The sequence below is a fragment of the Lathyrus oleraceus genome, chromosome 6, assembly GCF_024323335.1.
Source record: "Lathyrus oleraceus cultivar Zhongwan6 chromosome 6, CAAS_Psat_ZW6_1.0, whole genome shotgun sequence".
Classification (NCBI taxonomy): Eukaryota; Viridiplantae; Streptophyta; class Magnoliopsida; order Fabales; family Fabaceae; genus Lathyrus; species Lathyrus oleraceus.
Window position 1 is genome coordinate 430,388,901 of NC_066584.1, and position 72,089 is coordinate 430,460,989.

A 72,089-nucleotide genomic window follows, 5' to 3' on the forward strand; every position below is an offset into this window, starting at 1 on the left:
GAAATGAAAAAAAAATAATAACCTTTTTCATCGGCAGAAGTAGTTCTGTCATCATCAACCACATTCCAATTACTTATTCTTCGGGGGGCTGGGCTGCAATTTGTGATGCTTCTGTTTCCATAAGCACGCGTTCTTATTCTTCTGAGTTCAGACGGAAAGCAATTTGTGATGCTTCTGTTTCTATAAGAACGAGTCCTTATTCTTCTGAGTTCATACTGAAATCTACCATATACAGTAAAATCTCGAGCCTCTTAAGCATGTGTTGGTGAAGAAGAAGAGGAGCTGACATTGTCGTCTTCGAGGAAGTTCGTCATTGTCACTCACCAATAGTATTTTTTGTTTGATGGGCTGAGAAATGTAGGTTCTTCTTATATAGAAAAAAACCTCAGCGTGTGTATATAATGTGATAAGCACAAATGGAAAATAATATTTAAACATGTTTGTAATTCTATTAAAGTCAACTTTTTCAATAAGTTAAAGATTGTGATTAAAAAAAGTCAATAAATTATAAGCACCCTTGATTTTTTGACTTTTTTTAATCATAATATTTAATTTTTTGAAAAATTTAACTTTAATAGAACAACAACCAAGTTTAAATATTATTTTCCATTTTCAATTTGTGCTTATCACATTATAAAAGAACGTTGAAGTTTTTTTCTATATAAGAAGAACCTACATCTCTCAACCCATCAAACAAAAAATACTATTGGTGAGTGACAATGACGAACTTCCTCGAAGATGACAATGCCAACTCCTCTTCTTCTTCACCAACACATGCTCAAGAGCCTCGAGATTTTACTGTATATGGTAGATTTCCGTCTAAACACAGAAGAATAAAGACTTGTGCTTGTGGATATAGAAGCATCACCAATTGCATCCCCCATGAACTTAAAAGAATAAGGACTCGTGCTTATGGAAACAAAAGCATCACAAACTACAGCCCAACCCCCAGAAGAATAAGTAATTGGAATGTGGTTGATGATGACAGAATTACTTCTGCCAATGAAAAGGTCTTTTTTTAATTTCATTTTAATAATGTTTATCTGTTTTTTAAAGATATTATTTTGATTAACAGTGTGGCGTAACTAATTGATATAACTAATTGATATGAATGTTGATACCTTAGAAATGCGTAACTATTTGATATGAATGTTGATACCTTAGAAATGCGTAACTATTTGATATGAATGTTGATACCTTAGAAATGAAGTATGAATGTTGATACCTTAGAAATGAAGCCAGTTTAACAAGTATCAAGATCAATCAGTTTTATTGTGCTTTTTTGTAGTTTTGTCAAAGTGGCTTCATTTCTAAGGTATCAACAGTCATATCAATAAGTTACGCGACACTGTTAATCAAAAGAATAGCTTTCAGAAACAGATAAACATTATTGAAATGAAGTAAAAAAACATAACCTTTTTCATCGGCAGAAGTAGTTCTGTCATCATCAACCACATTCCAATTACTTATTCTTCGGGGGGCTGGGCTGCAATTTGTGATGCTTCTGTTTCCATAAGCAAGCGTTCTTATTCTTCTAAGTTCAGACGGAAAGCAATTTGTGATGCTTCTGTTTCTATAAGAACGAGTCCTTATTCTTCTGAGTTCGTACTGAAATCTACCATATACAGTAAAATCTCGAGGCTCTTGAGCATGTGTTGGTGAAGAAGAAGAGGAGTTGACATTGTCGTCTTCGACGAAGTTCGTCATTGTCACTCACCAATAGTATTTTTTGTTTGATGGGCTGATTGATGTAGGTTCTTCTTATATAGAAAAAAACCTGAGCGTGTGTATATAATGTGATAAGCACAAATGGAAAATAATATTTAAACATGTTTGTAATTCTATTAAAGTCAAATTTTTGTATAAGTTAAAGATTGTGATTAAAAAAAGTCAATAAATTATAATCACCCATGATTTTTTGACTTTTTTTAATCATAATATTTAATTTATTGAATAATTTAACTTTAATAGAACCTCAAACATGTTTAAATATTATTTTCCGTTTTCCATTTGTGCTTATCACATTATATAAGAATGTTGAAGTTTTTTTTTCTATATAAGAAGAACCAACATCTCTCAACCCATCAAACAAAAAATACTATTGGTGAGTGACAATGACGAACTTCCTCGAAGATGACATTGTCAGCTCCTCTTCTTCTTCACCAACACATGCTCAAGAGCCTCGAGATTTTACTGTATATGGTAGATTTCCGTCTAAACACAGAAGAATAAAGGCTTGTGCTTGTGGATATAGAAGCATCACAAATTGCATTCCCCCTGAACTTAGAAGAATAAGGACTCGTGCTTATGGAAACAAAAGCATCACAAATTGCAGCCCAACCCCCAGAAGAATAAGTAATTGGAATGTGGTTGATGATGACAGAATTACTTCTACCAATGAAAAGGGTTTTTTTTACTTCATTTTAATAATGTTTATCTGTTTTTTAAAGATATTATTTTGATTAATAGTGTGGCGTAACTAATTGATATAACTAATTGATATGAATGTTGATACCTTAGAAACACGTGACCAATTGATATGAATGTTGATACCTTATAAATGAAGTATGAATGTTGATACCTTAGAAATGAAGCCAGTTTAACAAGTATCAAGATAAATCAGTTTTATTGTGCTTTTTTTATAGTTTTGTTAAAGTGGCTTCATTTCTAAGGTATCAACATTCATATCAATTAGTTACACGACACTGTTAATCAAAAGAATAGCTTTCAGAAACAGATAAACATTATTGAAATGAACTAAAAAAAATAACCTTTTTCATCGGCAGAAGTAGTTCTGTCATCATCAACCACATTCCAATTACTTATTCTTCGGGGGGCTGGGCTGCAATTTGTGATGCTTCTGTTTCCATAAGCACGCGTTCTTATTCTTCTGAGTTCAGACGGAAAGCAATTTGTGATGCTTCTGTTTCTATAAGAACGAGTCCTTATTCTTCTGAGTTCATACTGAAATCTACCATATACAGTAAAATCTCGAGGCTCTTGAGCATGTGTTGGTGAAGAAGAAGAGGAGCTGACATTGTCGTCTTCAAGGAAGTTCATCATTGTCACTCACCAATAGTATTTTTTGTTTGATGGGCTGAGAAATGTAGGTTCTTCTTATATAGAAAAAAACCTCAGCGTGTGTATATAATGTGATAAGCACAAATGGAAAATAATATTTAAACATGTTTGTAATTCTATTAAAGTCAACTTTTTCAATAAGTTAAAGATTGTGATTAAAAAAAGTCAATAAATTATAATCACCCTTGATTTTTTGACTTTTTTTAATCACAATATTTAATTTATTGAAAAATTTAACTTTAATAAAACAACAAACATGTTTAAATATTATTTTCCATTTTCCATTTGTGCTTATCACATTATATAAGAACGTTGAAGTTTTTTTCTATATAAGAAGAACCTACATCTCTCAACCCATCAAACAAAAATACTATTGGTGAGTGACAATGACGAACTTCCTCGAAGATGACAATGTCAGCTCCTCTTCTTCTTCACCAACACATGCTCAAGAGCCTCGAGATTTTACTGTATATGGTAGATTTCCGTCTAAACACAGAAGAATAAAGGCTTGTGCTTGTGGATATAGAAGCATCACAAATTGCATTCCCCCTGAACTTAGAAGAATAAGGACTCGTGCTTATGGAAACAAAAGCATCACAAATTGCAGCCCAACCCCCAGAAGAATAAGTAATTGGATGTGGTTGATGATGACAGAATTACTTCTGCCAATGAAAAGGGTTTTTTTACTTCATTTTAATAATGTTTATCTGTTTTTTAAAGATATTATTTTGATTAATAGTGTGGCGTAACTAATTGATATAACTAATTGATATGAATGTTGATACCTTAGAAACACGTGACCAATTGATATGAATGTTGATACCTTATAAATGAAGTATGAATGTTGATACCTTAGAAATGAAGCCAGTTTAACAAGTATCAAGATAAATCAGTTTTATTGTGCTTTTTTTATAGTTTTGTTAAAGTGGCTTCATTTCTAAGGTATCAACATTCATATCAATTAGTTACACGACACTGTTAATCAAAAGAATAGCTTTCAGAAACAGATAAACATTATTGAAATGAACTAAAAAAAATAACCTTTTTCATCGGCAGAAGTAGTTCTGTCATCATCAACCACATTCCAATTACTTATTCTTCGGGGGGCTGGGCTGCAATTTGTGATGCTTCTGTTTCCATAAGCACGCGTTCTTATTCTTCTGAGTTCAGACGGAAAGCAATTTGTGATGCTTTTGTTTCTATAAGAACGAGTCCTTATTCTTCTGAGTTCATACTGAAATCTACCATATACAGTAAAATCTCGAGCCTCTTGAGCATGTGTTGGTGAAGAAGAAGAGGAGCTGACATTGTCGTCTTCAAGGAAGTTCATCATTGTCACTCACCAATAGTATTTTTTGTTTGATGGGCTGAGAAATGTAGGTTCTTCTTATATAGAAAAAAACCTCAGCGTGTGTATATAATGTGATAAGCACAAATGGAAAATAATATTTAAACATGTTTGTAATTCTATTAAAGTCAATTTTTTCAATAAGTTAAAGATTGTGATTAAAAAAAGTCAATAAATTATAATCACCCTTGATTTTTTGACTTTTTTTAATCACAATATTTAATTTATTGAAAAATTTAACTTTAATAGAACAACAAACATGTTTAAATATTATTTTCCATTTTCCATTTGTGCTTATCACATTATATAAGAACGTTGAAGTTTTTTTCTATATAAGAAGAACCTACATCTCTCAACCCATCAAACAAAATATACTATTGGTGAGTGACAATGACGAACTTCCTCGAAGATGACAATGTCAGCTCCTCTTCTTCTTCACCAACACATGCTCAAGAGCCTCGAGTTTTACTGTATATGGTAGATTTCCGTCTAAACACAGAAGAATAAAGACTTGTGCTTGTGGATATAGAAGCATCACAAATTGCATTCCCCCTGAACTTAGAAGAATAAGGACCCGTGCTTATGGAAACAAAAGCATCACAAATTGCAGCCCAACCCCCAGAAGAATAAGTAATTGGAATGTGGTTGATGATGACAGAATTACTTTTGCCAATGAAAAGGGTTTTTTTTACTTCATTTTAATAATGTTTATCTGTTTTTTAAAGATATTATTTTGATTAACAGTGTGGCATAACTAATTGATATAACTAATTGATATGAATGTTGATACCTTAGAAACGCGTAACTAATTGATATGAATGTTGATACCTTACAAATGAAGTATGAATGTTGATACCTTAGAAATGAAGCCAGTTTAACAAGTATCAAGATAAATCAGTTTTATTGTGCTTTTTTTATAGTTTTGTTAAAGTGGCTTCATTTCTAAGGTATCAACATTCATATCAATTAGTTACGCGACATTGTTAATAAAAAGAATAGCTTTCAGAAACAGATAAACATTATTGAAATGAACTAAAAAAAATAACCTTTTTCATTGGCAGAAGTAGTTCTGTCATCATCAACCACATTCCAATTACTTATTCTTCGGGGGGCTGGGTTGCAATTTGTGATGCTTCTGTTTCCATAAGCACGCGTTCTTATTCTTCTGAGTTCAGACGGAAAGCAATTTGTGATGCTTCTGTTTCTATAAGAACGAGTCCTTATTCTTCTCAGTTCATACTAAAATCTACCATATACAGTAAAATCTCGAGCCTCTTGAGCATCTGTTGGTGAAGAAGAAAAGGAGCTGACATTGTCGTCTTCAAGGAAGTTCATCATTGTCACTCACTAATAGTATTTTTTGTTTGATGGGCTGAGAAATGTAGGTTCTTCTTATATAGAAAAAAACCTTAGCGTGTGTATATAATGTGATAAGCACAAATGGAAAATAATATTTAAACATGTTTGTAATTCTATTAAAGTCAAATTTTTGAATAAGTTAAAGATTGTGATTAAAAAAGTCAATAAATTATAATCACCCTTGATTTTTTGACTTTTTTTAATCATAATATTTAATTTATTGAAAAATTTAACTTTAATAGAACAACAAACATGTTTAAATATTATTTTCCATTTTCCATTTGTGCTTATCACATTACATAAGAACGTTGAAGATTTTTTCTATATAAGAAAAACCTACATCTCTCAACCCATCAAACAAAAAATACTATTGGTGAGTGACAATGACGAACTTCCTCGAAGATGACAATGTCAGCTCCTCTACTTCTTCACCAACACATGCTCAAGAGCCTCGAGATTTTACTGTATATGGTAGATTTCCGTCTAAACACAGAAGAATAAAGACTTGTGCTTGTGGATATAGAAGCATCACAAATTGCATTCCCCCTGAACTTAGAAGAATAAGGACTCGTGCTTATGGAAACAAAAGCATCACAAATTGCAGCCCAACCCCCAGAAGAATAAGTAATTGGGATATGGTTGATGATGACAGAATTACTTCTGCCAATGAAAAGGGCTTTTTTTACAACATTTTAATAATGTTTATCTGTTTTTTAAAGATATTATTTTGATTAACAGTGTGGCGTAACTAATTGATATAACTAATTGATATGAATGTTGATACCTTAGAAATGAAGCCAGTTTAACAAGTATCAAGATCAATCAGTTTTATTGTGCTTTTCTTATAGTTAAGTTAAAGTGGCTTCATTTCTAAGGTATCAACATTCATATCAATTAGTTACGTGACACTGTTAATCAAAAGAATAGCTTTCAGAAACAGATAAAAATTATTGAAATGAAGTAAAAATAATAACCTTTTTCAGCGGCAGAAGTAGTTCTGTCATCATCAACCACATTCCAATTACTTATTCTTCGGGGGGCTGGGCTGCAAATTGTGATGCTTCTTTTCCATAAGCACGCGTTCTTATTCTTTTGAGTTCAGACGGAAAGCAATTTCTGATGCTTCTGTTTCTATAAGAACGAGTCCTTATTCTTCTGAGTTCATACTGAAATCTACCATATACAGTAAAATCTCGAGCCTCTTAAGCATGTGTTGGTGAAGAAGAAGAGGAGCTGACATTGTCGTCTTCGAGGAAGTTCGTCATTGTCACTCACCAATAGTATTTTTTGTTTGATGGGCTGAGAAATGTAGGTTCTTCTTATATAGAAAAAAACCTCAGCGTGTGTATATAATGTGATAAGCACAAATGGAAAATAATATTTAAACATGTTTGTAATTCTATTAAAGTCAACTTTTTCAATAAGTTAAAGATTGTGATTAAAAAAAGTCAATAAATTATAGGCACCCTTGATTTTTTGACTTTTTTTAATCATAATATTTAATTTTTTGAAAAATTTAACTTTAATAGAACAACAAACATGTTTAAATATTATTTTCCATTTTCAATTTTGCTTATCACATTATAAAAGAACGTTGAATTTTTTTCTATATAAGAAGAACCTACATCTCTCAACCCATCAAACAAAAAATACTATTGGTGAGTGACAATGACGAACTTCCTCGAAGATGACAATGCCAACTCCTCTTCTTCTTCACCAACACATGCTCAAGAGCCTCGAGATTTTACTGTATATGGTAGATTTCCGTCTAAACATAGAAGAATAAAGACTTGTGCTTATGGAAACAAAAGCATCACAAATTACAGCCCAACCCCCAGAAAAATAAGTAATTGGAATGTGGTTGATGATGACAGAATTACTTCTGCCAATGAAAAGGGATTTTTTTTATTTCATTTTAATAATGTTTATTTGTTTTTTAAAGATATTATTTTGATTAACAGTGTGGCGTAACTAATTGATATGAATGTTGATACCTTAGAAATGGGTAACTATTAGATATGAATGTTGATACCTTAGAAATGAAGTATGAAGGTTGATACCTTAGAAATGAAGCCAGTTTAACAAGTATCAAGATCAATCAGTTTTATTGTGCTTTTTTTGTAGTTTTGTTAAAGTGGCTTCATTTCTAAGGTATCAACAGTCATATCAATAAGTTACGCGACACTGTTAAGCAAAAGAATAGCTTTCGGAAACAGATAAACATTATTGAAATGAAGTAAAAAAAATAACCTTTTTAATCGGCAGAAGTAGTTTTGACATCATCGACCACATTCCAATTACTTATTCTTCGGGGGGATGGGCTGCAATTTGTGATGCTTCTGTTTCCATAAGCAAGCGTTCTTATTCTTCTGAGTTCAGACGGAAAGCAATTTGTGATGCTTCTGTTTCTATAAGAACGAGTCCTTATTCTTCTGAGTTCATACTGAAATCTACCATATACAGTAAAATCTCGAGGCTCTTGAGCATGTGTTGGTGAAGAAGAAGAGGAGTTGACATTGTCGTCTTCGACGAAGTTCGTCATTGTCACTCACCAATAGTATTTTTTGTTTGATGGGCTGAGTGATGTAGGTTCTTCTTATATAGAAAAAAACCTCAGCGTGTGTATATAATGTGATAAGCACAAATGGAAAATAATATTTAAACATGTTTGTAATTCTATTAAAGTCAAATTTTTGAATAAGTTAAAGATTGTGATTAAAAAAAGTCAATAAATTATAATCACCCTTGATTTTTTGACTTTTTTTAATCATATATTTAATTTATTGAAAATTTAACTTTAATAGAACAACAAACATGTTTAAATATTATTTTCCATTTTCTATTTGTGCTTATCACATTATATCAGAACGTTGAAGTTTTTTTCTATATAAGAAAAACCTACATCTCTCAACCCATCAAACAAAAAATACTATTGGTGAGTGACAATGACGAACTTCCTCGAAGATGACAATGTCAGCTCCTCTTCTTCTTCACCAACACATGCTCAAGAGCCTCGAGATTTTACTGTATATGGTAGATTTCTGTCTAAACACAGAAGAATAAAGACTTGTGCTTGTGGATATAGAGGCATCACAAATTGCATTCCCCCTGAACTTAGAAGAATAAGGACTCGTGCTTATGGAAACAAAAGCATCACAAATTGCAGCCCAACCCCCAGAAGAATAAGTAATTGGAATGTGGTTGATGATGACAGAATTACTTCTGCCAATGAAAAGGGTTTTTTTACTTCATTTTAATAATGTTTATCTGTTTTTTAAAGATATTATTTTGATTAATAGTGTGGCGTAACTAATTGATATAACTAATTGATATGAATGTTGATACCTTAGAAACACGTGACCAATTGATATGAATGTTGATACCTTATAAATGAAGTATGAATGTTGATACCTTAGAAATGAAGCCAGTTTAACAAGTATCAAGATAAATCAGTTTTATTTTGCTTTTTTTATAGTTTTGTTAAAGTGGCTTCATTTCTAAGGTATCAACATTCATATCAATTAGTTACACAACACTGTTAATCAAAAGAATAGCTCTCAGAAACAGATAAACATTATTGAAATGAACTAAAAAAAATAACGTTTTTCATCGGCAGAAGTAGTTTTGTCATCATCAACCACATTCCAATTACTTATTCTTCGGGGGGCTGGGCTGCAATTTGTGATGCTTCTGTTTCCATAAGCACGCGTTCTTATTCTTCTGAGTTCAGACGGAAAGCAATTTGTGATGCTTATGTTTCTATAAGAACGAGTCCTTATTCTTCTGAGTTCATACTGAAATCTACGATATACAGTAAAATCTCGAGCCTCTTGAGCATGTGTTGGTGAAGAAGAAGAGGAGCTGACATTGTCGTCTTCAAGGAAGTTCATCATTGTCACTCACCAATAGTATTTTTTGTTTGATGGGCTGAGAAATGTAGGTTCTTCTTAAATAGAAAAAAACCTCAGCGTGTGTATATAATGTGATAAGCACAAATGGAAAATAATATTTAAACATGTTTGTAATTCTATTAAAGTCAACTTTTTCAATAAGTCAAAGATTGTGATTAAAAAAGGTCAATAAATTATAAGCACACTTGATTTTTTGACTTTTTTTAATCATAATATTTAATTTTTTGAAAAATTTAACTTTAATAGAACAACAAACATGTTTAAATATTATTTTCCATTTTCAATTTGTGCTTATCACATTATAAAAGAACGTTGAAGTTTTTTTCTATATAAGAAGAACCTACATCTCTCAACCCATCAAACAAAAAATACTATTGGTGAGTGACAATGACGAACTTCCTCGAAGATGACAATGCCAACTCCTCTTCTTCTTCACCAACACATGCTCAAGAGCCTCGAGATTTTACTGTATATGGTAGATTTCCGTCTAAACACAGAAGAATAAAGACTTGTGCTTGTGGATATAGAAGCATCACAAATTGCATTCCCCCTGAACTTAGAAGAATAAGGACCCGTGCTTATGGAAACAAAAGCATCACAAATTGCAGCCCAAACCCCAGAAGAATAAGTAATTGGAATGTGGTTGATGATGACATAATTACTTTTGCCAATGAAAAGGGTTTTTTTTACTTCATTTTAATAATGTTTATCTGTTTTTTAAAGATATTATTTTGATTAACAGTGTGGCGTAACTAATTGATATGAATGTTGATACCTTAGAAACGCGTAACTAATTGATATGAATGTTGATACCTTACAAATGAAGTATGAATGTTGATACCTTAGAAATGAAGCCAGTTTAACAAGTATCAAGATAAATCAGTTTTATTGTGCTTTTTTTATAGTTTTGTTAAAGTGGCTTCATTTCTAAGGTATCAACATTCATATCAATTAGTTACGCGACACTGTTAATAAAAAGAATAGCTTTCAGAAACAGATAAACATTATTGAAATGAACTTAAAAAAATAATCTTTTTCATTGGCAGAAGTAGTTCTGTCATCGTCAACCACATTCCAATTACTTATTCTTCGGGGGGCTGGGTTGCAATTTGTGATGCTTCTGTTTCCATAAGCACGCATTCTTATTCTTCTGAGTTCAGACGGAAAGCAATTTGTGATGCTTCTGTTTCTATAAGAACGAGTCCTTATTCTTCTCAGTTCATACTGAAATCTACCATATACAGTAAAATCTCGAGCCTCTTGAGCATCTGTTGGTGAAGAAGAAAAGGAGCTGACATTGTCGTCTTCAAGGAAGTTCATCATTGTCACTCACTAATAGTATTTTTTGTTTGATGGGCTGAGAAATGTAGGTTCTTCTTATATAGAAAAAAACCTTAGCGTGTGTATATAATGTGATAAGCACAAATGGAAAATAATATTTAAACATGTTTGTAATTCTATTAAAGTCAAATTTTAAAATAAGTTAAAGATTGTGATTAAAAAAAGTCAATAAATTATAATCACCCTTTATTTTTTGACTTTTTTTAATCATAATATTTAATTTATTGAAAAATTTAACTTTAATAGAACAACAAACATGTTTAAATATTATTTTCCATTTTCCATTTGTGCTTATCACATTACATAAGAACGTTGAAGATTTTTTCTATATAAGAAAAACCTACATCTCTCAACCCATCAAACAAAAAATACTATTGGTGAGTGACAATGACGAACTTCCTCGAAGATGACAATGTCAGCTCCTCTTCTTCTTCACCAACACATGCTCAAGAGCCTCGAGATTTTACTGTATATGGTAGATTTCCGTCTAAACACAGAAGAATAAAGACTTGTGCTTGTGGATATAGAAGCATCACAAATTGCATTCCCCCTGAACTTAGAAGAATAAGGACTCGTGCTTATGGAAACAAAAGCATCACAAATTGCAGCCCAACCTCCAGAAGAATAAGTAATTGGAATATGGTTGATGATGACAGAATTACTTCTGCCAACGAAAAGGGCTTTTTTTACAACATTTTAATAATGTTTATCTGTTTTTTAAAGATATTATTTTGATTAACAGTGTGGCGTAACTAATTGATATAACTAATTGATATGAATGTTGATACCTTAGAAATGAAGCCAGTTTAACAAGTATCAAGATCAATCAGTTTTATTGTGCTTTTCTTATAGTTATGTTAAAGTGGCTTCATTTCTAAGGTATCAACATTCATATCAATTAGTTACGCGACACTGTTAATCAAAAAAATAGCTTTCAGAAACAGATAAAAATTATTGAAATGAAAAAAAAATAATAACCTTTTTCATCGGCAGAAGTAGTTCTGTCATCATCAACCACATTCCTATTACTTATTCTTCGGGGGGCTGGGCTGCAATTTGTGATGCTTCTGTTTCCATAAGCACGCGTTCTTATTCTTCTGAGTTCAGACGGAAAGCAATTTGTGATGCTTCTGTTTCTATAAGAACGAGTCCTTATTCTTCTGAGTTCATACTGAAATCTACCATATACAGTAAAATCTCGAGCCTCTTAAGCATGTGTTGGTGAAGAAGAAGAAGAGCTGACATTGTCGTCTTCGAGGAAGTTCGTCATTGTCACTCACCAATAGTATTTTTTGTTTGATGGGCTGAGAAATGTAGGTTCTTCTTATATAGAAAAAAACCTCAGCGTGTGTATATAATGTGATAAGCACAAATGGAAAATAATATTTAAACATGTTTGTAATTCTATTAAAGTCAACTTTTTCAATAAGTTAAAGATTGTGATTAAAAAAAGTCAATAAATTATAAGCACCCTTGATTTTTTGACTTTTTTTAATCATAATATTTAATTTTTTGAAAAATTTAACTTTAATAGAACAACAAACAAGTTTAAATATTATTTTCCATTTTCTATTTGTGCTTATCACATTATAAAAGAACGTTGATGTTTTTTTCTATATAAGAAGAACCTACATCTCTCAACCCATCAAACAAAAAATACTATTGGTGAGTGACAATGACGAACTTCCTCGAAGATGACAATGCCAACTCCTCTTCTTCTTCACCAACACATGCTCAAGAGCCTCGAGATTTTACTGTATATGGTAGATTTCCGTCTAAACACAGAAGAATAAAGACTTGTGCTTGTGGATATAGAAGCATCACAAATTGCATTCCCCCTGAACTTAGAAGAATAAGGACCCGTGCTTATGGAAACAAAAGCATCACAAATTGCAGCCCAACCCCCAGAAGAATAAGTAATTGGAATGTGGTTGATGATGACATAATTACTTTTGCCAATGAAAAGGGTTTTTTTTTACTTCATTTTAATAATGTTTATCTGTTTTTTAAAGATATTATTTTGATTAACAGTGTGGCGTAACTAATTGATATAACTAATTGATATGAATGTTGATACCTTAGAAACGCGTAACTAATTGATATGAATGTTGATACCTTACAAATGAAGTATGAATGTTGATACCTTAGAAATGAAGCCAGTTTAACAAGTATCAAGATCAATCAGTTTTATTGTGCTTTTCTTATAGTTATGTTAAAGTGGCTTCATTTCTAAGGTATCAACATTCATATAAATTAGTTACACGACACTGTTAATCAAAAAAATAGCTTTCAGAAACAGATAAAAATTATTGAAATGAAAAAAAAATAATAACCTTTTTCATCGGCAGAAGTAGTTCTGTCATCATCAACCACATTCCAATTACTTATTCTTCGGGGGGCTGGGCTGCAATTTGTGATGCTTCTGTTTCCATAAGCACGCGTTCTTATTCTTCTGAGTTCAGACGGAAAGCAATTTGTGATGCTTCTGTTTCTATAAGAACGAGTCCTTATTCTTCTGAGTTCATACTGAAATCTACCATATACAGTAAAATCTCGAGCCTCTTAAGCATGTGTTGGTGAAGAAGAAGAGGAGCTGACATTGTCGTCTTCGAGGAAGTTCGTCATTGTCACTCACCAATAGTATTTTTTGTTTGATGGGCTGAGAAATGTAGGTTCTTCTTATATAGAAAAAAACCTCAGCGTGTGTATATAATGTGATAAGCACAAATGGAAAATAATATTTAAACATGTTTGTAATTCTATTAAAGTCAACTTTTTCAATAAGTTAAAGATTGTGATTAAAAAAAGTCAATAAATTATAAGCACCCTTGATTTTTTGACTTTTTTTAATCATAATATTTAATTTTTGAAAAATTTAACTTTAATAGAACAACAACCAAGTTTAAATATTATTTTCCATTTTCAATTTGTGCTTATCACATTATAAAAGAACGTTGAAGTTTTTTTCTATATAAGAATAACCTACATCTCTCAACCCATCAAACAAAAAATACTATTGGTGAGTGACAATGACGAACTTCCTCGAAGATGACAATGCCAACTCCTCTTCTTCTTCACCAACACATGCTCAAGAGCCTCGAGATTTTACTGTATATGGTAGATTTCCGTCTAAACACAGAAGAATAAAGACTTGTGCTTGTGGATATAGAAGCATCACCAATTGCATCCCCCTGAACTTAAAGAATAAGGACTCGTGCTTATGGAAACAAAAGCATCACAAATTACAGCCCAACCCCCAGAAGAATAAGTAATTGGAATGTGGTTGATGATGACAGAATTACTTCTGCCAATGAAAAGGTCTTTTTTAATTCATTTTAATAATGTTTATCTGTTTTTTAAAGATATTATTTTGATTAACAGTGTGGCGTAACTAATTGATATAACTAATTGATATGAATGTTGATACCTTAGAAATGCGTAACTATTTGATATGAATGTTGATACCTTAGAAATGAAGTATGAATGTTGATACCTTAGAAATGAAGCCAGTTTAACAAGTATCAAGATCAATCAGTTTTATTGTGCTTTTTTGTAGTTTTGTCAAAGTGGCTTCATTTCTAAGGTATCAACAGTCATATCAATAAGTTACGCGACACTGTTAATCAAAAGAATAGCTTTCAGAAACAGATAAACATTATTGAAATGAAGTAAAAAAACATAACCTTTTTCATCGGCAGAAGTAGTTCTGTCATCATCAACCACATTCCAATTACTTATTCTTCGGGGGGCTGGGCTGCAATTTGTGATGCTTCTGTTTCCATAAGCACGCGTTCTTATTCTTCTGAGTTCAGACGGAAAGCAATTTGTGATGCTTCTGTTTCTATAAGAACGAGTCCTTATTCTTCTGAGTTCGTACTGAAATCTACCATATACAGTAAAATCTCGAGGCTCTTGAGCATGTGTTGGTGAAGAAGAAGAGGAGTTGACATTGTCGTCTTCGACGAAGTTCGTCATTGTCACTCACCAATAGTATTTTTTGTTTGATGGGCTGATTGATGTAGGTTCTTCTTATATAGAAAAAAACCTGAGCGTGTGTATATAATGTGATAAGCACAAATGGAAAATAATATTTAAACATGTTTGTAATTCTATTAAAGTCAAATTTTTCAATAAGTTAAAGATTGTGATTAAAAAAAGTCAATAAATGATAATCACCCTTGATTTTTTGACTTTTTTTAATCATAATATTTAATTTATTGAAAAACTTAACTTTAATAGAACAACAAACATGTTTAAATATTATTTTCCATTTTCCATTTGTGCTTATCACATTATATAAGAACGTTGAAGTTTTTTTCTATATAAGAAGAACCTACATCTCTCAACCCATCAAACAAAAAATACTATTGGTGAGTGAAAATGACGAACTTCCTCGAAGATGACAATGTCAGCTCCTCTTCTTCTTCACCAACACATGCTCAAAAGCCTCGAGATTTTTTTGTATATGGTAGATTTCCGTCTAAACACAGAAGAATAAAGACTTGTGCTTGTGGATATAGAAGCATCACAAATTGCATTCCCCCTGAACTTAGAAGAATAACGACTCGTGCTTTTGGAAACAAAAGCATCACAAATTGCAGCCTAACCCCCAGAAGAATAAGTAATTGGAATGTGGTTGATGATGACAGAATTACTTCTGCCAATGAAAAGGGTTTTTTGACTTCATTTTAATAATGTTTATCTGTTTTTTAAAGATATTATTTTGATTAACAGTGTGGCGTAACTAATTGATATAACTAATTGATATGGATGTTGATACCTTAGAAATGAGTAACTAATTGATAAGAATGTTGATACCTTAGAAATAAGTAACTAATTGATATGAATGTTGATACCTCGGAAATGAAGTATGAATGTTGATACCTTAGAAATGAAGCCACTTTAACAAGTATCGAGATCAATCAGTTTTAATGTGCTCTTTTTATAGATATAATAAAGTGGCTTCATTTCTAAGGTATCAACATTCATATCAATTAGTTACGCGACATTGTTAATCAAAAGAATATCTTTCAGAAACAGATAAACATGATTGGAATGAAGTAAAAAAATCCTTTTTTATCGGCAGAAGTAGTTCTGTCATCATCAACCACATTCCAATTACTTATTCTTCGGGGGGCTGGGCTGCAATTTGTGATGCTTATGTTTCCATAAGCACGCGTTCTTATTTTTCTGAGTTCAGACGGAAAGCAATTTGTGATGTTTCTGTTTCTATAAGAACGAGTCCTTATTCTTCTGAGTTCATACTTAATCTACCATATACAGTAAAATCTTGAGGCTCTAAAGCATGTGTTGGTGAAGAAGAAGAGGAGCTGACATTGTCGTCTTCGAGGAAGTTCATCATTGTCACTCACCAATAGTATTCTTTGTTTGATGGGCTGAGAGATGTAAGTTCTTCTTATATAGAAAAAAACCTCAGCGTGTGTATATAATTTGATAAGCACAAATGGAAAATAATATTTAAACATGTTTTTAATTATATTAAAGTCAAGAGTTTCAATAAGTTAAAGATTGTGATTAAAAAAAGTCAATAAATTATAATCACCCTTGATTTTTTGACTTTTTTTAATCACAATATTTAATTTATAGAAAAATTTAACTTTAATAGAACAACAAACATGTTTAAATATTATTTTCCATTTTCGATTTGTGCTTATCACATTATATAAGAACGTTGAAGTTTTTTTCTATATAAGAAGAACCTACATCTCTCAAGCCATCAAACAAAAAATACTATTGGTGAGTGACAATGACGAACTTCCTCAAAGATGACAATGTCAGCTCCTCTTCTTCTTCACCAACACATGCTCAAGAGCCTCGAGATTTTACTGTATATGGTAGATTTCCGTCTAAACACAGAAGAATAAAGACTTGTGCTTGTGGATATAGAAGCATCACAAATTGCATTCCCCCTGAACTTAGAAGAATAAGGACTCGTGCTTTTTGAAACAAAAGCATCACAAATTGCAGCCTAACCCCCAGAAGAATAAGTAATTGGAATGTGGTTGATGATGACAGAATTACTTCTACCAATGAAAAGGGTTTTTTGACTTCATTTTAATAATGTTTATCTGTTTTTTAAAGATATTATTTTGATTAACAGTGTGGCGTAACTAATTGATATAACTAATTGATATGGATGTTGATACCTTAGAAATGAGTAACTAATTGATAAGAATGTTGATACCTTAGAAATGAGTAACTAATTGTATGAATGTTGATACCTCGGAAATGAAGTATGAATGTTGATACCTTAGAAATGAAGCCACTTTAACAAGTATCGAGATCAATCAGTTTTAATGTGCTCTTTTTATAGATATGTTAAAGTGGCTTCATTTCTAAGGTATCAACATTCATATCAATTAGTTACGCGACATTGTTAATCAAAAGAATATCTTTCAGAAACAGATAAACATGATTGGAATGAAGTAAAAAAATCCTTTTTTATCTGCAGAAGTAGTTCTGTCATCATCAACCACATTCCAATTACTTATTCTTCGGGGGGCTGGGCTGCAATTTGTGATGCTTCTGTTTCCATAAGCACGCGTTCTTATTCTTTTGAGTTCAGACGGAAAGCAATTTGTGATGTTTCTGTTTCTATAAGAACGAGTCCTTATTCTTCTGAGTTCATACTTAAATCTACCATATACAGTAAAATCTTGAGGCTCTTAAGCATGTTGTTGTGAAGAAGAAGTGGAGCTGACATTGTCGTCTTCGAGGAAGTTCATCATTGTCACTCACCAATAGTATTCTTTGTTTTATGGGCTGAGAGATGTAGGTTCTTCTTATATAGAAAAAAACCTCAGCGTGTGTATATAATGTGATAAGCACAAATGGAAAATAATATTTAAACATGTTTGTAATTCTATTAAAGTCAAATTTTTCAATAAGTTAAAGATTGTGATTAAAAAAAGTCAATAAATGATAATCACCCTTGATTTTTTGACTTTTTTTAATCATAATATTTAATTTATTGAAAAACTTAACTTTAATAGAACAACAAACATGTTTAAATATTATTTTCCATTTTCCATTTGTGCTTATCACATTATATAAGAACGTTGAAGTTTTTTTCTATATAAGAAGAACCTACATCTCTCAACCCATCAAACAAAAAATACTATTGGTGAGTGAAAATAACGAACTTCCTCGAAGATGACAATGTCAGCTCCTCTTCTTCTTCACCAACACATGCTCAAAAGCCTCGAGATTTTTTTGTATATGGTAGATTTCCGTCTAAACACAGAAGAATAAAGACTTGTGCTTGTGGATATAGAAGCATCACAAATTGCATTCCCCCTGAACTTAGAAGAATAACGACTCGTGCTTTTGGAAACAAAAGCATCACAAATTGCAGCCTAACCCCCAGAAGAATAAGTAATTGGAATGTGGTTGATGATGACAGAATTACTTCTGCCAATGAAAAGGGTTTTTTGACTTCATTTTAATAATGTTTATCTGTTTTTTAAAGATATTATTTTGATTAACAGTGTGGCGTAACTAATTGATATAACTAATTGATATGGATGTTGATACCTTAGAAATGAGTAACTAATTGATAAGAATGTTGATACCTTAGAAATAAGTAACTAATTGATATGAATGTTGATACCTCGGAAATGAAGTATGAATGTTGATACCTTAGAAATGAAGCCACTTTAACAAGTATCGAGATCAATCAGTTTTAATGTGCTCTTTTTATAGATATAATAAAGTGGCTTCATTTCTAAGGTATCAACATTCATATCAATTAGTTACGCGACATTGTTAATCAAAAGAATATCTTTCAGAAACAGATAAACATGATTGGAATGAAGTAAAAAAATCCTTTTTTATCGGCAGAAGTAGTTCTGTCATCATCAACCACATTCCAATTACTTATTCTTCGCGGGGCTGGGCTGCAATTTGTGATGCTTATGTTTCCATAAGCACGCGTTCTTATTTTTCTGAGTTCAGACGGAAAGCAATTTGTGATGTTTCTGTTTCTATAAGAACGAGTCCTTATTCTTCTGAGTTCATACTTAATCTACCATATACAGTAAAATCTTGAGGCTCTAAAGCATGTGTTGGTGAAGAAGAAGAGGAGCTGACATTGTCGTCTTCGAGGAAGTTCATCATTGTCACTCACCAATAGTATTCTTTGTTTGATGGGCTGAGAGATGTAGGTTCTTCTTATATAGAAAAAAACTTCAGCGTGTGTATATAATGTGATAAGCACAAATGGAAAATAATATTTAAACATGTTTTTAATTATATTAAAGTCAAGAGTTTCAATAAGTTAAAGATTGTGATTAAAAAAAGTCAATAAATTATAATCACCCTTGATTTTTTGACTTTTTTTAATCACAATATTTAATTTATAGAAAAATTTAACTTTAATAGAACAACAAACATGTTTAAATATTATTTTCCATTTTCGATTTGTGCTTATCACATTATATAAGAACGTTGAAGTTTTTTTCTATATAAGAAGAACCTACATCTCTCAAGCCATCAAACAAAAAATACTATTGGTGAGTGACAATGACGAACTTCCTCAAAGATGACAATGTCAGCTCCTCTTCTTCTTCACCAACACATGCTCAAGAGCCTCGAGATTTTACTGTATATGGTAGATTTCCGTCTAAACACAGAAGAATAAAGACTTGTGCTTGTGGATATAGAAGCATCACAAATTGCATTCCCCCTGAACTTAGAAGAATAAGGACTCGTGCTTTTGGAAACAAAAGCATCACAAATTGCAGCCTAACCCCTAGAAGAATAAGTAATTGGAATGTGGTTGATGATGACAGAATTACTTCTACCAATGAAAAGGGTTTTTTGACTTCATTTTAATAATGTTTATCTGTTTTTTAAAGATATTATTTTGATTAACAGTGTGGCGTAACTAATTGATATAACTAATTGATATGGATGTTGATACCTTAGAAATGAGTAACTAATTGATAAGAATGTTGATACCTTAGAAATGAGTAACTAATTGATATGAATGTTGATACCTCGGAAATGAAGTATGAATGTTGATACCTTAGAAATGAAGCCACTTTAACAAGTATCGAGATCAATCAGTTTTAATGTGCTCTTTTTATAGATATGTTAAAGTGGCTTCATTTCTAAGGTATCAACATTCATATCAATTAGTTACGCGACATTGTTAATCAAAAGAATATCTTTCAGAAACAGATAAACATGATTGGAATGAAGTAAAAAAATCCTTTTTATCTGCAGAAGTAGTTCTGTCATCATCAACCACATTCCAATTACTTATTCTTCGGGGGGCTGGGCTGCAATTTGTGATGCTTCTGTTTCCATAAGCACGCGTTCTTATTCTTTTGAGTTCAGACGGAAAGCAATTTGTGATGTTTCTGTTTCTATAAGAACGAGTCCTTATTCTTCTGAGTTCATACTGAAATCTACCATATACAGTAAAATCTTGAGGCTCTTAAGCATGTGTTGGTGAAGAAGAAGAGGAGCTGACATTGTCGTCTTCGAGGAAGTTCATCATTGTCACTCACCAATAGTATTCTTTGTTTTATGGGCCGAGAGATGTAGGTTCTTCTTATATAGAAAAAAACCTCAGCGTGTGTATATAATGTGATAAGCACAAATGGAAAATAATATTTAAACATGTTTGTAATTCTATTAAAGTCAAATTTTTCAATAAGTTAAAGATTGTGATTAAAAAAAGTCAATAAATGATAATCACCCTTGATTTTTTGACTTTTTTTAATCATAATATTTAATTTATTGAAAAACTTAACTTTAATAGAACAACAAACATGTTTAAATATTATTTTCCATTTTCCATTTGTGCTTATCACATTATATAAGAACGTTGAAGTTTTTTTCTATATAAGAAGAACCTACATCTCTCAACCCATCAAACAAAAAATACCATTGGTGAGTGAAAATGACGAACTTCCTCGAAGATGACAATGTCAGCTCCTCTTCTTCTTCACCAACACATGCTCAAAAGCCTCGAGATTTTTTTGTATATGGTAGATTTCCGTCTAAACACAGAAGAATAAAGACTTGTGCTTGTGGATATAGAAGCATCACAAATTGCATTCCCCCTGAACTTAGAAGAATAACGACTCGTGCTTTTGGAAACAAAAGCATCACAAATTGCAGCCTAACCCCCAGAAGAATAAGTAATTGGAATGTGGTTGATGATGACAGAATTACTTCTGCCAATGAAAAGGGTTTTTTGACTTCATTTTAATAATGTTTATCTGTTTTTTAAAGATATTATTTTGATTAACAGTGTGGCGTAACTAATTGATATAACTAATTGATATGGATGTTGATACCTTAGAAATGAGTAACTAATTGATAAGAATGTTGATACCTTAGAAATGAGTAACTAATTGATATGAATGTTGATACCTCGGAAATGAAGTATGAATGTTGATACCTTAGAAATGAAGCCACTTTAACAAGTATCGAGATCAATCAGTTTTAATGTGCTCTTTTTATAGATATAATAAAGTGGCTTCATTTCTAAGGTATCAACATTCATATCAATTAGTTACGCGACATTGTTAATCAAAAGAATATCTTTCAGAAACAGATAAACATGATTGGAATGAAGTAAAAAAATCCTTTTTTATCGGCAGAAGTAGTTCTGTCATCATCAACCACATTCCAATTACTTATTCTTCGGGGGGCTGGGCTGCAATTTGTGATGCTTATGTTTCCATAAGCACGCGTTCTTATTTTTCTGAGTTCAGACGGAAAGCAATTTGTGATGTTTCTGTTTCTATAAGAACGAGTCCTTATTCTTCTGAGTTCATACTTAATCTACCATATACAGTAAAATCTTGAGGCTCTAAAGCATGTGTTGGTGAAGAAGAAGAGGAGCTGACATTGTCGTCTTCGAGGAAGTTCATCATTGTCACTCACCAATAGTATTCTTTGTTTGATGGGCTGAGAGATGTAGGTTCTTCTTATATAGAAAAAAACCGCAGCGTGTGTATATAATGTGATAAGCACAAATGGAAAATAATATTTAAACAAGTTTGTAATTCTATTAAAGTCAAATTTTTCAATAAGTTAAAGATTGTGATTAAAAAAAGTCAATAAATTATAATCACCCTTGATTTTTTGACTTTTTTTAATCACAATATTTAATTTATTGAAAAACTTAACTTTAATAGAACAACAAACATGTTTAAATATTATTTTCCATTTTCCATTTGTGCTTATCACATTATATAAGAACGTTGAAGTTTTTTTCTATATAAGAATAACCTACATCTCTCAACCCATCAAACAAAAAATACTATTGGTGAGTGACAATGACGAACTTCCTCGAAGATGACAATGTCAGCTCCTCTTCTTCTTCACCAACACGTGCTCAAAAGCCTCGAGATTTTTTTGTATATGGTAGATTTCCGTGTAAACACAGAAGAATAAATTCCTGTGCTTGTGGATATAGAAGCATCACAAATTGCATTCCCCCTGAACTTAGAAGAATAAGGACTCGTGCTTATGGAAACAAAAGCATCATAAATTGCAGCCCAACCCCCAGAAGAATAAGTAATTGAAATCTGGTTGATGATGACAAAATTACTTCTGCCAATGAAAAGGAATTTTTTTACTTCATTTTAATAATGTTTATCTGTTTTTGAAAGATATTATTTTGATTAACAGTGTGGCGTAACTAATTGTTATAACTAATTGATATGAATGTTGATACCTTAGAAATGAGTAACTAATTGATAAGAATGTTGATACCTTAGAAATGAGTAACTAATTGATATGAATGTTGATACCTCGGAAATGAAGTATGAATGTTGATACCTTAGAAATGAAGCCACTTTAACAAGTATCGAGATCAATCAGTTTTAATGTGCTCTTTTTATAGATATGTTAAAGTGGCTTCATTTCTAAGGTATCAACATTCATATCAATTAGTTACGCGACATTGTTAATCAAAAGAATATCTTTCAGAAACAGATAAACATGATTGGAATGAAGTAAAAAAATCCTTTGTTATCTGCAGAAGTAGTTCTGTCATCATCAACCACATTCCAATTACTTATTCTTCGGGGGGCTGGGCTGCAATTTGTGATGCTTCTGTTTCCATAAGCACGCGTTCTTATTCTTTTGAGTTCAGACGGAAAGCAATTTGTGATGTTTCTGTTTCTATAAGAACGAGTCCTTATTCTTCTGAGTTCATACTGAAATCTACCATATACAGTAAAATCTTGAGGCTCTTAAGCATGTGTTGGTGAAGAAGAAGAGGAGCTGACATTGTCGTCTTCGAGGAAGTTCATCATTGTCACTCACCAATAGTATTCTTTGTTTTATGGGCCGAGAGATGTAGGTTCTTCTTATATAGAAAAAAACCTCAGCGTGTGTATATAATGTGATAAGCACAAATGGAAAATAATATTTAAACATGTTTGTAATTCTATTAAAGTCAAATTTTTCAATAAGTTAAAGATTGTGATTAAAAAAAGTCAATAAATGATAATCACCCTTGATTTTTTGACTTTTTTTAATCATAATATTTAATTTATTGAAAAACTTAACTTTAATAGAACAACAAACATGTTTAAATATTATTTTCCATTTTCCATTTGTGCTTATCACATTATATAAGAACGTTGAAGTTTTTTTCTATATAAGAAGAACCTACATCTCTCAACCCATCAAACAAAAAATACTATTGGTGAGTGAAAATGACGAACTTCCTCGAAGATGACAATGTCAGCTCCTCTTCTTCTTCACCAACACATGCTCAAAAGCCTCGAGATTTTTTTGTATATGGTAGATTTCCGTCTAAACACAGAAGAATAAAGACTTGTGCTTGTGGATATAGAAGCATCACAAATTGCATTCCCCCTGAACTTAGAAGAATAACGACTCGTGCTTTTGGAAACAAAAGCATCACAAATTGCAGCCTAACCCCCAGAAGAATAAGTAATTGGAATGTGGTTGATGATGACAGAATTACTTCTGCCAATGAAAAGGGTTTTTTGACTTCATTTTAATAATGTTTATCTGTTTTTTAAAGATATTATTTTGATTAACAGTGTGGCGTAACTAATTGATATAACTAATTGATATGGATGTTGATACCTTAGAAATGAGTAACTAATTGATAAGAATGTTGATACCTTAGAAATGAGTAACTAATTGATATGAATGTTGATACCTCGGAAATGAAGTATGAATGTTGATACCTTAGAAATGAAGCCACTTTAACAAGTATCGAGATCAATCAGTTTTAATGTGCTCTTTTTATAGATATAATAAAGTGGCTTCATTTCTAAGGTATCAACATTCATATCAATTAGTTACGCGACATTGTTAATCAAAAGAATATCTTTCAGAAACAGATAAACATGATTGGAATGAAGTAAAAAAATCCTTTTTTATCGGCAGAAGTAGTTCTGTCATCATCAACCACATTCCAATTACTTATTCTTCGGGGGGCTGGGCTGCAATTTGTGATGCTTATGTTTCCATAAGCACGCGTTCTTATTTTTCTGAGTTCAGACGGAAAGCAATTTGTGATGTTTCTGTTTCTATAAGAACGAGTCCTTATTCTTCTGAGTTCATACTTAATCTACCATATACAGTAAAATCTTGAGGCTCTAAAGCATGTGTTGGTGAAGAAGAAGAGGAGCTGACATTGTCGTCTTCGAGGAAGTTCATCATTGTCACTCACCAATAGTATTCTTTGTTTGATGGGCTGAGAGATGTAGGTTCTTCTTATATAGAAAAAAACCGCAGCGTGTGTATATAATGTGATAAGCACAAATGGAAAATAATATTTAAACAAGTTTGTAATTCTATTAAAGTCAAATTTTTCAATAAGTTAAAGATTGTGATTAAAAAAAGTCAATAAATTATAATCACCCTTGATTTTTTGACTTTTTTTAATCACAATATTTAATTTATTGAAAAACTTAACTTTAATAGAACAACAAACATGTTTAAATATTATTTTCCATTTTCCATTTGTGCTTATCACATTATATAAGAACGTTGAAGTTTTTTTCTATATAAGAATAACCTACATCTCTCAACCCATCAAACAAAAAATACTATTGGTGAGTGACAATGACGAACTTCCTCGAAGATGACAATGTCAGCTCCTCTTCTTCTTCACCAACACGTGCTCAAAAGCCTCGAGATTTTTTTGTATATGGTAGATTTCCGTGTAAACACAGAAGAATAAATTCCTGTGCTTGTGGATATAGAAGCATCACAAATTGCATTCCCCCTGAACTTAGAAGAATAAGGACTCGTGCTTATGGAAACAAAAGCATCATAAATTGCAGCCCAACCCCCAGAAGAATAAGTAATTGAAATCTGGTTGATGATGACAAAATTACTTCTGCCAATGAAAAGGAATTTTTTTACTTCATTTTAATAATGTTTATCTGTTTTTGAAAGATATTATTTTGATTAACAGTGTGGCGTAACTAATTGTTATAACTAATTGATATGAATGTTGATACCTTAGAAATGAGTAACTAATTGATAAGAATGTTGATACCTTAGAAATGAGTAACTAATTGATATGAATGTTGATACCTCGGAAATGAAGTATGAATGTTGATACCTTAGAAATGAAGCCACTTTAACAAGTATCGAGATCAATCAGTTTTAATGTGCTCTTTTTATAGATATGTTAAAGTGGTTTCATTTCTAAGGTATCAACATTCATATCAATTAGTTACGCGACATTGTTAATCAAAAGAATATCTTTCAGAAACAGATAAACATGATTGGAATGAAGTAAAAAAATCCTTTTTTATCTGCAGAAGTAGTTCTGTCATCATCAACCACATTCCAATTACTTATTCTTCGGGGGGCTGGGCTGCAATTTGTGATGCTTCTGTTTCCATAAGCACGCGTTCTTATTCTTTTGAGTTCAGACGGAAAGCAATTTGTGATGTTTCTGTTTCTATAAGAACGAGTCCTTATTCTTCTGAGTTCATACTGAAATCTACCATATACAGTAAAATCTTGAGGCTCTTAAGCATGTGTTGGTGAAGAAGAAGAGGAGCTGACATTGTCGTCTTCGAGGAAGTTCATCATTGTCACTCACCAATAGTATTCTTTGTTTTATGGGCCGAGAGATGTAGGTTCTTCTTATATAGAAAAAAACCTCAGCGTGTGTATATAATGTGATAAGCACAAATGGAAAATAATATTTAAACATGTTTGTAATTCTATTAAAGTCAAGTTTTTCAATAAGTTAAAGATTGTGATTAAAAAAAGTCAATAAATGATAATCACCCTTGATTTTTTGACTTTTTTTAATCATAATATTTAATTTATTGAAAAACTTAACTTTAATAGAACAACAAACATGTTTAAATATTATTTTCCATTTTCCATTTGTGCTTATCACATTATATAAGAACGTTGAAGTTTTTTTCTATATAAGAAGAACCTACATCTCTCAACCCATCAAACAAAAAATACCATTGGTGAGTGAAAATGACGAACTTCCTCGAAGATGACAATGTCAGCTCCTCTTCTTCTTCACCAACACATGCTCAAAAGCCTCGAGATTTTTTTGTATATGGTAGATTTCCGTCTAAACACAGAAGAATAAAGACTTGTGCTTGTGGATATAGAAGCATCACAAATTGCATTCCCCCTGAACTTAGAAGAATAACGACTCGTGCTTTTGGAAACAAAAGCATCACAAATTGCAGCCTAACCCCCAGAAGAATAAGTAATTGGAATGTGGTTGATGATGACAGAATTACTTCTGCCAATGAAAAGGGTTTTTTGACTTCATTTTAATAATGTTTATCTGTTTTTTAAAGATATTATTTTGATTAACAGTGTGGCGTAACTAATTGATATAACTAATTGATATGGATGTTGATACCTTAGAAATGAGTAACTAATTGATAAGAATGTTGATACCTTAGAAATGAGTAACTAATTGATATGAATGTTGATACCTCGGAAATGAAGTATGAATGTTGATACCTTAGAAATGAAGCCACTTTAACAAGTATCGAGATCAATCAGTTTTAATGTGCTCTTTTTATAGATATAATAAAGTGGCTTCATTTCTAAGGTATCAACATTCATATCAATTAGTTACGCGACATTGTTAATCAAAAGAATATCTTTCAGAAACAGATAAACATGATTGGAATGAAGTAAAAAAATCCTTTTTTATCGGCAGAAGTAGTTCTGTCATCATCAACCACATTCCAATTACTTATTCTTCGGGGGGCTGGGCTGCAATTTGTGATGCTTATGTTTCCATAAGCACGCGTTCTTATTTTTCTGAGTTCAGACGGAAAGCAATTTGTGATGTTTCTGTTTCTATAAGAACGAGTCCTTATTCTTCTGAGTTCATACTTAATCTACCATATACAGTAAAATCTTGAGGCTCTAAAGCATGTGTTGGTGAAGAAGAAGAGGAGCTGACATTGTCGTCTTCGAGGAAGTTCATCATTGTCACTCACCAATAGTATTCTTTGTTTGATGGGCTGAGAGATGTAGGTTCTTCTTATATAGAAAAAAACCGCAGCGTGTGTATATAATGTGATAAGCACAAATGGAAAATAATATTTAAACAAGTTTGTAATTCTATTAAAGTCAAATTTTTCAATAAGTTAAAGATTGTGATTAAAAAAAGTCAATAAATTATAATCACCCTTGATTTTTTGACTTTTTTTAATCACAATATTTAATTTATTGAAAAACTTAACTTTAATAGAACAACAAACATGTTTAAATATTATTTTCCATTTTCCATTTGTGCTTATCACATTATATAAGAACGTTGAAGTTTTTTTCTATATAAGAATAACCTACATCTCTCAACCCATCAAACAAAAAATACTATTGGTGAGTGACAATGACGAACTTCCTCGAAGATGACAATGTCAGCTCCTCTTCTTCTTCACCAACACGTGCTCAAAAGCCTCGAGATTTTTTTGTATATGGTAGATTTCCGTGTAAACACAGAAGAATAAATTCCTGTGCTTGTGGATATAGAAGCATCACAAATTGCATTCCCCCTGAACTTAGAAGAATAAGGACTCGTGCTTATGGAAACAAAAGCATCATAAATTGCAGCCCAACCCCCAGAAGAATAAGTAATTGAAATCTGGTTGATGATGACAAAATTACTTCTGCCAATGAAAAGGAATTTTTTTACTTCATTTTAATAATGTTTATCTGTTTTTGAAAGATATTATTTTGATTAACAGTGTGGCGTAACTAATTGTTATAACTAATTGATATGAATGTTGATACCTTAGAAATGAGTAACTAATTGATAAGAATGTTGATACCTTAGAAATGAGTAACTAATTGATATGAATGTTGATACCTCGGAAATGAAGTATGAATGTTGATACCTTAGAAATGAAGCCACTTTAACAAGTATCGAGATCAATCAGTTTTAATGTGCTCTTTTTATAGATATGTTAAAGTGGTTTCATTTCTAAGGTATCAACATTCATATCAATTAGTTACGCGACATTGTTAATCAAAAGAATATCTTTCAGAAACAGATAAACATGATTGGAATGAAGTAAAAAAATCCTTTTTTATCTGCAGAAGTAGTTCTGTCATCATCAACCACATTCCAATTACTTATTCTTCGGGGGGCTGGGCTGCAATTTGTGATGCTTCTGTTTCCATAAGCACGCGTTCTTATTCTTTTGAGTTCAGACGGAAAGCAATTTGTGATGTTTCTGTTTCTATAAGAACGAGTCCTTATTCTTCTGAGTTCATACTGAAATCTACCATATACAGTAAAATCTTGAGGCTCTTAAGCATGTGTTGGTGAAGAAGAAGAGGAGCTGACATTGTCGTCTTCGAGGAAGTTCATCATTGTCACTCACCAATAGTATTCTTTGTTTTATGGGCCGAGAGATGTAGGTTCTTCTTATATAGAAAAAAACCTCAGCGTGTGTATATAATGTGATAAGCACAAATGGAAAACAATATTTAAACATGTTTGTAATTCTATTAAAGTCAAATTTTTCAATAAGTTAAAGATTGTGATTAAAAAAAGTCAATAAATGATAATCACCCTTGATTTTTTGACTTTTTTTAATCATAATATTTAATTTATTGAAAAACTTAACTTTAATAGAACAACAAACATGTTTAAATATTATTTTCCATTTTCCATTTGTGCTTATCACATTATATAAGAACGTTGAAGTTTTTTTCTATATAAGAAGAACCTACATCTCTCAACCCATCAAACAAAAAATACCATTGGTGAGTGAAAATGACGAACTTCCTCGAAGATGACAATGTCAGCTCCTCTTCTTCTTCACCAACACATGCTCAAAAGCCTCGAGATTTTTTTGTATATGGTAGATTTCCGTCTAAACACAGAAGAATAAAGACTTGTGCTTGTGGATATAGAAGCATCACAAATTGCATTCCCCCTGAACTTAGAAGAATAACGACTCGTGCTTTTGGAAACAAAAGCATCACAAATTGCAGCCTAACCCCCAGAAGAATAAGTAATTGGAATGTGGTTGATGATGACAGAATTACTTCTGCCAATGAAAAGGGTTTTTTGACTTCATTTTAATAATGTTTATCTGTTTTTTAAAGATATTATTTTGATTAACAGTGTGGCGTAACTAATTGATATAACTAATTGATATGGATGTTGATACCTTAGAAATGAGTAACTAATTGATAAGAATGTTGATACCTTAGAAATGAGTAACTAATTGATATGAATGTTGATACCTCGGAAATGAAGTATGAATGTTGATACCTTAGAAATGAAGCCACTTTAACAAGTATCGAGATCAATCAGTTTTAATGTGCTCTTTTTATAGATATAATAAAGTGGCTTCATTTCTAAGGTATCAACATTCATATCAATTAGTTACGCGACATTGTTAATCAAAAGAATATCTTTCAGAAACAGATAAACATGATTGGAATGAAGTAAAAAAATCCTTTTTTATCGGCAGAAGTAGTTCTGTCATCATCAACCACATTCCAATTACTTATTCTTCGGGGGGCTGGGCTGCAATTTGTGATGCTTATGTTTCCATAAGCACGCGTTCTTATTTTTCTGAGTTCAGACGGAAAGCAATTTGTGATGTTTCTGTTTCTATAAGAACGAGTCCTTATTCTTCTGAGTTCATACTTAATCTACCATATACAGTAAAATCTTGAGGCTCTAAAGCATGTGTTGGTGAAGAAGAAGAGGAGCTGACATTGTCGTCTTCGAGGAAGTTCATCATTGTCACTCACCAATAGTATTCTTTGTTTGATGGGCTGAGAGATGTAGGTTCTTCTTATATAGAAAAAAACCTCAGCGTGTGTATATAATGTGATAAGCACAAATGGAAAATAATATTTAAACATGTTTGTAATTCTATTAAAGTCAAATTTTTCAATAAGTTAAAGATTGTGATTAAAAAAAGTCAATAAATTATAATCACCCTTAATTTTTTGACTTTTTTTAATCACAATATTTAATTTATTGAAAAACTTAACTTTAATAGAACAACAAACATGTTTAAATATTATTTTCCATTTTCCATTTGTGCTTATCACATTATATAAGAACGTTGAAGTTTTTTTCTATATAAGAATAACCTACATCTCTCAACCCATCAAACAAAAAATACTATTGGTGAGTGACAATGACGAACTTCCTCGAAGATGACAATGTCAGCTCCTCTTCTTCTTCACCAACACGTGCTCAAAAGCCTCGAGATTTTTTTGTATATGGTAGATTTCCGTGTAAACACAGAAGAATAAAAACCTGTGCTTGTGGATATAGAAGCATCACAAATTGCATTCCCCCTGAACTTAGAAGAATAAGGACTCGTGCTTATGGAAACAAAAGCATCATAAATTGCAGCCCAACCCCCAGAAGAATAAGTAATTGAAATCTGGTTGATGATGACAGAATTACTTCTGCCAATGAAAAGGAATTTTTTTACTTCATTTTAATAATGTTTATCTGTTTTTGAAAGATATTATTTTGATTAACAGTGTGGCGTAACTAATTGTTATAACTAATTGATATGAATGTTGATACCTTAGAAATGAAGTATGAATGTTGATAACTTAGAAATGACGCCACTTTAACAAGTATCGAGATCAATCAGTTTTATTGTGCTTTTTTTATAGATTGGTTAAAGTGGCTTCATATCTAAGGTATCATCATTTATATCAATTAGTTACGCCATATTGTTAATCAAAAGAATAGCTTTCAGAAATAGATAAACATTATTGAAATGAAGTAAACGAAATAACCTTTTTCATCGGCAGAAGTAGTCCTGTTATCATCAACCACATTCCAATTATTTATTCTTCGGGGGGCTGGGTTGCAATTTGTGATGCTTTTGTTTCCATAAGAACGCATTGTTATTCTTCTGAGTTTAGACGGAAAGAAATTTGTGATGCTTCTGTTTCCACAAGCACGAGTCCATACTCTTCTGAGTTCAGACGAAAATCTACTATATACAGTAAAATCTCGAGGCTCTTGAGCATGTGTTAGTGAAGAAGAGGAGGAGCTGACATTGTAATCTTCGAGGAAGTTCGCCATTGTTACTCACCAATAGTATTTTTTGTTTGATGGGCTGAGAGATATAAGTTCTTCTTATATAGAAAAAAACCTCAGCGTGTGTATATAATGTGATAAGCACAAATGGAAAATAATATTTACACATGTTTTTTATTCTATTAAAGTCAAATTTTTCAATAATTTAAAGATTGTGATTAGAAAAAGTCAACAAAATTATAATCACTCTTGAAGTTTTTCACTTTTTTAAATCATAATCTTTAATTTATTTAAAATTTTGACTTTAATTGAACAACAAACATGTTTAAATATTATTTTCCATTTTCCATTTGTGCTTATCACATTATATAAGAACGTTGAAGGTTTTTTTCTATATAAGAAGAACCTACATCTCTCAACACATCAAACAAAAAAATACTATTGGTGAGTGACAATGACGAACTTCCTCGAAGACGACAATGTTAGCTCCTCTTCTTCTTCACCAACACATGCTCAAGAGCCTCGAGATTTTACTTCATTTTAACAATATTTATCTGTTTTTTAAAGTTATTCTTTTGATAAACAATATGGCGTAACTAATTGATAAAACTAATTGATATGAATGTTGATACCTTAGAAATGAGTAACTAATTGATATGAATGTTGATACCTCAGAAAAGAAGTATGAATGTTGATACCTTAGAAATGAAGCTACTTTAACAAGTATCGAGATCAATCAGTTTTAATGTGCTCTTTTTATAGATTTGTTAAAGTGGCTTCATTTCTAAGGTATCAACATTCATATCGATTAGTTACACGACATTGTTAATCAAAAGAATAACTTTCAGAAACAGATAAACATGATTGGAATGAAGTAAAAAAAACCTTTTTCATCGGCAGAAGTAGTTCTGTCATCATCAACCACATTCCAATTACTTATTCTTCGGGGGGCTGGGCTGCAATTTATGATGCTTCTGTTTCCATAAGCATACATTCTTATTCTTCTGAGTTCATACGGAAACAATTTGTGATGCTTCTGTTTCCATAAGAACGAGTCCTTATTCTTCTGAGTTCAGACGGAAATCTACTATATATAGTAAAATCTCAAGGCTCTTGAGAATGTGTTGGTGAAGAAGAAGAGGAGCTGACATTGTCGTCTTCGAGGAAGTTCGCCATTGTCACTCACCAATAGTATTTTTTGTTTGATGGGCTGAGAGATGTAGGTTCTTCTTATATAGAAAAAAACCTTAGCGTGTGTATATAGTGTGATAAGTACAAATGGAAAATAATATTTAAACATGTATGTTATTTTATTAACGTCAAATTTTTCAATAAGTTAAAGATTGTGATTAAAAAAAGTCAAGAAGAATAAACATGTTTAAATACTATTTTCCATTTGTGCTTATCACATTATATAAGCACATTCTGGTTTTGTCTATATAAGAAGAACCTACATCTCTCTGCCCATCAAACAAAAAATACTATTGGTGAGTGACAATGACGAACTTCCTTGAAGACGACAATGTCAGCTCCTCTTATTTTTCACCAACACATGCTCAAGAGCCTCGAGATTTTACTGTATATGGTAGATTTCAGTACGAACTCAGAAGAATAAGGACTCGTTCTTATAAAAACAGAAGCATCACAAATTGCTTTCCGTCTGAACTCAGAAGAATAAGTACGCGTGCTTATGGAAACAGAAGCATCACAAATTGCAGCCCAGCCCCCCGAAGAATAAGTAATTGGAATGTGGTTGATGATGACAGGACTACTTCTGCCGTTGAAAAGGGTTAACTTTTTTACTTCATTTTAATAATGATTATCTGTTTCTGAAAGCTATTCTTTTGATTAACAATGTGGTGTAACTAGTTGATATAACTATATGATATGAATGTTGATACCTTAGCAATGAAGCCACTTTAACAAGTATCGAGATCAATCAGTTTTATTGTGCTTTTTAATAGATTTGATTGATCATATGTCAAGGCAAACACTATTGTTCCAAGCGCATTAAAAATATTGAAAGTTTTCCCAACGGGAGTATGTGTATATGGATTTCCAAGGAAAGTGTATTTCGATGTCAAAGAGACAGATATATCACTGGTTGAACGATTTATGATCAAAGATAGGCAATGAATAGTGAAAGATATGAATGATGCCCTAAGGAGAATGAGGAATAATTAGAAGTATGCTCGCCAAGGATTCATATCCTCGTGCCTACATATTCTCATCGTGCAATGAGAAAGTCAGAGCAATCATAGTTCTAAACCGCGAGAATAGAAAGAGAGATGTTTGTCTAAGCAACAGGGACTCACAAGACAAACACATCTTCAAGGAAGGATAGGAGTACTGGAGTGTAAGGAGTAGTGTGTCACTTGCTGGGGAATCAATAATTCAAGATCAAATCAGGATATTATCTTGGATCCATGCGAAGGATAGACTCTTAATCGAAGAGCAAAGTAGGCATTTACCAATACGTGGACTAGCAGGCCACCACTATAAGGTAAAGCCAAAAAGAAAGACTGAATTAAGTGTTTGGGGTTGTTTTCCCAAACAACTCTCGATGAAGAGATGGATTGTTGTTAGAACCATCTCACACACACTCTACGCAGGGAAGCCAATGAATATTACTGCGTGTTCCGAAAAAGAAAAAAAAGAAAGAAAAGGGAATGCACCTTCTAAGTTTGGTGACCCTTACCCGGTCACTTAACCCAACGGATGTAGAACCTTAAAAAAATTGAAAATAAGACTCGTTGTCAGTTGGTTCAGCGGTTTCTGGTGCTGAACTTGGTAGGGCGGATTACGGTCCGATCCCCCGCAACTACAACTGAGTAAGCAATGGGTTATGCCACGTAAGTACTAGAATCCCGTGCAAAAAGGATCAGAGTCACTAACCGGTCGCCTTGCTATGGGTGTGTGGAGATAACGGGCTTAATGTGATTGCGCGCCTGAATGAAAAAGAGCAAAAAGAAGGATGAGTAAGTTAGGTTTTAACATAATAACATGATTCGAGTTAATTTGGGTATTCAGGAGGTTTATGACTGCACAATTGTGGATTAGTGTTCCTACGATATCCTTAGTGTGCAAGATTAGTACCTATCGATGCAAACTTAACTGAAGAAGACTTGTAGCCTAGGATGAGTAACTAATGATGTGTTTGTGTTTTCTTTGTTTTATTTTAAATTTTGCTCGGAGTGCAAAAGTTCAAGTGTGAGGGAATTTGATCAGTGCATTTTGATGCACATTCTTCTATATTTATACTTATGCATTTCCATGTTTTAGTTTGGTTATTTTTCCCTTTTAATGTGTTTTTTATAATTTATCTTATTTTTACACTTATTTGTTTTTCGTAGTTTATTTTCAGCATTAGCAGTCTGCACAAATAACTTCATAACTGGAGCTAGGAGTATCGGATAGAGGCGTGCTACCAGTAGTTGGAAAGCTAAGAGAAAGAGCTACAACGTTTATGTTGAAGCCAAAATCTGATTCGGAGTGCAAACGTCTCAAATAATTCGTTGAAGTTCGTACTTTAGGAAATATTTTCTTTTGGGTCATTTGTTGGGCCAAATTTAGGTTTTCCGGCCCAGTTTAAATTATAAGTGAAACCCTTGTTCTGTTTAAAAGGGCAGCCGTGGTACTGTAGCAATTACACATTATTCACCATTCCTTTTTGCTTTTGTGCGATCATGAAGAGGAACTAATCTCCTAGAGTTAATCTGCTGTAACCGAATTTCCAAGGCTTTGAGGTTTTTATTGTATCAATTTAATTTCGTTCTCTTTCAATTCTATTCTATGAAATTTCATTTGCTTAATCTGTATTTTGTGGAATGGTTTTGATTAAATTCGTATGATTGCATTCCTAACTATTAATTGCAGTTTTCGTCGCTTTGTCGTTAAATTGCGTTTGTAAATCGTGTTTGCTTAATTCACGATTGTATTTATCCGTTTGCTTAATTCGGAATATAGGAATATAAATCTGTCATATATCTATTGCGCTTGTCAATCGAATTTGAATCGAATAGAGGTCGAAGCCGCTTAGGGAATTGGTAGGTAAAAACCAATGATTAGCCGGAAACCAAAAATAATAGATTGACTTATTTTATAATCGCTTATTTTAATCACTTTTTTTGCTTTGTTTTCTAAATCGACCACTAAAACATAAACCTCCCTTAAATCAATTTCATTAGGTTAAGAATAATACAAGAATCCTTGCGATACGATACTCGAGGTGTCGCTTCCCGTTTACTATATTTTATTACTCGTTTTTGACCCGTGTGCGACAGCGGATCAAATTGGGCAAAAAAATGTTAAAAAATAACACCTAGGACTATAATAATAGCTATACTAAAATAATGGTTAAAATCTACAAGAATCCCCGGCAACGGCGCCAATTTGATCCGCTGTCGCACACGGGTCAAAAACGAGTAATAAAATATAGTAAACAGGAAGCGACACCTCGAGTATCGTAAAGCAAGGATTCTTGTATTATTCTTAACCTAATGAAATCGCTTTAAGGGGGGTTATGTTTTAGTGGTCGATTTAGAAAACAAAGCAGAAAAGTGATTAAAATAAGCGGTTATAAAATAAGCCAATCTACTGTTTTCGGTTTCCGACTAATCATTGGTTTTTACCTACCAATTCCCTAAGCGGCCTCAACCTCTATTCGATTCAAATTCGATTGACAAGCGCAATAGATATATGATAGATTTATATTCCTATATTCTGAATTAAGCAAACGATTAAATACAATCGTGAATTAAGCAAACACGATTTACAAACGCAATTTAACGACAAAGCGACGAAAACTACGATTAATAGTTAGGAATGCAATCATACGAATTTAATCAAAACCATTCCACAAAATACAGATTAAGAAAATGAAATTTCATAGAATAGAATTGAAAGAGAACGAAATTAAATTGATAGAATAAAAACCTCAAAGTCTTGGAAATTCGGTTACAGCAGATTGACTCTAGAAGATTAGTTCCTCTTCATGATCGCACAAAAGAAAAAAGTTATGGTGAATAATGTGTAATTGCTACAGTACCGCAGCTGCCCTTTTAAACAGAATAAGAGTTTCACTTATAATTCAAACTGGGCCGCAAAACCTAAATTCGGCCCAACAAATGACCCAAAAAAAATATTTCCTAAAGTATGAAACTTCAACGAATTATTTGAGACGTTTTCACTCCAAATCAGCTTTTGGCTTCAACATAAACGTTGTAGCTCTTTCTCTTAGATTTTTAACGACTGGTAGCACGCCTCGATCCAATACTCCTAGCTCCATTTATGAATTTATTCGTGCAGACTGCTAATGCTGAAAATAAACTGCGAAAAACAAATAAGTGTAAAAATAAGATAAATTATAAAAACATATTAAAAAGGAAAAATAACCAAACTAAAACATGGAAATGCATAAGTTTAAATATAGAAGAATGTGCATCAAAATGCACTGATCAACGTCCCAAAAGGATAGACAATGAGTCAAGGAGAAGTACGATTGATCTCAAAAAGATGGTATAGATTGCATGAATGGAGAATGATCGATTGATAAATAAAATATAGATAAGATAGCTCGCAAAGAAACTGGGTTCTCCTGCCTACGTACCCTTATAGTGCAATAAGGAAATCATAGCTTTCGTAGTTCAGCCCACTAGTGTAACACCCCTTTTTCTACCCCAAAATACTTAACATATAATTATAGTAAATAAGCACGCATATAAACAAAAGGGTGTCACATCGACGTTTTCAAAAACTAGAAGTTTTCAAAAACCAACATCATTCATCATCAATATACAATACACCTGGTCATTTAAAATAACACATTTCCATCAAGCTATGGATAAGCTAGACGTCAATTAAACCAGATTCGCCACCGCGCTTTTATTGTTTCCAAGAGAAAAGGGGAAAGTACGAACAAAACCCAAAATATAAGAAGTTTTCAAATCAAAACTAATAAAATACCAGAGATTACAGGTAAGGGGGTTGGTTACACAGAGGGAAGATGTTAGCATCCATAGTGTCCTAGGTACTCCTAGGGAGCCCTTTCTTGTGTGCATATGTGTTTTTGTACAAATTATGTTTGCAATAAATAGAATGGAGGGATGAGAAAAGAATTCAATAATTATATTTTTATGTTTGACAAGACCTTCGGACTTGTGCCTACATACCAACATAAAATGAAGGATCAAAACCTCGTAGTTCGTGGTATCAATTTCAAAATGAGTGCATTGCTTTTAACAAAATTTTAAGTTTAACAAAGGCACAAGAGACCTAAAAAGGTTTGAATGAGTGTTAGTTATTTTTGGCTTTTGAAATTTTAAGTCAAGTATAGTTAAGTTTGTTTACAAATTTTGATTAAGAAAATATTTGAAAATGCAATGGCGTAAGGCCAAAGTTTCTAATTTTCAATATGGTCTAAGTTTTGAAAACAAACACAAGCAAAGAAGATTTTAAAAGGGGGGGGGGGGAATTAAAGAAGTGGGGAAGAGATGAAGAGACTAATCCTAAGCACAAATTTAAAGGTTGAAAGTTGAAAAGATATGACCAATGGGCTGCAATCCAATAGACAAGAATGTCATATAGAAACCCAAATTCCCTTGGACTTTAGAATCAAACAATATCAATACGCAAATAGAAATATGAAAAGAAAGGCATCAAATAAAGATAGCCACATCCAAGCTTAGCAACTCCATTATCTTCTTCAAAATTCCCCATGTATCAGATGACTTCTAAGATGGCATTAGACACAGGTTCAAAATAACAGCTTCAATATGATCATGTTGCAGATGAACTCAAATGGATTTTCAATATTGTATCAGATGAATGTTCACTTCACAAGCACTTGGTTTCATGAAAGTTGGCATTGGCCAAGTCCTTTGTAGAGGGAGTGTTGCCTAAATTCTAAGTCCAATAGTCTTAGATCAAACCAACTATCTACACAAAATGTTTTTTAGGGTGTTTGTTCTCATTATGTATGTTAAGGTCAAAAGACCACACAAACACACAAGTATATACAAACACAATATATCACAAAGTATGGCCAAAGTGGGCAAAGTGAAAATGACATTAAAGTAAACAAATTAAATGGTATGAATAATGGAAAATGAATAAAAGCTTGAAATTAAAGTGCATAAAGGTAAATGGCTTGAAATTAAATGTTAGTTGTTAGTTGATTAGAAGTTAGTATTGCTTTTGCTTTATTTTGTTTAAGTTATTCTTTGGAGAACACTCAACCCACTTATCACAAGCATGAATCATTGAACCAAGACATCTTCCAAAGGAAGGATAAAAGACCAAGTTTCCACACAATGCCATGAAAGAGGGGAGACTTAAATCTCACTTACTAGAATGATATGCCTTTTGTGTCACAAATTTAGCACTATGTTAAGCAATCGTAATTGAACTTATGTAGAAGTCACAACTATTTGAGGTCGGACAATAGAATGTTGGTGTTAATGCAAGTTAGAGACATAGTATAATGGACTATGTTAATGAAACATACCACACACAAAAAGAATATGCAAAATGGTGGACCTAATCTCATCCATACTCATGTTGATTTTGTAATCAACTAGCCTTAGGATATAGAGATATCATAGGTCCATGACATGAATGAATAAAGAAGGGGAATGAGATGAAGAGGGATGGGGAATGGAATCAACACAAATTGGTCAAAGGAGGATTTTTACCAAATTAAGATCATTCATTCATTTTGGGAGATGAAATATACATTTCATCAATCCCCTAAGTCCAATGATCTTAACCTAACAAAGTCAAATCAACCTTGACCAAGGCCCAACAACACAAGTCAAACTCAACAAGTCAATTAAAATGGCTCAACACAATTTATTTGGCATTTAAACAATTAAAATATGCATTACATTAAATTATGGTTTGTCAAATTCCTAAAACCTCATCAAAACACCAAAGAAATGGCCATGAGATTTATCATAGGTCAAACAAGATCAAAGGACCTTGGAGAAAAAATTTCAAATTTTTTGGAAACTTAAAACTATTTTTAAACAATTAAAAATATTCATAAAATCAATTAAATCATGAAAAATATTAATAATGATCCAAAAAATAATTTTAATTCAGAAAATGAAAGTGGATTTTATTTAAACAAATTTGGTGAAACTTTCATATTTTTTAGATCATTATTAAAATTAATATGAATTAATGAAAATAACACAAATAAAATGAAAATTAATTAATCAGAAAAAACGTGGACCACTTGATCTCCCTCATTAATTGAGGTGGCAGATCAAGTGGCCACAAGCACGCGTTCCATGGTGGCTTGAGTTAGCGCGCCAGAAACCAGGTAATCAAAACCAACTCTCATGACTAAGACAATTTGAATAGATCATGTGGCTCTGGACCTTGCCAACTCACCACCGGAGCAAATCTCATGTCACCTTCTCAGGCGAGCCTTGCCGGACTGGTCCAATCATAACCATCACTAAAATAAAAAAGAAGGACATGATTTTAAAGTAAAATTGACACTGATCACAAATCTGGCCTCAACTTGTCCTAACTCAAAGCATATTGAGAGATACAAGGAGTTGAAATTTGAGGTACATGATCTAAGTTGCTTCGATTTGACCTCAAAGCAACTCAATCTTATTGCCTACATTGGTAGGACTTCAGACAACCAAGGATCTAAGAGAATTATGGAGAATTGAGTGAGAAACGAAGAGATGAAAATTTATGAAAAATACCTTCAATGTAGGTCAGAATCCATTTGTTCTTGCTTTGGCTCATGCTTGATCTTGTTCAGGAAGCTTGCAGAAGTAGATTAGAATTAACCAAAGGCCTTGGATCCCTGGAGTTTTGAATCTCAAAACAGTGAGATTCAACCTCAATTTTCAAAGAAAATTCTCAGGATTATCCTCTCAAATGGAAGGGTTTGGGGTTTTGGATCAAAGCTGGCGTGAAGGGGTCCTCAATTCTGAACCTAGAGGCCTCTATTTATAGAAAATTCAAGTGTTATTTGCATCTTACAATTGAGTTTCCAAAATTGGCAATGAGTGATGCATGCTTGCATGGGCATGTACAAGCCCATGAAGTCATTCCTTTAGGTCCATAATTGAGTGTGAATGAGTCTGAAATCAAATCGGAGTGCAAGTCAAATGTGTTTGGCTGTTTGAAGTTTGACCTTTGCCAAATGATGATGAAATGTTCAAGCCATGCGAAGACCATTCAAATCTTGTCCAAAATGGATGAAATTAGACTTTTTGGAAAGCTTAGATCAAGAGGAATAACTCTCATGTTGAAAAAGTTTCCATTTGAAGCTTGTATAATGATGAATTTTGAGGTGGAAGTTTGGAAATTTTAACATATCAAAAAAAATTCTAAGTGTCAAGCCATATATATTCACTTATTCCACCTTGGCTAACTTTTTATGTGAGCTTCAAATGAGAAAAGTTCCTTCATCAAAGTTGTATCTCTTTCAAATTCCTTAAAAATGGTAACAAATTTGACCTTATTTTAATTTGATATGAAGGAGTTATGCATTTTTGAAGTTAAGGAAAATCACTTGTTCAATGGTATTGGTCCAAAATGAACTATAATGTATCCTCATATCACATGCTCATAAATGTTGAGTTAGCTCTTCCTCTAAACATAAAGGTTGAAGTAGACACCTTGAATTTGATTGTGAAACTTGGAAATCTTTCATCTCATAAAAATTGAGCAAGTTATGGCCTTGGCAACTTGACCTCCAAATTAGGGTTTAGACAAAATGACCTATAATCTTTCACCATAAAAAATGACTTTCCAAACAAAATTAGCTCTAGACCTTTACATGAAAGTTTTTTGGAATGTCATTAAGAGTAACTTTGATCTTGGAATCATTTTCATATGATAAACATTGTAGGAGATGGGGTCTAGGGGACCCCAGTTTTGATCAGATGAATTTTGGGACTCATGGGAGATCATATGTGCATAAGATGATGAAATTTGAAGTATACCTTGAAATATTTGATCAATTTTTGAAGAAGCTTGGTGAAGAAGTTACACAAGATACCCAGATGAACTAGGGTTTCCAAGGCAAACCAATTCCAAACTCTTGATGCTTTCTTGACCAAAATAACATGTAAATATCATAGGGACTCATATATGATGCCTAGAGCCATTGTGGATCATCTCTTAGTTGAGCTCTTAACAATGAGGGTCTTGAACCCTAGATGTGAGCTTGATAGATCAAAGGTGGTCATGTGCCCTACCTACAAAAGAGTTAGACAAATGCAAAGATATATTTTTGGTATTTTGGTTAGTAAATGATAAAATACAAAGTATGATACAATCACATGGTGCTTGGTGATCTCTCCCAATGCAAACCCAATGAATTAGGGGTAAGGAGGATGTCAAGGTATGATCCCAATGCCAATGCATATGATGAGATAACATGAGGGATCTTAGGGTCAAAATTAGGGTCTTACAGTTGGCACACCTCCTGGCCATCTGATCATGATTGGATGTTATAATTTGGACCATTGCTTTTGATTACCACGCGTACATCTCTTTGACTGATGACCACCATGGAACGCGCACGTACAGCCATCAGATCTACCACCTCAATTAATGAGGGAGATCTGATGGCCCTTGTTTTTTGTTTTTTTTTTAATTTATGATTTTATGTTTAATCCTTTTATTTTATTTAACTCATATTAATTTTATTTTTAATCCAAAAAATATGGGACTTTCACCAAAAATATTTAAATATTTTTCTTTTTCATATTCTGAATTAAAATTATTTTTTTGGGATTAATTTTGATATTTTTCATGAATTAAATGTTTTTGTGCATAATTTTTAATTGTTTAAAAATACTTCTGACTTTTTAAAAATCATGAAATTTTTTGTCTAAGGTCCTTTGACCTTGTTTAACCTAGGATAAATCTCTTGGCCATTTATTTGGTGTTTTGAAGAGATTTTAGGTTTTGACCAAATTAAAATGTATTTTAATTCATTTTAAATGTGATTTTTAATTACTTAAAAATTATGCTGGGCCATTGTTATGGTCTTGTGAGGTTTGACTTTCTATTTGGGCTTGGTAAAGGTTGATTTGACTTTTGTTGGATCAAAACCATTGGATTTAGGGGATTGATGAAATGTACATTTCATCTCCCAAAATGAATGGATGGTTTTGATTTGATGAAATTCCTCCCATGATCAATTTGTGTTTCTATCTTCCCCTCCCTCTTCATCTTCATCCCCATTTTTTCCTATTTCCTCATTTTACCAATGAAATCTCTAATGCCTTAAGGCTAATTGGTTCATCAATGACTTTGTGTCAGATGAACCAATACAAGTATGACTGAGATATGTCCCTCCCCCCTTGATCTTTTCTTTTAGTGTATGGTATGTTTTAGGAGTTTGGTTCTTCATACCAAATCTCTAACATGCATTAACACCTAAATTTTTATTGGCTGACCTCAAATAGTTGTGACTTCTACATAAGTCCAATTACGATTACTTAACATAGAGCTAAATTTTATCCTCAAGGCATACCATTCTAGTAAGTGGGGTTGTAAGCATCCCCTTCTTCATGGCATTGTTTGGAGACTTGACCTTTTTTCCTTTCATGGGAGCTAGTGGCATACTTGTGAATTATCCAAGTTAGAGCCCTTCTAATGGAAGATGTCTTGATTCAAGGATTTACACTTGTGAATGAAGGGCTGAGTATTCTCCAAAGAATGACTTAAACAATTAAAAATCACCATAATTACTTGACTAACCTTTTACTAACATTTAACTAATTCTTGATAATATTGCTTTACTTTCAAGTCATTTACTTTATGTAATTTAAGTTTCAGTCATTTATCATTCATTTGCCATTTACATTTCATTTAACTTGTTTATGTTTATGTTATTTTCACTTTGCTCATTTGAGTTATATCTTGTGATTGTATATATTGTTTGTGTGTTTTGATTTTTGTTTGTGGTCCTAGGACCTTAAAATGCCTAATAACAACAAAAAAACCTAAAAAACATCTGGTGGACTATTGATCTTGACCTAAACTCTTGGACTTAGAAGTAGGTAACATTCCCTGTGCAAAAAAGGACTTGGCCAATGCCAACATTTTGAGATCAAGCTATTATGAACTAAGCCTTCATCAGATGCAAGCCTTAGATCTTGTTTGAGTTCATTTGCTACTCTGTCTTTGTGCTTAATTGTTATTTTTATCTTGTGTCTGATGCTTTGCTCTGACTTGGCCAAGGAATAATTCATCTGATACATGGGAAGACAAAGAAGACTGCTAGCTATGGGATTGCTTGCTTGGATGTGGTTATCTTTATTTGATGCCTTAATCTTCATGGTGTTTGGATATTGCTATTTTCTTTATTGATTATTGTTTGATTCAAAGTCCAAAGGGAAAGTGGGTTTTCTATATGACACTCTTGTCTGTTGGATTGCATCCCATTGGTCAGATCTCTTCAACTCTTAACTTTTAAATTTTTGCTTAGGATAACCTGTTCATCTCCTCTCACTTCTTAAATTTCAAAATCCCTCCCCCTTTTCAAAAACTTTATTTGCTTGTGGTTTCAAACTTAGACATTGTTTAAATTAGAAACTTTGGCCTTATGCCAATGAATTTTTTTAAATCTTTTTTTTCTTAAATCAAATTTGTAAATAAACTAAATCATATTGACATAAATTTCAAAAGACAAAAAAGAACTAACAACTTCATTCAAATTTTTGGCCCTTTTGTGCCCTTTTCATTTAAACTGTAATTAAAAACAATTCACCAACTTTGAAATTTTTACCACAAACTACGAGGTTTTGATTCCTCATTTTTATGTTGGTACATAGGCACAAGTACGAAGGTCTTGTCAAAAACAAAAATATAATCAATGAGTTATTTTCTCATCTCCACACTCTATTATTCTCCAACATCATTTATACCAAAAACACATACACACACAAAAAAGGGCTCCCTAGAAGTAACTAAGACACTTTGGGTGCTAACACCTTCCCTCTGTGTAACCAACCCCCTTACCTGTAATATCTAACATTTTATTGTTTTGATTTGAAAAATTCTTATCTTTGGGTTTTGTTCGTACTTTTCCCTTTTCCTTTGAAAACAATAAAAGTGCGGTGGCGACTCTGGTTTTATTGACGTCAAGTTTATCCATAGCTTGATGATCATGAATTTATCGCTATAGAAATTAAGTGGTGATTCTGCTGGGGAGTAGTCCTCGGTGGGTTTAGCCTACTTTTTTATGTGTGTATATTTGTATATATGATGTTTGTATACTTGTTTGTGTGATATAATCTGTTTGTTGTGCTGGGGAGTAGTCATGTTCAACTTGTGTGGAGTAGTCCTGAATAATTTGGCTTGAGACCCGTCTACTCAGTGGAGACCCTTTTGTAGTTATTGATGTCACACAAGTTATTTGTGGTTAGGCATTACTTTCTTCGATTTGGGGTCCGAGAAGCTGAGAACCGTAGAACATTTAACCCAACTTAGCCTATTTAGGACGTAGTGCCGAGACTATTCAGGTGTAGACCTGATAACAGTTGTTACGCAATACTACACTCAGACGGGTTTTTGTTTTGAGAATATTATGGGTTGATGAGTCGGTCATCTTAACTTGTAATATCCGATAGATGGGATTAACACTCTGGGAACACTTTTAGAACATGATCTATAGGTTTTTATCCTTAGTACACTCCTTTGGGGATGGTTCTTAACCTGACTCCATACTCGTGACTCACAACAAACCCTTTGATTCTCGGTTGATCCGACCAAGTCTCATCAATATTAATGGAACTTGGGTGTTGATAAGGTGAAAACCATAATCCATCAAAATGGATAATTGATCTTGATGATGACTTAATTCATCCCTTGACCTTTGTTTGTGTTTGCCTTGTGTGTGATCCCTTGTTTGTGATTGTTGCATACATGCATACATGCGCATCATGACATTCATCACAGAAAATTAAATTTCAAGGAACTAAGGTCTTGTTTGCAAATATTTTCAGACCATGGATTATGGATGAAGGAACACTAAGAAGTGCGATTTCAGATATCCTAATTTAAGAGAGCTAAGGAAGTTGTCATCCTTTGTATTAGATCCCTTGGACTTCAAGCAATGTCATGGGAAGCTTTTATCTGTGTTATCTACTGATGTGGTTGAAGGACTTTTGAGTGTTTTTGTTTAGTTCTATGATCCTCTCTACCGGTGCTTCACTTTTCCCAATTATCAGCGTGTACCTACGCTAGAGGAGTATGCCCATCTCTTGGGAATACCAGTATCTTACAAGGTACCTTTTAGTGGATTGGAGAAGATTCTCATATCTCATATCATAGATGAAGCTCTTCATCTGAAGAAATCTGAGATTGATGCTCATTTGGTAAAGAAAGGAGGTATTCTTGGGTTGACTTCTGAGTTCCTCATTGGTAAAGCTATTGTCTTTGCTCAAGCCGATAGTATGGATGCTTTTGAAGCCATATTTGTATTGCTCATCTATGTCCTAAATGTGTTCCCTAACATTGATGGTTTTATTGATGTTAATGCCATTAGAATCTTCTTAATGGGAATCTTGTTCCTACTCTGTTGGGTGACATGTATTTCTCTTTGCATTTGAGGAATTCTAAAGGTGGTGGGACTATTGTTTGATGTGTTCCTCTTCTGTACAAGTGGTTTATTTCAAACTTGCCTCATACGCCTACTTTCTTGGAGAGCAAGCAATGTCTATGGTGGTCTCAGAGACTTATGTCTCTCACTAATGATGATATTGTTTGGTATGATTCTGCATTGAGTAGCTCGGATATTATTGATAGTTGTGGTGAATTATCTAATGTTCCTCTCATTGGTACACAAGGAGGAATCAATTACAACCCTGCTTTGGCTAGTCACCAACTTGGGTTCCCCTTGAGAGATAAGCCTAATAACACTCAGTTAGAAGGTTATCAAGAGGGTAAATATCCCAAACTCTTGAAGAAAATGATAATACATGCTTGGTATAATATGCATAGGAAGGGAAGATCCGAACTCGGTCCATGCAATTGTGTATCTTTGGAAGCTTGCACTATTTGGGTGAAGAAGAGAGCTTTGGAGCTGAAGATGTCGTATGCTTGTGAAAGACATGTGTCTTTGGTTGTGGCTGACCCATCAACTCTCCTTAACCAAGATGTAGAGGAGTTGGAAGATGCACTCACCAAGATGAAGTAAGAAAGAGATATATGGGAAGAGCGGTTCCATGGTTAAAGCCGAAAGCATGAAGAGTTGCAGCTTGAGTCAAAAGACAAAGATGCGCTTATTGTGATTCTTGAAGACCGAGCAGTGAAGAGACAGAGAGAGCCATAGGGCATATCCTCCTCTAGCATGCCTCAGTCTTCCGGTGCTTGGAAGAAGATTATTGATCAGGTTGTCCTTGAGAAGGCTCAGATTAAGACATTCTTCGAGTTTGAGATTCGACACATCCGTAGGAAGTACGCGTCCACATCCAGATCATCTGAGACTGTTGCTAAGGGACCCTTAGGATGATATTTTCCTTTTCTCTTGTATTTGTACTTTGGTTTCTGAAATTGTACTCAATGTAATCCTTCCAAATTTTATGAATAAAAAGAGATTCTATGGTTAATAAAATTGTTGTTATTATTATTATTATTATTATTTATTATTATTATTATTATTATTATTATTATTATTATTATTATTATTATTATATATTTCCAAATAGAACTTCACATGTTCCTTGAAATTAAACAATCAAAAACATTGAATTTCATGCATCATTCGTATAGCAGGTTTTCTTCTGCCAGATGTCTTATTGGTTATTCTTTTATGCTTCAGCCAAGTTGACTCACCGATACAACACTCGTGCTAATCAACCAAGGATTATGGAGCATCTAGAGCAAGAAAATAGAGATCTAAAGGATGAGATTGCCAAATTAACAGCTCTGATGGAATCTGTCATTACTGCACAGAATCAGTCATCACCAACTCCCGTAACTTCTCCTTAGAGGACTGTTATCTCTGAGTTTGCTACCTCAATTGTTCCTGTTGCTGCCAGCCAATCTGGTCCTTTCATGCCTGCTGGATTCCCTTGGGGGATGCCATCCAATTTTATGCCAGAAGGGTATGCACCCACCTTTGTTTCTCTGTCGGCATCTAGCCCGGTCAGGTTAGTGCCACCGCTTGTTGTTCACACTCTGCCTCGTGTTAAGGACACCATCTACCACTCTGAGTCGTCTGGGGGTCCAGATGTGTATGAGAAAATGGATGAGATGAAGGATCCGTTCCTCGAGCTGCATAAAGAGTTGAAGGTTTTAAGAGGAAAAAATTTGTTTGGGAAGAGTGTTGCTGAACTCTGCCTAGTCCCCAATGTAAAGATCTCGATGAAGTTCAAGGTCCCTGACTTTGAAAAGTATAAAGGGAATACTTTCCTGCTGAGCCATCTTGTGATGTATGCCAGAAAAATGTCTACTCAGACTGATAATGATCGGTTGTTGATTCACTATTTCCAAGATAGTTTGACTAGAGCCGCTTTGAGATGGTATATGGGTCTGGACAATGCAAGCATATGTATGTTTAACGACTTAGGCAAGGCCTTTGTCAAGAAGTACAAATACAACGTGGATATGGCGCTTGATAGAGACCAATTGAGGTTTATGTATCAGAAAGATAAGGAGACATTCAAAGAGTATGCTCAGAGATGGAGAGAACTGGCTGCCCAGATTAGTCCACCTTTGGAAGAGAAAGAAATGATGAAGATCTTCTTGAAGACGTTGAGTTCGATTTATTACGAATGTGTGATTGCGAGTATCCCCTATGATTTTACCGAAATGGTAAACATGGGGATGAGGCTAGAGGAAGGAGTCCGTGAAGGACGTTTGTCTAAGGAAGAAACATCGTCTATCAAGAAATATGGTGGGAGTTTCTCTAAGAGAAAGGAAGGAGAAACTAATTCAGTGTCTGTGGGAGGGAGGCAGAGGAGGCATGTCCGAAAGAATTCTCAACCCCGTCAACATCAACATCAAGTTTCATCAGTAATTCCTATATTTTCCAATAATTCTAATCAATCAGTTCCGATTCAGCAACAACATCGTTAATAACAACTGCAACAAAGAACCAACTACAAAAACAACAATAATCATCATCAACAAAACTTTGAAAGGAAGAAGGTCTCTTTTGACCCTATTCCTATGACATATGCATAATTGTACCCATCATTGGTTCTCAAGAACCTAATTCAACAAAGAAATCCTCCGTAAATTCCTGAGCCACTTCCATGGTGGTTCAAACCTGAACTTCGTTGTGCCTTTCACCAGGGAGCCCCTAGCCACAATATAGAGAACTGATATCCATTGAAATATGAGGTCCAGAAACTGGTGAAAAGTGGTATGGTGTCCTTTGAGGATAGAGCGCCAAATGTGAAAGCTAATCCATTGCCTGCTCATGGTAATGCTACTGTCAACATGGTGGACGGTTGTCCAGGGAATTTCCGGGTTTTTGTTGTGCGACGTACCCGTAGGTCATTGGTGGAAATGCATATAACCTTATGTTTAATTAGTGATTATGAGTATGACCATGACGGTTGTGCAAACTGCAGTGTGAACCCCCGTGGGTGTATGGTTATCAAGAAAGATATCCAAAAGTTGGTGGATGCGAATGTAATCCAAATTCAACAGTCAAGGGATATAGATGATGTGAATGTAATCGTGCCTATATTCAAGACCTCTGAGCGGGTAGTTATTCAGTTTGATAGCAGCAGCAGTAATAATGTCAATAGATCGGTATAGTCGTTGGTTATACGGCTAGCGGGCCCTGTTCCGTATGCATTCGATAAAGTTGTGCCATATCAATACAATGCCACGATGATTGAGAATGGTTAAGAGGTCCATTTACCAGTTGCAAACTCCGTGGTGAATATTGTTGATATTGCGAAGGTGACCCGTAGTGGTTTTGTGTTTGGTCCAGTTTTCCCAAAAGAAGTTGAGGATGTTGCAATAAGTAAGAAGGCATGGATTCTAGTGGTGAATCCGGTTAGTACTTCAATGTGTCAGTCTGGTGAATCCAGCAAACTGAAGGCTAACGATGATTATGAGGTTTTAAAGCTGATTAAGAGAAGTGAATTTAATGTTGTGGAGCAGTTTCTCCAGACTCCGTCAAAGATCTCCGTGTTGTCACTGCTGATGAATTCTAAAACACATAGGGAGGCCTTGCAGAAAGTGTTGGAGCAGGCTTATGTCGAGCATGATGTGACTGTGCATCAGTTTGACCATATAGTTGCCAATATTACTTGTAATGATTTGAGCTTTTATGATGAAGAGCTTCCTGAGGAAGGTAGAAATCACAATTTGGCGCTGCACATTTCAATGAACTGTAAAGAGGACGTTATGTCTAATGTGTTGGTCAACACTAGTTCGTCTTTGAATATGCTGCCAAAATCAACTCTATCAAGACTATCTTACCAAGGCGCCCCAATGAGGTACATCAGCGTAATTGTCAAGGCGTTTGACGGTTCTCGTAAAACTGTCATTGGTGAAGTGGACCTTCCAGTAAAGATAGGTCCGAGTGATTTTCAGATTACTTTCCAGGTAATGGATATCCACCCGACCTACAATTTCTTGTTAGGGAGGCCATGGATTCAGGAAGCAGGGGTTGTGGCGTCTACTCTACACCAGAAACTGAAATTTGTGAAGAACGGCAAGATTGTCGTTGTTGGTAGAGATAAGGAATTATTGGTAAGCCATTTGTCATCTTTTACATATGTTAAAGCTGAGGAGGAGGTTGGAAAGTTGTTCCAAGCCTTGTCTATTGATGAGGAGAAGAAAACTGGGGCACCCATGTCTTCTTTTAAAATGCACAAGAGGCAATTCAGACTGGCAGCGTTGATCAATGGGATCGTATGATAGAGATTGTTGAGAACAAGAATACGGCTGGATTGGGATTTCAACCAGGGCCGTTTAATGTCAGAATTGAAGTTATGCAACCAAGTTTCTGCAGTGGAGGGTTCATTAATGGGAATGATCAACACTCAGTTGTCATGATTGAAGATAATGATGATGAAGGTGAAGCTTGCACCAACTTTGTGACGCATGGCCAGACTTACAACAATTAGGTTCTTGTTGATGTTCCTACTGTTATTCATCGCTCTAAGTAATTTGTTTTCATTTTTTTTAATAAAAATCCTTCTCTTATGCCTAAGGGAGAGGTGAACATTGTTGGGCATTTTCCTTATTATCATCAATAAAATACAATTTTATTCATCCACATCTATGATGTTTTATTTTTACTTCTTGCTTTTATGAAAATGGTAATCACAAAAAACATAATAAATATTAATCTTCCATCTGCATAATATTTATTCACACTCCACTTCTCTAAAATCAAAATATCAAATCATTATGCAGGTTGGTTCTCAAACCCATTGAATACAATGATCATACTCCCTCTCCAAACTTTGATTTCCCTGTGTTTGAAGCTGAGGGAGAGATTGATGATGAAGAAGTATCTAATGAATTATCTCGTTTACTTCAGCACGGGGAAAAAGCCATTCAGCCGTTCGAAGAACATATTGAATTAGACAACTTGGGTTCTGAGGATGATGTGAAGGAAGTTAAGATTGGGTCTCAACTGGGTCTAGAAGATAAAAAGGGGTTGATTGATCTTCTTCGAGATTATTCTGATGTACTTGCTTGGTCCTATCAAGACGTGCCTGGGTTGGATTCTGAGATTGTGGAGCATAGATTGTCGTTGAAGCCAAAATGCCTGCCGGTCAAGTAGAAGTTGAGAAGAACTCATCCTGATATGGCAGTAAAGATAAAAGAGAAAGTGAAAAAGAAAATTGATGATGGTTTTCTTGTAACCTCCGAGTATCCGCAGTAGGTGGCCAATATTGTGCTTGTTCCTAAGAAAGATGGAAAAGTTTGCATGTGTGTCGATTATAGAGATTTGATTAAAGCTAGTATGAAAGATGATTTCCCTCTACCACGCATTGATATGTTGGTAGACAATACAACTAAATTCAAAGTCTTTTCATTTATGGATGGATTTTCCGGTTATAATCAGATTAAGATGGCACCTGAAGATATGGATAAGACCACATTCATTACACCTTAGGAAACATTATGTTATAGAGTGATGCCTTTCGGTTTAAAGAATGCTGGTGCAACATACCAGAGAGTTATGACTACTCTTTTCCATGATATGATGCATAAAGAGATTGAAGTTTATTTTGATGATATGATTGACAAATCAAGTGATGAAGAAGAACATTTTGAGCATTTGTTGAAGTTATTCCAGCGTTTGAGAAAGTACAAACTCCGCTTGAATCCCAATAAGTGTACTTTTGGTGTTCGTTCTGGTAAGTTGTTGGGCTTTCTTGTCAGTGAGAAGGGTATTAAAGTTGATCCTGCCAGGGTCAAAGCAATATAAGAGATACATGCGCCCAAAACTGAGAAGCAAGAGGTTTTCTCGACCTCTTGAACTATATCTCAAGATTTATATTGCATATGACTGCCACATGTGCACATATATTCAAGCTTCTTCAGAAAGATCAGTCTTGTGATTGGACCGAGGATTTCCAGAAAGCTTTTGATAGTATTAAAAAGTATCTGCTTGAGCCTCTGATTTTGTCTCTGCCTGTTGAAGGAAGACCGTTGATCATGTATCTGACTGTGCTTGATGATAGTATGAGTTGTGTTCTTGGTCAGCAAGATGAATCTGGAAAGAAAAAATATGCAATTTACTACCTCAGTAAGAAGTTCACCGACTGTGAGACTCGATATTCGATGCTTGAGAAGACATGTTGTGCATTAGCTTGGGATGTTATGCGTCTACACCAGTATATGTTGAATCATACTACTTGAATGATATCCAAAATGGATCCAATCAAGTATATTTTTGAGAAGCCTGCTTTAACTGGGAGGATTTCTCGTTGGCAAATGTTGCTATCTGAGTATGACATTAAATACCGATCTCAAAAAGCGATTAAAGGTAGCGTCTTGGCTGACCACTTGGCTTACCAACTGATTGAAGATTATCAGTCAGTGCAGTATGATTTTCCTGACAAAGAGATTGTGTACCTAAAGATGAAAGATTGTGATGAACCATTGCTTAAAGAAGGGCCAGAACCTGGTTCCCGTTGGGGCATGGTATTTGATGGAGCTGTTAACTCTTATGGTAATGGCATTAGGGCAGTGATTATTACTCCTCAAGGCACTCATTTACCATTTACAGCTAGATTGACCTTCAAATGTACGAACAACATGGCTGAGTATGAAGCTTGCATTATGGGGCTTGAAGAGGCCATTGATCTCAGAATCAAATATCTCGACGTCTATGGAGATTCAACTTTGGTTGTGAATCATATCAAAGGTGAATGAGAAACGAATCAACCCGATTTGATACCATACAAACATTATGCGAGAAGGATATCAAATTTCTTTACAAAGGTTGAGTTTCATCATATCCCTCGAGATAAAAATCGGATGGCAGATGCTCTTGCAACATTGACTTCAATGATTATGGTGAAATTTTGGAATGAAGTTCCCAATTTGACTGTGATGTGTCTTGATAGACCAGCTCATGTGTTAGCTGTTTGTCGGTACCTTAAGATTGGCATTAATTTTGTAAAACAAATAATGTAATCACCTCTGTTGTTTTAATATGTTGGGTTGAAGAAGTTCAACATATGGACCAACATGTCATGTAAGATGTCACGACATCGGGACTGTGACATCTCACATGTGTATAAAACTGAATCAGTTAATTCTGGTTTGGTTTGTGATTAATTAGGAGATCTGGTGAATATCCTAACTCCTATGTGAAGATCTTGAAGATTCAATCAGAAGATTTGGTAAATATATATGGTGATTATACAGTTTCTAAATATGAAGATATGGTAAGATCTTTTAGGAAAATAAAAGATTGAAGACCTTGATTGAAGCAGAAGAATTCTGTCAGCTCTGTAACAGCAAAGGAAAGATTTGCTACGATTTCTGAAGGCCCAAATCCAGTTGGGTGGTTAGGTTATAAATAGTAGATTGTAACCTAGGTTTTGTAAGCCTCAAACAATGTAAAAAATTAGGGGTATGTGTGAGGTAAACCTCCCAACCTGTGGGAAGGTTACCAAGTGTTTCTCAGTGCTTGAAAGCATGAGATTATTTGTAACTCAAAGCCTGTAGGCAAGAGTTGTTATGTTCTTGAACGAAGCTGTGAAGCATGTTCAAGTTGTCTAAGCATTACATGGTAATTGTAATAATAGGAATGGAAACTGGAGGTTTCTATCTAGGAGTGCCTAGGTATAGATTGCATTGGGTAGGGATTAAGTGAAGAGTTGTAAACGGGGGAGTTTAACTCTGAATTAATACTGCTAATAGTGGATCTTCTTCCTAACTTGGTATGCCCCCAGAGTAGGTAATATTGTACCGAACTGGGTTAATAATTACTGGTGTTTTTACCTTCTGCACACTATATTTTGTCTGTTATAACTCAGTCTATTTCTAGTCTGTTTATGAAGGCAACAACAGACCTAACACATAGCCTGCAGTCTGAATGTAAAACAGAATGTCATGACATTCATCATTGACTGCTGATACTGATAGACTGGTTGGTCTGTTACAGTTCACCCATTTGTAGTGTTGGGACAGGTGATGTTCAAATCAATGTTGAGACATCATGCTGATAACTAGGCAGGATAAATAAACATAAGGGCTATGTTTGATCTCTACTATGTCTTTGCACTAGATGAAGAAACTAGATGTTCTTCTTTCCATGGTGGTATATTAGCAGATGCCTTGACATCTGTAACTGAGTGCCTATGAGTACTGGGTTGTAATTTGTATAACTGTCTTGCTGTATTTAGTAACATTGTTGGATCAGATGTCATGACTTCGTGTATAACATCTGAACTCTGACTATACCAGAATTTCAATTGGTATCAGAGCAGGCATCTTGTTCTGTGTCTGGATGAGATCCATGGGTGATACTTTCTGGTATCTTGCAAGGAGTTATGTTAGTACTGATGCTGGAACATGTGGAAGGTTCTGTTATTTCCCTGAATAGTCCCTTGAAGTAGATGGATGGACTATTCATGACAGGAATTGTGTGTACCTGTCTCTGGAGGTTGGCAATTGGACTTTGTGTGGAACAGCAGTGCTAGTATTGAAGCATATTCAAACTTGGTATGTTCTTGGAGGCTGATCTGGTGAAGTGCGTGGTTATAGGTTGAGTTGTATTATGATTTCTGCTGCATAATACCTGGCTAAACTCAAACTCTGATGAAGGTTCCCCTCATGTGGAAGAAAGGCTGTTGTATTCAAGATTTCATCATAATATATTGAAGATGTCAAAGATACTTGGGTCTCCTCAAGTCCACTCATCATGACGTTCTCACTTCAGGATGGTAACAATCACCTGATCACTGATTCTTTTACTCTCTTGGGTAGAGTATATGAAGACCTTGAAGATTTTCAAGGAGGGTTTGTTCCAAGAAGGTGGAATTAATGTTCTATGTGATGTTAGAACATGTTGTTCAACAAGTATGCAGCTACTGGTTGAAGAGCAGATGTTTTTAGGTGTCAAACAAAGGGATACTTTTGTTTGGAACCTACTCCTGACCTGGAAGAGGAGACATTTGTGTGTGCTAAGTTGACTAGGGTAGGGTCAACTGTGTGTGTGCTCAAGAAGGTCACTTTTAGAAGTCTGATCTCTAGAAGTGGTGTTGGTTGAGATGTGACATTGTTCAATCTCCTACTGCTTATCTGATTCCTGTAAATTGATCAGGGTTGGATAGTTGTTCCCTGAAGTACCATGTAGTGTTGAAAGACAAGTCCCCTGGATGTTAGAAGTCAATAATGGGGTAACCTGATTGCTATTCCATTTAAGAGGATTGGGACCATGAATCTTGTTATTCAAACACCACGCTCAGAAGTGGCAGTTCGTTCAAGGAGTGAGAATATGAAGATTCAAAGGTTGGTTGAGGTAGTATGCTCTGGCAATGCATATCTACTATTGACCGGTGTTGTTTTCCTTCACTAGTACTGATGGCCAGCTGGAGTCTGATTGGTGCGATTGGAGTATGTATAGGTATAACTCATAGAGTTAGTTGCCACTCGTAGGGATGGTGTATGTCAAGTTGAGACATGTGTGTACAATGCATGGATATTGGTGTGGAGTTTCCATGATTGTTAATTTGAGGGGGAGTTTTGGTTAACCTCCTCACGTTCGGACAGCCTAGGGTCTGGTTGGTTGTTGACCTGTGTCACATGGGTTCTGGTGGTTGTGTGACACATTTGCAAGGAAGGATTCATCTCTCTCATTCCTAAGGGTGAATTTAATCTGGGAAGATTTTCAAAACTGTTGAGGTGCTTGCAAGCAGAAGATGTTGACATTAGAAGAGTATTGTCAAAGTATTCTTATGGTGGAAGTATCTTAAAGGAATATTAGGAAAGGATTTAAGATCAATGCCTACTTGTGCCAAGTACAAGTATTTAATTGATTATCCTTGGAGCTCAAGATAAATGATGTTTTAAAAGATGTTGGAACATCTCATCTTCAAGATCCTGTTCAGAATCACAAGAAGGATAGTACATTGGTTTATGATTTATCACTTTGGTGGCAGCAAAAGCAGATGATCTCTGAAAAGGTTTCCTGGCAAGAAACATGTTCAGCCTTGGTATGTACAAGAAGAAGAAAACATCATAGTCCTGATGGCGGTTACTTGGATCAGTTTACTTCTGATCTAGGTAAGGAAGTGCATTCGCTAATGCACACTATGAAGTCAAGAACAAGTGGCAGCAGTCTTGACATCATGGAAACAGCTTTGCTTTAGGAAGTGGAATCCTTAGTATAGCTGAAGGGATAGTGTCTAACTGGTCCTTCTGAAGACTCATGCATCAGGGTGTCTGGTGTCTTTGGAGAAGAAGCAGGGATTCATCAAGGTGTGAGCTTGGATGACTTAACTGCAAACCTGCAGGATGAAGGATGTTTACTCAAACTTGGTTCCACAATCAAGTCTATGAGAACATTGAACTCTTGTTCTGTGAAGGGAGGAAGTTCTTTCAAAGTGGCAGAAGAAGGAGCTGAATTCAACAGCTAGATGTCAAAACACAATGTTATGACATTTGGTTCAACATCAGAATCTTAGTTGGTGAAGTGGCACATCAACTTGAGATAGAAGGGTCTACAGGGTTGTAGATTGGATACTTCAAAAGGTCGTTCTCGCTGCAGTTCTTTGGAGTTGCTGGATAGAAAGGATGTTACATGGTCATGTCTTAGAAAATCTAAGTTGTGCTCAACATGTATCTTGAAGTTAAAGTCTCACTTGGAAGGTCAAAATATCTTTGGGAGAAGTCTGGTAAATGTGGAGAGGTCAAAAATGGCATTTGACTTTTTCATATGAGGATTCATGAAGGAGGTAATCAACCAGTGGCATTTGGTCTATCTCAGAAGTGAGTTCGAAGAATCAAGATAATCTACTTATGGCAACTGATTATTCTTGAGGATAGTCTGAGACAAGTTACTTTTGAGCAGAAAAGTAGTATGTTGAAGACAAAAGGAGGTGATTTCTATTCATCTCTTGGAGCTTGTGGAAGGAGGTTTGAGCTATCTATGGAAGATTATCTCGTGTAATGGGATGAGAATGTATATGGATCAAGCTAATGACTCAGTGATATCTGAAGATTATCAGATGGTGTTATGTTGTGAAGTGGTTTTCTGTTCTGGTTAGAAGAGAGATTGACACAGAGTATGGATGTGTTCAGCCAAAAGGGTTGAACAGAGGGTGTGCTCTTGAAGACATGAAGATGCGTCTTATGTTTTCCATTCATCAAGTGGTATGGGTTCTCGTTGAATTAGGAAGTTTGTAAAGGTCCAACTTTGGGGTGTTGGATATGTTCATATGTGATCTCCATGTTTCAAGAGGAGAGTTGGTTGTTCATGACAGGGGGAGCTCTGTCTTTGCACTGCAAGTAATCATCAAGCTTGTGGTCTATGTGTTCTCAGATAACAAGGTATGGAACCTTGTTAGTTAGTGGGATGATGTGTGTCAAGGCTGAGTGAGCAGAAGAATGTCTGACCGGATGTCATGACATTGCCTTGGACAACATTGTTATTTCCTTCTGAAACTTACAGTCATAAGGAAATATGGAAGCAGGTGCCAGTAGGACATTCTGGCTGGTACAGGTGCTGGAGTTACAGCAGCTGTTATTTGATGAATGCACAGATTTAGGGGGAGAAGAAGTACCCTTGTGCATTGTGTATTTGTGTGTCTTACTAGTTGCATCCATAACTAGTAATTCAGTTGATTGTTGCACAGATTTAGGAGGAGGAGAAGTACCCTTGTGCATATGTGTATTACTAGTAGCCATAGCTAGTAATTGTTTTGCTTCTGCTGCTGATTAAACTACTGTTATGTGGTTTAACTGCTGATAGTATGCCTTGTGAACAAAAAGGACAGAGTGTTCACAAGATGTCATATGTGATGTCTTAACATAAGATATCCTATGTACCTGCTGGAAGTTATATAAGGAAATGTGGAGGTGTGGTGCCAGATGCCAAGCTACCATTGGAGGTGAGAAAGTAGCTTTAGAAAATGGTGTTAGGGAGAATATAGGAAGAATGAAGACAAAAAGCAGTGTCAAATGTTAAGACATAGCTTGCAACGTGTCTGACATCATTTATGGAATAATCTTGGAACTGCTACTTCTGGAAAGAAACAGTCAAGAGCTGTAAAAGGTATTCAAAGATAGTCTGGGATATTGGTGGTGATTCTCTGACTGATTCTCAGCAAATATTTATGGATCTTGACCAAGCATTTACTCCTACCGTTAATTCCTAAGCATGGTCTGGCCTATTTAAAGGATGCATCAGCACTCCTCTTCTCACAAGAGCGACATTTCATTCCCTCTAAACCATGGGGTTTGTCAAGATCTGGGCATACTGCTTCTGGATCTGGTTTTGTGAAGGTGTCATTTATAAATGTTTAGCTAAAAAGGGGGAGAGAAACATTGTCCTGAGGATGCACCAGAAGCAAGCAATATCTGGTAGCAAGGAGAAGATGGGTTCAGGCACAAAAGTCACTAACTGGGTTTATCAGTTGTGTCTTGTGATCTGAGTTAAGAAGACAGTTGTGTCTTGTGATCTGAGTTACATTATCTATGTACTCGGCAGTACATATTCTTCAAGAAGCCCTCCTGTTGAGGGGAAGGGTTGTGATGCAGTTGTGTCTTGTTCATCTACTTCCTCATGTACACCAACAGTGGTGTTGGTAATGGGGTTGTCATGGACAAAGAGGGTTATTTGTTTTAGCTAAAATTTGCCAAAGGGGAGATTGTTGGTACCTTAAGATTGGCATTAATTTGTAAAACAAATAATGTAATCACCTCTGTTGTTTTAATATGTTGGGTTGAAGAAGTTCAACATCTGGACCAACATGTCATGTAAGATGTCACGACATCGGGACTGTGACATCTCACATGTGTATAAAACTGAATCAATTAATTCTGGTTTGGTTTGTGATTAATTAGGAGATCTGGTGAATATCCTAACTCCTATGTGAAGATCTTGAAGATTCAATCAGAAGATTTGGTAAATATATATGGTGATTATACAGTTTCTAAATATGAAGATATGGTAAGATCTTTTAGGAAAATAAAAGATTGAAGACCTTGATTGAAGCAGAAGAATTCTTCCAGCTCTGCAACAGCAAAGGAAAGATTTGTTGCGATTTCTGAAGGCCCAAATCCAGTTGGGTGGTTAGGTTATAAATAGTAGATTGTAACCTAGGTTTTGTAAGCCTCAAACAATGTAAAAAATTAGGGGTATGTGTGAGGTAAACCTCCCAACCTGTGGGAAGGTTACCAAGTGTTTCTCAGTGCTTGAAAGCATGAGATTATTTGTAACTCAAAGCCTATAGGCAAGAGTTGTTATGTTCTTGAACGAAGCTGTGAAGCATGTTCAAGTTGTCTAAGCATTACATGGTAATTGTAATAATAGGAATGGAAACTGGAGGTTTCTATCTAGGAGTGCCTAGGTATAGATTGCATTGGGTAGGGATTAAGTGAAGAGTTGTAAACGGGGGAGTTTAACTCTGAATTAATACTGCTAATAGTGGATCTTCTTCCTGGCTTGGTATTCCCCCAGAGTAGGTAATGTTGTACCGAACTGGGTTAACAATTACTGGTGTTTTTACCTTCTGCACACTATATTTTGTCTGTTATAACTCAGTCTGTTTCTAGTCTGTTTATGAAGGCAACAACAGACCTAACACATAGCCTGCAGTCTGAATGTAAAATAGAATGTCATGACATTCATCATTGACTGCTGATACTGATAGACCGGTTGGTCTGTTACAGTTCACCCATTTGTAGTGTTGGGACAGGTGATGTTCAAATCAATGTTGAGACATCATGCTGATAACTGGGCAGGATAAATAAACATAAGGGCTATGTTTGATCTCTACTGTGTCTTTGCACTAGATGAAGAAACTGGATGTTCTTCTTTCCATGGTGGTATATTAGCAGATGCCTTGACATCTGTAACTGAGTGCCTATGAGTATTGGGTTGTAATTTGTATAACTGTCTTGCTGTATTTAGTAACATTGTTGGATCAGATGTCATGACTTCGTGTATAACATCTGAACTCTGACTATACCAGAATTTCCCTGTTGAAGAAGTCAAAGATGAGAAGTCGTGGTATTTTGATATTAAGTTTTTCCTCCAAACTCATATTTACCCACCTAGGGCATCTTTGAAAGATAAGAAGACTTTGAGAAGATTAGCTGGCAACTTCTACCTGAATGGTGATGTGCTTTACAAGAGAAACTTCGATATGGTTTTGCTTAGATGCGTGGATAGACACGAAGCACGCCTATTGATGACTAAAGTCCATGAAGGTTCCTTTGGTACTCATTCCAATGGGCATGTAATGGCAAAGACGATGTTGAGACCAGGTTACTATTAGCTGACAATGGAATCTGACTGTTGCAAGTTTGTGAAGAAATGCCACAAGTGCCAAATTTATGTGGATAAAATTCATGTTCCTTTAACACTGTTGAATGTCATTTCCTCCCCATGTCCCTTCTCCATGTGGGGAATGGATATGATTGGCATGATTGATCCCAAAGCTTCGAACGAACATCATTCCATTCTGATGGCTATTGATTATTCACAAAGTGGGTTGAAGCGACATCGTATGCAAATGTGACCAAGAAGGTGGTGGTATGATTTATCAAGAATCAGATTATATGTCGTTATGGTGTGTCGAGTAAGATCATTACTGATAATGGATCAAATTTGAACAATAATATGATGGAAGCTCTTTGTAAAGACTTCAAGATTACACATCATAATTCTTCTCCCTACAAACCCAATATGAATGGGGATGTTGAAGCTGCAAATAAGAACATCAAAAAGATCATTCAGAAGATGGTTGTGACCTATAAAGATTGGCATGAGATGCTCCCGATTTCTTTGCATGGGTACCATACATCCATCCGCACTTCAATAGGGGCAACCCTTTTCTCACTTGTTTATGGCATGGAAGTTGTGCTCCCAGTAGAGGTTGAGATCCCATCATTGTGCATCTTGATGGAATCCAAGTTGACAGAAGTTGAATGGTGTCAGACCAGATATGATCAATTGAATTTGATTGAAGAGAAAAGATTGACTGTCATGTGCCATGGTCAGTTATATCAGCAAAAAATGAAGAAGGCATTTGATAAGAAGGTCAGGCCTCGCGTGTTTATAGAAGGTGACCACATGCTCAAGAAAATTCTATCTTTCAAACCTGGTGCTAGGGGAAAATGAACTCCTAATTATGAAGACCAATATGTTGTTAAGAGAGCCTTTTTCAGGTCGTGTTTTGATTCTTACAACTATGGATGGTGAAGAGTTCACTCGTCCTGTGAATGTCGGTGCAGTCAAGAAATACTTCGCCTAAAAAAGAAAAGAACAGCTCGCTAAGTTGAAAACCCGAAAGGGCGGCTTAGGCAAAAATGAGCGTCTCGGTGGATTGAAAACCCGCAAGGGCGATCCAGGCAAAAGTTAAAGACATAAAACAGAAAATTCATCTCGGTAGATTGAGTACCCCACCTTGGGGAAATCTAGGCAGAATTAGGGATTATGGCAAGTAACTGCATTCGGTTGGTCCTAGTCATGAAGGCAGTTTTGAGCAAGTCGTTTGGGTCTGATTCATCATTCCCAACCGAAGCCAAGAGCATAATAGATATTGAAGTTAGTGTGGAGAGTAGTGATCATTGTATTCAATGTAGCCATTTTCCATGTAAATTACCATTTTCAACTTTTGTAAAGATCTATGGAGTCTTGTCATTTACATACTACCATTCTATTAAATAAAGTTGAGCTTTTTATCCAATTGTTTCTACTCTTATTTACTTCTTCCAAATAAAATTGAATTTTTATGATGATAATTTTGAAACAAATTAATGAATACAAATTATTTTTCTTAAAAAATATGAAAATAATTACTTTAAGAATAATCGATTTCAGTAAGGAATATCAACAACAATCTGAGAACAGGTAAGTCTCGAAGTGCGAAGCCTTGTTGGTCTTTCCCCAAGCATTGGTTTAGTAATTTTTTCCCCCAACAATTCATCAGGTATCCCTAGTAGAGCTGATGATCAATCCCTATCCCACAACTGCGGTACCCCTTTTTGATATCCTCTAATTTGTGACTTTGAAGGTATGGAACCTTTATTTGGTTTCCATTCGCATATTTGTGTTGCATGACTTTGGAAGTTCATCAGATCCAGTTATCTTTTCCTTAGAATTGGTTTATTTCGCAATTTCCTAAGGGAATTTGATGATTTTTTAGGGATGCAACGATCTTGGTCATAGCATCCTCGATATTTTGCTTAGATCCTCATGCAAAGTTTTATCTCTGGTGTTCCCCGATGGAGTTCATCTTTAGATATTGAAGATCCCTTATTCCCAAGAGTTTTGGATTCAGAGCAGTGTTTGGTTTGGTCACCTGGAGGGTTGTCTCCCATATGATATGGTATTGACCTAAAATTCCCCGCAGAGTTGACAATTTGGATCCCAAGCAGATCTTTTCTCTTTCCCCATCCAGGATTGAGATATTCAGAGCTTGAGGATTTATTTTCATCCCCAATATTTTTCTCCAGTTGGTGTTTCCATCTTGTTGAGATTAGTCGAGCGTTGCAATAATGATTCAAATCTGTGATATTTGTATCCTTTGTGTTATTTTGTCAGCATAATTATAATCATATGCATACATATCCATACATAAAACACAGCATCAGATATTTTATTATGCATTTTATTGCATTTGATTCCCTTATTCTGATCCCCTACTACGGTGATATTATTTCCCCACACAGGTTTGGTGTGTTTGTCCTCCTTCAATTGTAGAATGCCATCCCCCTTTAGGCAGAAAGAGCTTAACCTTTCTCATTCCCCACTGAGTTATTTCCTCGTGGATGATCATTATTTCAGTTTCCTCCCCAGTTAATTATATGGATGGAATCACTCCCCTTGAGTTATATCCTTATTGGGTTGAGCCTTTGTTTGACTGTTTGTTTCTAGTTACTACCTAGATAGATATTTTTGGTCCCTTGAGAGTCTATTACCCCGTAACTGGTTCCTCTCAATTTTTGAGTACTTTACTTTTACTCAATACCCGGTAAAAGTAATTTACTTCCTTTATTGTCCCTAGCAGATTCATTTTCATGTTTCCCCAGGCAGTCTATCCTTAATATGTTCATCCTAACCGATGATGGATGTTCTTCCTTTGTGGTTTTCTACCCAATAAAAAGGTAGTTGTAATCCCTACTTTTATTCCTCAGAGAGTTAATATGTGATATGTTCATCTTAACTGATGACGGATTTTCTCCTCTTTGCGGTCTTCTACCCAGTAACCGGTAGTTGTAATTCCCATTTTCCCCTGTTGATTCTGTCCTTGATATATTCATCCTAACCGGTGACGGATATTCTCACTTTGGTATTCTATCCAATAACTTATAGATATAATTCCCATTTTCTCCCCGGCAGTCTATCCTTGATATGTTCATCTTAACCGATGACGGATATTCTTCCTCTGAGTCTATCCTTGATATGTTCACTTTAACCGGTGACGGACATTCTCTCTTTAGTCTTCTGCTCAGTAACTAGTAGATGTAAATCATTTTTGATCATTTTCCCCAGCAAGCTATTCTTACCCAGTAACAGGTAACGAATACACATTTTTCCCTCAATGAGTCATCCTTAATATGTTTACCTTAATCGGTAACGGATGTCCCTCTGTCAGAGTATATTATCTCCTTACCCAGTAACCAGTAATAGATAATATATTTATCATACTCTTGTGTTGAATTTTATTCTTCCTCAGTTGAGTTCGATTCGAGTATTTCAGCTTCGTTCTGATCTACCTGCTTCCCCTGCAGATTTCCCTTATCCCCGGACCGAGTCCTTCCATAGTTTTATTTTCATGGAAATTCCCCTTGTGTCTCCAACAGTTTTCAAGTCGTAGTCTGGCCTACGCATAACTCTTATCCTCATAGAGTCTTTGTCTCCCCAGTGAATTTTCCTTATAGAATGCATTACGCTCATGTGGACTTTCAGTCTCTCCGGATTCTTTTCCTTTGTGGCAACATATCCCCCACAAAATATTATTTTAACATTCATATCATATGCATAATGAGGTATCTTAGGGACCAAAGTTTGTTTCTATATCTTTTTATTTAAGTCCGTTCTACTGAGTTGATACGAAGATTTTAACCTTCACATCCTTAGTTAGAATATCCTTAAATAGGAGCAGCTGTAAGACCCTAATTTTGACCCTAAGATCCTTCATGCTATCTCATCATATGCATTGGCTTTAGGATCACACCTTGGCATAATCCTTACCACTTCATTCATTGGGTTTTCATTTGGAGAGATCACCAAGAATATTTTATTATATCATACTTTGTTTTTCATTATTTACTAACCAAAATGTCTATATATAGTTTACTTCTTTTGTAGGTAGTGTGTTTGTTCATCTATGCCTAACAAGTTCATATCTAGGGTTTGAGACCCTAAATGCAAGGAGATCAATCAAGATATGGCTCACATTGGTTCTATAAATCATATATGGATACCCATGATCTTCATTTATCATTTTGATCAAGAATTCATCAAGAGATTGAAGCTTGTTTGCCTTGGAAGCCCTAATTCATCTGGGTATCTTGTGTGACTTCCTCAGTAAGTTTCTTCAATATTTTATGAAATACTACAAGGGATACTTCATATTACATCATCTTATACATATATGATCCTCCATGAGTCCAAAAGATCAATGGAACTTCAAGATTGCAAGTTGGTTCATGGTGGTTGACCAGAGGAAGTTAACTAGTCAAAACTGGGGTTCACTAGACCCTATCTCCTACAATTTCTGTCATATGAAAATGATTCCAAGAGAAAAGTTACTCCTTATTACATTAAAAATAACTTTAATGTTGAAGTCAAGATCTAGTTTTGCTTGGAAATTCATTTTTTATGGTGAAAGATTATAGGTTTTTTTTTGTCTGAACCCTGGTTAGGAAGCCAACTTCCAAACACTATAACTTACTCAATGTTTATGAGATGAAGTCCATTCAAGTTTCATGAGAACATTCAAGATGCCCTATTCAAGTTTGATTCTTTGAATAAATTCAAATTCAATTTTCAAGGGCATGTGCCAATAGGAAACATTATAGGTCATTTTGGGCCATTACCATTGAACAAGTGATTTTCCTCAACTTCTAAAATGCATAACTCCTTCATGCCAAATCCAAATAAGGTCAAATTGAAGGAGAATAGCGATCCAAAACGCAGCGGAATTTAAAAATTCTCCTTTAATGATCCTTACGAATGGGCATGATCAGTGATAGAATCGTTACCTCTTGTGGCGATCACGAACGTTGAACGATGACAACGCCTCTACTCAGTCCACACGAACGGATTCCTTCAATCTCAGTGCTAGCTGCTACGAATGAAGGCTTTGAGTGAGAGAGAGAGAGAGAGAGAGGGAAACAAAATTCCAAGAGAGTGACAATGCTTCTACCCAAGGGTTCTATTTATATAACCACTTGTGTGGGCTTCAAGCTAAAAAGCCCACTTAAGTATATTTTGGCCCATATCTTATAATATGCCCAAATCCACTTAAGCATGTGGTACCTTACCATATTTCGTATTCCATTTAAGTGCACCATACCTTACGGTGTTCCTTAGTTACTCTATCTCTCATCAATCCGTCCTTTGTGTGTGACCCTGTAAGTTTTTGCGACGTTGGCAATTATATTAAATCACGCATTTAACATAATAAACAGTGAGCGGGATCTAGCAACACATCACTGCTACCCAAGACACGAAAATTTCATGTGATCTGACAAATCCTTCTGTGATAATAATTATATGTATAATTACTCTTTTGCCCTTATGTCTATATTGAACACAAGGTATAGACTGTGTCATCCTTGTCCAATTCAATATTGGGCCCATAAACATTTATCCTGTTACGCAGGATGGGCAAATTCCATCTAGGTCACTCATGTCCCTCAACATGCTTTGTGGAGTACCCATCAACTGTCTTTATGGTTATCCAGTTACGGACAACGTTTGATCAGCAATAAAGCACTCGACTCTACATCTAGGGTCCATAGTGGTTTCAGGTCGAAGAGTGGTATACACCATTATCACCATGAGAATAACTTATGACACTTTGAATAATTTTCTATATAGTATTCTCATGGCGGGTCAATTCAGTATAAATATTACTCTTAATATTCATACCTATGTTTAAGACTTGATAACTCCTTTATCCATGATCCATGAGATGTGATCATCAGTCTATATACATAATAGTCTTAATGCTTTAATGTTATCCCACTTCACAATAAAGCTCGACTACGGATACTTTAAGAATAGTTTCCTTATGTTTAATGTGATCTCATGATCAAGTCACACTTGATACATTAAACAGACTATCTATTCCAAGGACTTTATTAAACAAACATAATAAAGAAAATGCCTTTTATTATTAATAAATAATTCGATACAAGTACCAAAAGTATTGGCCTCTAGGGCTTACACCAACAATCTCCCACTAGCACTAGAGCCAATCAGGCATACCCCTTATGCCCATAGATCTAGTATGGTCATCATGCTTCTGTTGCGCAAGAGGCTTTGTCAGTGGGTCAGCAATATTGTCAAGTGTAGGTACTCTACATATTTTCACATTTCCTCTATCTATTATCTCTCGAATGAGGTGATAACGCCTAAGTATGTGTTTGGATCGTTGGTGAGATCTAAGCTCCTTAGCATACGAGACATCTGGTCGAGTACATAACATGGCATACATGATAGATCATATTGCAGATGCATATGGAATCTTATTCATGCGATCCCTTTCTTCCTTAGTTGAAGGGGATTGTGTTTTTGATATACACATGCCATGATGCATAGGTATGAATCCTTTCTTGGAATCATGCATGTTAAAGCGTCTCAGCACTTTATCTATGTACGTACTCTGACTTAGGCCAAGCAGTTTTTGTAATCTATCTCTATAGATTCTGATTCCTAATATATAGGCTGCTTCACCTAGGTCCTTCTTAGAAAAGCATTTCCCCAACCAAGACTTTACTTGTTGCAGGATAGGGACATCGTTTCCAATGAGTAATATGTCATCTACATATAATACCAGGAAAACGATCATGCTCCCACTAACCTTCTTGTAGACACAAGGCTCATCTTCGTTCTTGATGAATCCATATTGTTTTACTGTTTCATCAAAACGAAGATTCCAGCTTCTGGAAGCTTGCTTCAATCCATAGATTGACCTTTGTAACTTACATATCTTTTGGGCTTCTTTTGGTATGTCAAATCCTTCAGGTTGTGTCATGTACACATCCTCAAAAAGATTCCCATTAAGGAAAGCAGTTTTGACATCCATCTGCCATATTTCATAATCATGATATGCAGCGATAGCAAGTAAAATCCGAACAGATTTAAGCATTGCAACTGGTGAAAAGGTTTCATCATAGTCAACCCCATGAATTTGTTTATATCCTTTTCCAAGTAGTCCTGTCTTATAGGTATGTACCTTACCATCCATGTCGGTCTTCTTTTTGAAGACCCACTTGCATCCTATAGGGTTAACTCCTACAGGAGGCTCTACCAAGTTCCAAACTTGGTTTGTGTACATGGAATCCATTTCAGATTTCATGGCTTCTAGCCACTTCTCAGACTCGGGACCAGTTATGGCCTCTTGGTAGGTCACAGGCTCATCTTGATCCATGAGTAATACATCACCTTGATCTGCTATGAGATATCCATATATCTCAGGTAGGTGACGTATCCTGCTTGACCTACGCTGGTCTTATTCTACTTGAGCAGGTTACTCTTCCACAACTACTTGTGTTTCCTGCTCTAATTCCTCCATAGGTGTATCGATGCTTTGTGATTCTTGAATTTCTTCAAGCTCTACTTTCCTCCCACTGATTCCTTTGGAAATAAAATCCTTTTCTAGGAAAACTCCAGTTCGAGTGACAAACACTTTGCCCTCTGAAGGATTGTAGAAGTAATACCCTCTTGTTTCTTTAGGATACCCCACAAATAAGCATTTGTCAGATTTGGGCTCAAGCTTAGTTGAAATTTTTTGTTTCACATAAACTTCGCAACCCCAAATCTTCATGTAAGACATATGTGGTTTCTTACCACTCCATATCTCATATGGTGTCTTCTCAACCTTTTTGGATGGAACACGGTTAAGTGTGTAAGCTGCTGTCAATAATGCATGTCCCCAAAAGGAGTTTGGAAGATCGGCGTGACTCATCATGGATCGGACCATGTCTAACAGGGTTCGATTTCTTCTCTCATATACACCATTCCTTTGGGGTGTTCCAGGAGGAGTAAGTTGGGATAGGATCCCACACTCTTTCAGATGGTCATCAAACTCTAGGCTTAAATATTCACCACCTTGATCTGATCGAAGAGTTTTAATATTCTTACCTAGTTGGTTTTGTACTTCATTCTTGAATTCCTTGAACTTTTCAAAGGACTCTAATTTGTGTTTCATTAAATACACATAACCATATTGTAGGTGTTTAATTGGCTGCATTGTATGGTAAAACACTAGCTGGATTCTAATGTCTTGACTGATGTCATGACATGCTGTGGAGGTGTTTGTTTTACTGCATTGTATGTTAGAATATCTAGCTGTACTCTGGTGTCTTGGCTGATGTCATTACATACTTGAGTAGTATACTGCAGGATTAGCTAATACAGGATTTATTGAATGTCAAACTGGATGTTATGACATTCATCCCTGTCAGCAGATACTGAGGAATAGAACAGGTTGTGTTCTGTTAGAACTCAGTATTGATTTTCAGTCTGGTCATCAAGGAAATACCAGACCTGGCATAAGGCCTACTGTCTGAATGTCAACCTGGATGTTATGACATTCATCATTGACAACATATACTGAACAATAGGCAGAGTGTTTTTGCTACACTTCAGTATGTATCTCAGTCTGTTCTTCAGGAGGAAAACAGACCTGACATAAGGCTAATTGTGTAAATGTCAAATTGGATGCCTTGACATTTATTAATGTGAGTTGTTACTGTAGAATGGACAAATTGGTCCTGTACAGTACAGCAGATTTGTACAGTCTGTTTTCAGGAAAAACAGACTTAGCATATGGTCCTTGATGTCAAGCTGAATGTTGTGACATTCATTCCTGACAGCATATGCTAAATTGTAGGTTGTTTAGTTTTTCTGTTTCAGCATTTTTCTCAGGCTATTCTTCAGGGATTCAACAGCTGAGAGAAAATCCAGGAAACCAACAACCAAGCTACATTTAATGAACCTAACAAATAGCCTATTTGTTAGTAACCTAGATGTGGAATTTAGGGGAACTCGCATGACCTTAAATTCAGGAGAATACAAGTACAAGGCCCAAGTGCTGCAATATAAAAGGAAGTCATTCCTTCATTCAGAATTGGGGATTTTGAGGCGTGAAGATTTAGTGTGTCCATCATACTTCACTGCTGTATTTTTGTGAGTCTTGTATTAGACATATCTTGTAAGCCAAGCTATTATCACATAGATGATTGCATTGGTATAGGGTGTTCATTGAGTTGTAAGTGTTGTGTCACTCTAAGATTTTAAGCGTGAGTGTTGTGTATCTTGATTAAAGCTGTTAAGCACAATCAAGAGTTGTTTGAAGTGTGACTTCAAATTGTCTTTAATATAGATTAAAGGTAGTAATCACTGAGGTGATTGAGGGGGAGTGAGTAGGAACTCTGATCTTCGTGTAAGATTGAAATTGCATTGGGTAGGTATTAAGTGATAGGGTTAAACAGTTGGTTTAAGGTCTGAATTAATACTACTAATAGTGGATTTCCTCCCTGGCTTGGTAGCCCCCAGACGTAGGTCATGTTGGACCGAACTGGGTAAACAATTACTTGTGTTCTTTACTGCACTTACATTTTAAGTTCTGCATAATTCTTGTCTGCGCAGAATTGGATGTCATAACAACCCGTGTGACATCGAAAGTCTGTTAACTAGAATTTCAATTGGCATCAGAGCAGGCACCCTGCCTGTTAAGTTCTGGGTGAGATCTAGGGAAGTTACTTTCTAGTACAATGGACAAGGATGTAGGACACTCAAATAGGCCGCCCATGCTGGATGGTTCTAACTATGATGACTGGAAGCCTCGTATGATAGCCTTCCTAAGGTCTCTAGATAGCAAAGTCTGGAGAGCTGTCAACAAAGGATGGGAACATCCAACGAAGACAGGTGAGGATGGAGTAAGTGTGCAGATCCCTGAAGAAGAGTGGGACAAGGAGCAAGAGGCATTAGCCCTTGGAAATTCTAAGGCCTTGAATGCATTGTTCAATGGAATAAGTAAGAACATCTTCAGACTAGTGCACCACTTTGAGCTGGCCAAGGATGTGTGGGATACCCTCAAGGTAACTCATGAAGGCACCTCCAAAGTGAAGATGTCCAAACTTTAGATGCTGACCACCAAGTTTGAAAATCTGAGGATGAAAGAGGATGAGACTATTCATGACTTTCATATGAATATTCTTGAGATTGCTAACATCTCTGGTGGCTTAGGTGAGAAAATGGCTGAAGAGAAACTTGTAAGGAAGATTCTTAGGTCATTACCTAAGAGATTTGCCATGAAGGTCACTGCAATAGAAGAGGCTCAAGATATCTGCAACATGAAGGTGGATGTGCTCATTGGTTCTCTCCAAACCTTTGAAATGGGGATGTGCGAGAATGTTGAAAAGAAGAGCAAAAGCGTAGCTTTTGTATCAAATTCTGAAGAGGAGTCAGAAGCAGGATATACTGGAGGTGATGAAAGCATATCAGAAGCCATAGCCATGCTTGGGAGACAGTTCAACAAGTTCGTGAAGAAGATTGATCAAAGAGGTAGACCAAATGTCAAGAACAACCCGTCTGACATAAGGAAAAGATCAACTTCTGAAGAAAAGTTCAACCAAGGCAAGGGAGTCCAGTGTCATGGATGTGAGGGTTATGGACACATTCGAGCTGAATGCCCTACCTACCTCAAGATGCAAAAGAAGGGGCTAGCTGTCACATGGTCTGAGGGAGATTCTGAAAGTGAATCTGAAGGAGAATCTGCTAAACATGTCACTGCACTAACGAGTGTTTGTGCCACTGATGATGACTCAAGTGCAGATGAACTGACCTTTGATGAACTCGCTGCAGCGTATAAGAAGCTATGTGTCACTAGTTCAGAAGTGCGTGTACATGGAGACAAGCAGAAGAAGCTCGTCAAGGAGCTGGAAGATGAGAGACAGAAACATCTGACAGTCATAGAGGGTCTAAATGGTGAGATAACCTTGCTGACCTCCAAGCTGGATCAAATGACTAAATACATCAGAATGTTGAATAAAGGAACTGACACCTTGGAAGAGATCCTAAAGGTGGGACAGAAGTCTGGAACCATATCTGGTTTAGGCTTTGTGAAAAAATCCTCAGCTGAACTCAAACGCCCAAAGGCTAAAGTTCAGAAATTCAAGCAGAGGTCACACCCAATGTCTCAACATCAGGGAACCAGGATGAGTAATCATCAGAAGAGGAAATTCCAGCAATGGAAATGTCACCACTGTGGTAGGCTTGACCATATAAAAGCCTTCTGCTACAGGCTTCATGGTTACCCTAACCAAGCCCCTCATGACAGACCTAAGCATAAGACATATAGGCACAATGTCCCCATCAAGAAGCGACAATGGTATGCTAGGTTAGCTCACACAGCTCTAAGGGCTTCTACCAGAGAAGACTGGTACTTTGACAGTGGCTGCTCAAGACATATGACTGGTATGGAGAATCTATTGGTGGATATACAACCTCACACTACCAGCTATGTGACCTTTGGTGATGGTGCTAAAGGAAAAATAAAAGGTGTGGGTAAGCTGGACTGCTCTGGAGTTCCAGAACTGAATAATGTGTTGTTAGTAAGAGGACTAACTGCAAACCTCATCAGCATAAGCCAGCTATGTGATCAAGGGTTCTATGTTCAGTTTACTAAGGAGCTATATATTGTGACAAATG